This window comes from Gossypium hirsutum, chromosome A01, assembly GCF_007990345.1.
Source record: "Gossypium hirsutum isolate 1008001.06 chromosome A01, Gossypium_hirsutum_v2.1, whole genome shotgun sequence".
NCBI classification, from domain to species: Eukaryota; Viridiplantae; Streptophyta; class Magnoliopsida; order Malvales; family Malvaceae; genus Gossypium; species Gossypium hirsutum.
This window is the reverse complement of record NC_053424.1, coordinates 79,279,021-79,351,109: the sequence shown is the minus strand read 5'-3', so window position 1 is coordinate 79,351,109 and position 72,089 is coordinate 79,279,021. Positions and strand designations below refer to the sequence as shown.

At 32.7% G+C, this 72,089-nt stretch overlaps 3 protein-coding genes and 1 long non-coding RNA gene across 10 annotated transcripts; 1 reads left to right on the top strand and 3 right to left on the bottom strand.

The window, feature by feature from the left end:
- Positions 1 to 30,054: 30,054 nt before the first annotated feature.
- Positions 30,055 to 34,703, bottom strand: LOC107916833 (uncharacterized). Its single transcript, XM_041089463.1, has 5 exons — positions 34,675 to 34,703; positions 33,693 to 33,902; positions 32,327 to 32,475; positions 30,362 to 30,644; positions 30,055 to 30,240 (listed from the first exon to the last, which is right to left on the bottom strand). The coding sequence occupies exons 1-4, from the start codon at positions 34,701 to 34,703 to the stop codon at positions 30,544 to 30,546; spliced, it is 489 nt and encodes a 162-aa protein (XP_040945397.1). The 3' UTR covers positions 30,055 to 30,240; positions 30,362 to 30,543.
- A 10,891-nt stretch (positions 34,704 to 45,594) lies between these two features.
- LOC107917352 (mitogen-activated protein kinase 17) lies at positions 45,595 to 48,559 on the top strand. Of its 6 annotated transcripts, XR_005901375.1 has the most exons (12): positions 45,595 to 45,733; positions 45,832 to 45,959; positions 46,059 to 46,118; positions 46,308 to 46,457; positions 46,592 to 46,747; positions 46,842 to 46,979; positions 47,078 to 47,151; positions 47,446 to 47,544; positions 47,620 to 47,872; positions 47,948 to 48,054; positions 48,185 to 48,294; positions 48,527 to 48,559. XR_005901375.1 is itself a non-coding variant. In XM_016846709.2 (10 exons), the coding sequence occupies exons 1-10, from the start codon at positions 45,625 to 45,627 to the stop codon at positions 47,978 to 47,980; spliced, it is 1,200 nt and encodes a 399-aa protein (XP_016702198.2). In that variant the 5' UTR covers positions 45,595 to 45,624; the 3' UTR covers positions 47,981 to 48,498. The 6 variants fall into 6 exon arrangements, 3 of the variants coding, with proteins under 3 accessions (XP_016702198.2, XP_040933045.1, XP_040933049.1); XR_005901377.1 differs by having other exon boundaries at positions 48,185 to 48,559; XR_005901376.1 differs by having other exon boundaries at positions 48,157 to 48,559.
- Positions 48,372 to 50,014, bottom strand: LOC121206277 (uncharacterized). The gene is made up of 2 exons (XR_005901378.1): positions 49,693 to 50,014; positions 48,372 to 48,847 (listed from the first exon to the last, which is right to left on the bottom strand). It is a non-coding gene; the product is annotated as an uncharacterized lncRNA (long non-coding RNA).
- A 2,429-nt stretch (positions 50,015 to 52,443) lies between these two features.
- LOC107918020 (probable sulfate transporter 3.3) lies at positions 52,444 to 56,981 on the bottom strand. Of its 2 annotated transcripts, none has more exons than XM_016847507.2 (13): positions 56,587 to 56,981; positions 56,450 to 56,498; positions 56,140 to 56,371; positions 55,855 to 56,026; positions 55,582 to 55,647; positions 54,696 to 54,809; positions 54,476 to 54,592; positions 53,847 to 53,973; positions 53,480 to 53,766; positions 53,203 to 53,393; positions 53,020 to 53,102; positions 52,825 to 52,901; positions 52,444 to 52,723 (listed from the first exon to the last, which is right to left on the bottom strand). In XM_016847507.2, the coding sequence occupies exons 1-13, from the start codon at positions 56,890 to 56,892 to the stop codon at positions 52,562 to 52,564; spliced, it is 1,983 nt and encodes a 660-aa protein (XP_016702996.2). In that variant the 5' UTR covers positions 56,893 to 56,981; the 3' UTR covers positions 52,444 to 52,561. The 2 variants fall into 2 exon arrangements, with proteins under 2 accessions (XP_016702996.2, XP_016702997.2); XM_016847508.2 differs by having other exon boundaries at positions 56,140 to 56,347; positions 56,587 to 56,979.
- Positions 56,982 to 72,089: the final 15,108 nt, after the last annotated feature.

Sequence of the window (72,089 nt, the reverse complement as noted above, 5' to 3'; positions counted from 1 at the left end):
TCTTTTTGCCTGCTTATCGAAAAAACATATAGGTTTGTATAAACAGTTTCAGTTGTGCTTGAGAAAAATAATTGAAAACTTAGCTTGTAAATAGAACTTGTAAAGCATAAAACATGCTCACATACTTATCTTATCATAATGGTTGAGAAACATAATATATGTTCTCGCACTTAGTACACTTATCAGAATCTTGTATTGTTGGATATTTGGATCTCCTTATAACACCTCAGAATGACTCAAAGAGTCCTTAACATGTCCTATAAGTGCAATTCAAAGCATTGCACTCTCTTGTACACCAACATGTCCTAGAGAATGGAGCATAGCTCGACATTCCCTTTATCTTTCCACATGTCTCAGGGCCTCAACGCCCGAAATCACAGAACTTATAGGTGAGTACTCACAATTCTTTAGTATACCAATATATCCAACATAAGGCTCGTAAAAGAGCATGCACAGAGACTTACCACAGAGAGCTCGTATAGGGAGCTTGCTTAAAACCACTTATTCACGTAGAGCTCACACCAAAGTGCATAAAAACATAGTTTATATAACCATAATTTAAAAAACATATCTTAAAACATAAGCTCGCATAGGAGCACGCGTAAAAATTATTTTAAAACATAGCTTTAAAAACGTGCCTTAAAAACATATTTTGAGAACAGAGTGTCAGAGCATAAAAATAGAGTTTTTAAAAAAACTTTGTTCTTGGAACTTAGTTTCAAAAACCTTAAGTTTCATGAAAAACATAACAGTTTCCACACACATGACAATTCTTAACCATTCATTGAAAAAACTAATAATTAAACAAGCTTGGCTTTGGCTTTATCCTTGCTCGTAGATAGCCCGATTGATTCACAATATAAACAAACACACAGATTACTAAGTAGACAAAGCTTACAGAATTCACAAATGCAAGTGAACCTAGTTTTCTAGACAATCAACCCTAATAGAACAAAGGATTACCTTGGTCGATATGAACTTGGTTCAGAACAGATACTTAATGACAGAATATTCGACCAGAGAATTCTCATAAAATAAAGTTTGTATTTAAAGACCTAAATGTCTTGGAAATATTAGGATACCCTACTTGACAATGTGTTACTTGCACGAAAAGTATTCCTAGATACATCAAATCTTTATTTCCTAATTTAACTCTGACTTTGACTTTGACTAGTGAACCCCGGTTTGCAACTTACTTGGCGAACACTAATTTGCAACTTAACTGGTGAACCCTAATTCGCCAAACAGACTAGCAAACCCTACTTGCAGTTAATCTGGTGAACCCCCTTACCACATCTTTTGGCATATACTGTAACATTGAAACATTGGCAAACTCCTTATTGATACTCCTTTGGTGAACTCCCCAGTTCACTGAAGCATTGGCGACCACCTAGTTTGCCGAAACACTGTTGAAACCTTACTTGTGAGGCAAAAAATTCTAGACCCGATCTCGAGATGTTACAATTCTCCTCCACTTAAGAATTTTTTTCCTCGAAATATTCTCATTCAAATAGTTGAAGATACTATTTCTTTATTGCTTCTTCTATTTCCCAAGTAGATTCGTTGGTCTTATGGTTTCGCCACAGCATCTTGACTAAAGGAATCATTTTGCTTCCCAGACTTTCACCTAGCAAGCCATAATCTTCACTAGTTCTGTCTTGTAAGTCAAATCATGTCGCACTTCAATATCATCTGCTAACACCACATGGGATAGGTCTGCACGATATTTCTTCAACATGGATATGTGAAACATATCTTGAACATGATCAAGTTTACAGGACAAATTGAGTCGATATACTACAGGACCAATCCTTTCCACCACTTCATAAGGACCAATGAATCTCAAAGTTAGCTTTCCATTATGCCTAAGCCTTAGGACTTTATTCCATAATGATACTTTAAGGAATACATGCTTGTCCACTTGATACTCAATGTCTCGCTGCTTCAAGTCAAGACTTTTGTCAGTCTGAAGTAAACTTAAGCCTTTCACATATTATCTTCACATTGTATTCAGTTTCATAAACCAACTTAGGACCAACTATTCGGTTTTCATCCAACTCTGCCCAACATAGAGGTGTTTGACACCTCCTTCCATACAGTGCTTCAAAAGTTGTCATCTAAATACTTTCTTGGTAACTATTGTTATAGGCGAACTCTACCAAGGGTAAATAATGTTCCCAACTTCCTTCGAACTCCAAAACATAGCTTCGTGGCATGTCTTCCCACACTTATTTCACTCTCTTAGATTGACCACCTGTTTAAGGATGATAAGCAGTACTAAATGAAGCTTCTAACTCAAAGCTTCTTGCATACTCTTCTAAAATCTCAAAGTAAATTTAGGATCTCAATCGAAAATAATGGAGACTGGTACACCATGCAGTCTCACTATCTCAGTAATGTAAATCTCTTTGAGCCTTTGCAAAGTATAGCTGGTGCGAACAGCTAAGAAGTGCACACTCTTGGTGAGGCGAACTACAATCACCCAAATAGTGTCTTTCTTGGTCATAATTAGTGGAAAGCTTGACACAAAATCAATAGTGATGTTTTCCTACTTCCATTCTAGAATTTTGAGCGGTTGTAGTAGTCCCGAAGGATACTAGTGCTCTATTTTTACCTTTTGAAAAGTTAAGCCCTTTGGTACAAACTTTTTAACATCTCACTTCAATCCAAGCCACCAATAGAGTTTATGGAGGTCACGATACATCTTCTTACTTCCTGGGTGCATTACATATAGACTATTGTAAGCTTTACTAAGAATAATTTGTTGAAGCTCTTCGTCTCTAAGCACACAAAGTCTTCCACAAAAATAGAGTACTCCTTCCCCATTTAGTAGGAAATACCCTCGTACTCATTATTCCACTTGGTGAACCCTCTTTGCCAACTCTTCATCTAAAGCTGACTTTGCCTTAATTTGTTATGAGACAATTGGCCTTACTTGCAGTTTTGCAAGTAGTCCTCATCACTGGTTACACTTAGCTGTGCGAACAGAGCTCACAACTCACTCATAGACTTTCTACTCAGTGCATCTGCTACAACATTTTCCTTGTCAGAATGATACTCTATCACACAGTCATAATCCTTCAGCAGCTTTATTTAGGGTTATACTCAATCAAAGAGCTCTCAGCAAAGTGCATAAAAACACAATTTATAAAACCATAATTTAAAAACATATCTTAAAACATAAACTTGCATAGGAGTATGCATAAAACTTATTTTAAAACATAGCTTTAAAAACTTATTTTGAAAACATATTTTAAAAACAGAGTGTCAGAACATAAAAATAGAGTTTTTAGAAAAACCTTGTTCTTGGAGCTTTGTTTGAAAACCTTAAGTTCTAGGAAAACATAACAGTTTGCACACACATAGAAATTCTTAACCACTCACCGAAAAAGATGATAATTAAACAAGCTTGGCTTTGCCTCTATCCATGTTGGTACATAGTCCAGTTAGTTTGCAACATAAACAAACACACAGATTACTAAGTAGACAGAGCTTACAGAATTTACACATCTAAGCGAACCTAGCTTTCTGGACAATCAACCTTAGCAGGACAAAGGCTTACCTTGGTTACTACAAATTTTGTTCAGAATAGAGACTTGACAATAGAATATTCAATGAGAGTATTCTCAGGAAATAAGGGTCGTATTTATAGACCTAAGTGTCCTGGAAATCTCAGGATACCCTCTTAACTTAGGAAAGCTGTTACTTGCACGAAAGTATTCCTAGATACACCAAATCATTATTTCCTAATTTGAGTCTAACTTTGATTGGAGAACTCCTAGTTTGCAACTTACCTGGTGTACACTAGTTTGCAACTTTACTGGTTAACCCTAGTTCGCCAAATAGACTAGCGAACCCAACTTGCAGTGAATCTGGTGAACCACCTTACCTCATCTTTTTGCGTATACTGTAACACTGAAACATTGGCAAAATCCTTATGGATACTCCTTCAACGAACTTCCCAGTTCACCAAAGCATTGGCGAACCCTCACTTGCTCAGTAAAAACTTCTAGACTTAGTCTCGAAATGTTACATTTCGTGCAAACAAGGTACTTGATACATAACACAAGTTTTCCACACATTCCACACCATGTAACATCTATTTAACATGCAATGAACGTATATGAAAATACTTACACACTTGTACAACAATATGTAGCACGTTCAGTCACAATTTTTACACATAACATTGGACTTATATAACCCAGAATACAACATCTTTTAACATGCAATGAACATACATGCAAATACTCACACACTTGTACAACAATATGCATGTTCAGTCACCATTTTTACACAATATTGGAATCATATGACCCAGAATACAACATTTATTTAACATGCAATGAACGTACATGTAAATATTCACTCACTTGTACAATAATATGTATTTGCAGCATGTTCAGTCACCATTTTTACACACAACATTGGACTCATATGACCCAAAATAAAACATAAATCATTTAACCACTCAATCTCATCAACTATCCAAGACAGAGTGCGAAAACTCAACTTAGATCCTTTTTCCTTGTCAGCTTAGCTTGTTAATAACTCTTGAAAAGAGTTATATTTCATCTCTTTAGACCTAGCTAATTGTTTGTACTTAAGTATATTTTGTTGCATTTTAGGACATTTTAGTTATACTTTTTAGTATTACATTAGGATTTGGACTGTGTTGGAATTAGATGCTTTTAATCGCTTGTGGTGGAGTTTTTTGTGTGGTAGGAACAGGTTTTGGAACAAGGAAATAAATGAGTGAAGTTTTTTTAGGGCAAAGTGCAAACAGTTTGCCAGCATGGATGTCGTGGCAATGTTGGGAAGAACAAGTCTACATTTTTCACGTAGCAGCCCTAGTTCAAATTCAAACTTGTACCAGATAAATCCCCCTAAAATAAGAGAAGATAATCACAAGCTGTTAGTCGACCCTAGCTTAATCTGTCTATAAAAACTGATGAAGGGGACCTCACAAATAGAGAAGAAAAAGTGAGAGAGATCCTTAGGCGTGAATAAGGGTTCAGCTGTGCAAAGGACAGGAAGTCAAAGATAGTCCTTTTTAGCCATTATAGGAAGTTGTGTTGTCAAAGTGTAGACTAGGCAAGTGAAAGCTACTTTTCTTAGTTCTTCCATTATTTCCATTAGTGTTCCTTCGAAAGATTAAATTGAAGTAGTTGAACGCAATGTCAAATAATATTTTGGTTTGGAATTTTATTCTTCAGCCCATGAGCTAAATCGCATAGGATTAGGATTACTTTTGATAAAACTTTAACTATTTTTATGGATGTTGTATATATCTAATTTACTTTATTGTTTCATTTTATTGTTCCTATTTCTTAAAATGCAACGATTTCTAAACATTGAAGGCTGTTCGTATACTATAAACTGATTCTAATTCCGAAAGGGTTGAATTGGTTGGATTAAAATTGAATGAAATAAGCAAGTATTCGATAGACACTTGTAGTCGATTCTAGACATAGAGTCGTGATCATACAGAAGGAACCCACGCAAGATATCTAAAAAGCCTATAGATACAGGCAAGGTAATTTGAAGTTTTTCTTTTGTGAGAAGCAAGCCATTTTAGAACTCTTCTATGCAGTAAAGTAGACACGATTTTGCCACGACATTATTGATACTAACGGTTGATTCTAGGTAATCCTAACTTTCCGAATCAACATCACTCTATCCGTATTCTTGGTCATAGTATCTTTGTCATAACATATTTAGTTGCCTATTTCTTTGTTTACAGTCTATTCGAATAATCATTCTCATTATTGCCATTACATTTCTGCTTTCACTTTTTTCCATAGTAGTTCCAATTATTCATTAATACCTCGTATTGCTTATATCATTACTTCACCAATTTCCACTACATATTTATCATTGACTTTTGCCATATCATTAATCACATTTTATTATAATAACTTGATCACTTTTGTGCCACAATCCGATCCGCGTGGGAACAATACTCGCTCATCACTTTATTACTTGAATCAACGTGTATACTTGCACAAAATCGCTTATCATTTCACACATGACAAGTTTTTTGTGCCGTTGCCAAGGATCAAAAATTTGGTGAAATTTGGTTTGGTTATTTTACTTAGTATTTTTATTTAACTTAGTGTATTTACTTTTTACAGGTTTGACCACTGCTAACAAAAAATACCTTTTTGATCTGGAGATTGACAAAACCTGGCGGAGAAAGAGAAAAGAATTGAGAAAAATGGCTTGAAATAGGAATGATCTTAATGGTAATCCGAATGATCACAATGAAAATCCTCCCATTGGACGTGTGGTAGATGATCGAGATATGCCAATTAGAGAGCATGTCATCCCAATGCTAGATGATTTGAATCCAGGGATAGTCAGACCAACCATACAAGCTCAACAATTCGAGTAGAAATTGGTAATGTTCCAGATGTTACAAATAGTGGACAGTTCGATAGATTACCCATTGAAGATTCAAGATTACATTTAAGACTCTTTCTAGAAGTATGTGATTCATTCAAACAATAGGTTATTCCTGAAGACACCTTGAGACTTAAGTTATTCTCGTATTATTTAAGAGATCATGCGAGAGTATAGTTGAATACTTTGCCATTGGGAACAGTAGCATCATGGAATGATCTTTGCTAGAGATTCTTGTTACAGTATAACCCGCCTACTATAAATGCCAAGTTGAGAAACGATATTACGTCTTTTTTGCAGATGGAGGATGAGACACTATATGAAGCTTGGGAATAATTTAAAGAGCCAATTCAAAATTTTCTAATGCATGGATTCTAGCAATGGACTCAAATAGAGATGTTTTACAACACGTTAAATGCACACACAAAGATGGTAGTTGATGCGTCTACCAATGGTACTTTGTTGGACAAAACTTATAATGAAACATACGAGATCTTGGAAAAGATTACCAACAACAATTATCAATATCCAACCACAAGAGTTGGGATGGGTAAGAGAGCTTTCGATACCATTGAGCTTGATGTAATCACTTCGTTAACGACCCAGGTATTTTTTCTAGAAAATATAATTAAAACCATGAAAAATCCAAATTTAGCCCATAAGATGAAATCGACAGAGTTATCATGTGTTTATTGTGAAGAAAATCATGTGTTTGACGAATGCCCATCAAACCTAGCGTCAGTATACTATATGGGTAATTCCAATCAAAATAGCAATCCATATTCCAACCCTACAATTCATGGTGGAAACAACATCTGAATTCCAGTTAAGGTAATCAAGGTGCGGGAAACTTCAACAATGCCACAAGACAGAATGTCAACAATGCAATGCCTAGTTATGTTCAACCTATGCTGAGGCAAAATACCCAATATGGTCAAGCATCATCTCCTACTTTTATTGAAGTTTTGTTAAAGGAATATATGGCCAAAAATGATGTTGTAATCCATTGTCAGGCTGTATCTTTATGAGCACTTGAAAACCAAATAGGGCAAATAGCAAATGCTCTAACTTCAAGGCTATAAGGAGCATTGTCGAGTGATACCGAGAATTTAAGAACACAAGGTAAGGAGTATTACAAAGCAATCACCCTTAAAAGCGGGACTTAGTTGAGTGATGTTATTCACGATACTACGGCAAGAGAGGATAATGCAAGTAACAATCGAGTAAAGATCCTAGAACTATATAAAAAGTATACAAAATCTAAAAAGGATAAGTAGGAAAATGTTACGGTAAAATCAGATCATGTCACCAACAAAAATGTCACAACAAAACAATATCAGCAACCTAAAAGAAGATCGCCTCTACCTTTTCCACAATGATTCCATAATTGTAAACAAGATGCTCAGTTTAAAAGGTTTTTAGAGGTCTTGAAGCAACTCCATATTAACATACAACTAGTAGAAGCTTTGGAGAAATTTCGTGAAATTCATGAAAGATATATTATCGAAGAAGTGTAGGTTGGGAAAATTTGAAACTGTTGCTCTCACTGAAGGGTGCATAACAATGTTGATGAATAAATTACTTCCAAAGTTGAAGGACCTAGGGAGTTTCACTATCCCATGTTCCATTGGAAGTCATTATGTTGGTAAGGCGTTATGTAATATAAGAGCAAGTATAAATCTAATGCCTATGTCTATTTTTAGGAGGCTAGGAATTGGGAAAGTAAGACCTACCACAGTAACGTTGCAATTGGCTGACCGATCTTATGCCCATCCAGAAGGTAAAATTGAAGACGTATTGGGAAGGGTTGATAAATTTATCTTTCCTGCAGATTTTCTTATTTTAGAATGTGAAGCTGACCATAATGTACTAACTGTTCTTGGAAGACCATTTCTTACTACTAGTAGGACCCTAATTGATGTACAGAAAGACAAGCTAACCATGAGAGTGAGTGATCAAGAGATTACTTTTAATGTGTTTAATGCCTTAAAATGTGCGTATGATAATGAAGAATGTCACACCATTGGCTTAATGTCACACCATTGGCTTGATAGAAGCAGCAGCGGATGAATTTGTAAAATTTTACTGCAGCAATTCTGACAAAAAAAGATGATTTGATGGAGCAATGTGACACAGTAAGTTTTGAAGAGCTTGGTGAATTTAAAGAAGCCCAGCAAATAATGGATAGGCCAGGGAAGAAATTTGAATCCCTGGATTTATCATAACAATCTTTTAAGCCTCCTAAACCATCTGTAGAGGAATCTCTCATTCTAGAGTTAGAGCCTCTGCCACAACATTTGAAATATAAGTATTTGGGAAATAACAGTACTTTGCAAGTTGTAATTTCTGCTAAGCTAACACCTAAGTAAGAGGACTGGTTGGTAGAAGTGTTACAACGATCTAAAAGAGAACTGGGTTGGACCTTTGCCAATATAAAGGGAATTAACCCTGCATTTTGTATGCACAACATTTTATTGGAAGATTATCATAGCAAATCTATTAAACAATAGAGATGACTAAATCAAATTATGAAGGAAGCTGTCAAGAAAGAAGTTATCAAGTAGCTTGATATTGGCATTATTTACCCAATTTCTGACAACTCGCGGTAAGTCCTGTGCAATGTGTACTCAAGAAATGAGGTGTCACGGTAGTAAGTAATGACAACAATGAGCTCATACTGACTCGTACTACTACGAGATGGAAAGTGTGTTTGGACTACCACATGTTTAACAAGGCAACTAGGAAGGATCATTTCCCTTTGCAAATCATCGATCAAATGTTGGCCATATTAGTTGGTAAGGCTTTTTATTACTTTCTAGATGGTTATTCAAGATATAATTAGATTTCCATAGCACTTGAAGATCAAGAGAAGACAACTTTCATGTGTCTATATGACACTTTCACATTTAGACGAATGTCATTCAGGTTATGCAATGCCCCGGTAACTTTCCAACGCTGCATGATGGCCTTATTCTTGGACATGGTGGAATTTTTTTTGAAATTTTTATGGATGACTTCTCTGTGTTCAGAAATTATTTTGAAGATTGTTTAAGAAATTTAGAGATGTTTTTATGTCGCTGTGAAGAAACGAATCTAGTATTAAATTGGGAGAAATGTCATTTCATGGTCCGTAAAGGCATTGTCCTAGGACATAGGGTGTCACAGTGAGGAATTGAAACGGACAGATCAAAAATAGATGTGATAAAAAAATTGCCATTGCCCACTAGTGTTATGGGTATTATAAATTTTCTAAGACATGCAGGATTTTACAGAAGATTTATCAAGGATTTTTAGAAAATCTCTAAACCCTTGTGTACTTTACTTGAATAGAATAAACCTTTTAATTTTGATAATCAATGTTTGTAGGCTTTCGAGGAACTCAAGAAGCGACTTGTAGTAGCACCGATTGTGGTTGCTCTAGAATGGACATTACCCTTTGAACTCATATGCAACTTCAGTGGTTATACTGTAGGAGCAATTTGGGCTCAAAGGAAAAACAAGGTACTACCTGCAATATATTATGCTAGTAGGACGTTGATAGAGACTCAGCTTAATTATACCATAATAGAGAAAGAATTACTAGTAGTGGTCTTTGCATTTCACAAATTTCATTCTTATTTAGTAGGAACAGTGGTTACAGTCTACACAGATCACTCGGCTATGAAGTACAGGGTACGAAAAAAAGATACCAAACCGAGATTGATTTGGTGGATACTCTATTACAAGTGTTTGATTTTGAAAGTAGAGATCGGAAAGGAACCGAAAATCAAGTGGCTGACCATTTGTCAAGAATAAAATCAAGGAATGAAGATGAAAGCAAGAAATATATTAAGGAAGAATTCCATGATGAATAGTTGCTCATTGTCAAGGTGTTACCTTGGTATGCCGACATAGTAAACTTCTTAGTAAGTGGTGTAATGCCATTTGACTTCAATGCTCAAATAAAACAAGAATTTCTTCACAACGCCAAACAGTACTATTTGGATGAACCATTCCTATTCAAGCATTGTGCAAATCAAATAATTCAAAAGTGCGTCCCAAACGATGAGATGCATAGTGGCATACAACATTGTCACTCAGCCTTATATGGAGGACATTTTGGAGAGATGAAAACATGTGCCAAGGTACTCTAGTCAGGATTCTATTGGACATGTTTTTTTAAAGATGCTCATGAATTTTATAGGTTGTGTGACCATTGTCAAAGAAAAGGAAATGTGTCTAGGAGACAAGAAATACTGTTGCAAAGTATATTGGAGATTGAATTGTTGATGTTTGGGGAATAAACTTTATGGGTCCATTTTCACCATCCGTGGGTAAGCTATACATATATTTGGCAGTAGATTATGTTTCTAAGTGGGTAGAAACAGTAGCCTTAGCCTCTAAAGATGCTAAGTCGGTATTAAAATTTTTGCATAAGAATATTTTCACATGATTTGGCACAGTGAGAGCCATTATCAATGACGAGGGATCCCATTTTGATTGTAAACTAATGGTCAATGCCTTGCGCAGGTACAGGGTGAAACATAAAATTGCCACGACATATCACCCTTAGAAGAATGGCCAAGCTGAAATTTCTAATAGAGAAATTAAACAAATTATGGAAAAAGTGGTGAAAAATCCATCTCGAAAGGACTGGTCTACTAAATTGGATAAAGCTCTATGGGTATACCGAACTGTATTTAAAACACCACTAGGGATGTCACCTTTTAAACTTGTTTACGGTAAGCCATGTCATTTAGTTGTTGAACTTGAGCATAAAGCATTTTGGGCAATTAAGAAGTTGAACATGGATTGGGCTGCTGCTGGCAACAAGAGATTGCTGGAATTGAATGAGATGGAAGAATTTTGAACAGAAGCATATGAGAATGCTCGTTTGTATAAGGAAAAGACCAAGTGATGGCCTAATGCCAAAATTTTACCAAGGCAATTTGAACCTTGACAGCAGGTATTCTTGTTTAATTCTAGGCTCAAAATATTTCCTGGTAAGTTAAAATCTTGATGGTCAGGACCTTTTGAATTAATTCAAGTGTATCTGCATGGTGTTGTTGTTATTAAAGACCTAAGAATAGGGGCTACAGTCAAGGTTAATGGACAATGCTTGAAGCATTATCGGGATGCTCCTATAGAGTGTGACAAGCAAAGCATTAGCCTTCGTAATGTTTGAATTTTTGTTAATAAGTAGTTTTTTCCGTTTTATCTCCCATTGTTATTTTTATTTTTATTCTCTTTGTTTTTATTATTATGAACATAAGTAGAATAAAAGAAGCAAGGTTTGTTATTATATACACAGCAGTAGTTTGCTGCAGCATTACCAAGAAACATTATGCTATGACAAACTGAATAATGAGGTGTTAATAAAAGAATTGACCGATTAGAAAATTTCAAAGGAAAGATTTTTAGGTAGTTGCATTTAGTGAATATTGGGAAACCCAAATTATGAAGCCCACAATGTAGGGCTCGGTTATTTCATTTTTTCCCAAACAGTCTTTTTCATTTTTAACTTTTCCTCCACGTCATAAACCTTCTCCCTCATGTTTCCCATTCCCTAAAAACTGTCACCACTATCCCTTTTTATTTTCTTCAACTAGTTCAAGTTTCCTATTTCTCACAAAGTTCAAATTTTTACAGTTCTCTCATTTCAACCTCTCTACTATTTGTTTTTTTTACTCCATTATTTTTCTTTTTTGTTTCCCTGACCTTTTTTTCATGGCTAGTTTAAGGTGTACTTCTAAAATAGCAGAATCTACACACATTGGCACCCCACAACCAAAAATATTCTTCAATGCTGCTGCTGCCACAAGGTATTCAACTAATATTCTAAAGTGGCCATTTTGTTTTGAACAGGGATCTTTATTGAAGGATGAACCCCACATGGGATACGATGAATCAGTATCCTCGATTGTAGAAAAGCACAATTAGAGCAGGTTTTGTCTACACCCAGGGGATGTTGTGGGTAAAGTGGTGAAAGAGCTTTACGCTCATGTAAATTCCCTAGATTCTCCCTTCATTTATGTGCAAGAATACCATATTAATGCCAAGTTCGACATCGAGGAAGTTAGAGATGAGCATTCTAAATTTTCTAAGAATATTACATTGGAAGGGTTGGCTTTATGCGTTGAAGGAACATAGTGGATTATTTCAAGCCAGGAGTATTACACAGTTGAAAAAGTTGTATTAAAACCAATTGGGAAGGTGTGGTGCCACTTTTTAAAAAGTCGTCTTATGTTGTCTACGCATAACACGACTGTTTCAAAAGAAAGAATATTGTTGTTGCATTCTATTCTACAAGGAAGACAAATAAATGTAGGGAAGATTATCTTCCAAGACGTCCATAGGTGTTTTGATAAGAATTTCGGGAGTTTAAATTTTCCTTCCCTTATTTCTGCCCTCTATAAGATGGCAAATGTGCCTTTAGTTGATGCTGAGGAAATTACTCCCAATAAAAGTTGGTATAACGCAAGGAATTTTTGCAAAGCTTTGAGGAACTAAGTTTGTCGCAGCAACCCAACACAGTCAAGCTTCCCCTACCACACATATTCCCACAACAACATCTCCCGCCTCTCATGACCAGGAGACTTCTCTAAAACAGTTAGAACAGAGGCTGTCACTGTTTGAGGTACAACAATACCAAATGATGGAAGAGTTGGAACAAAGTAATGAAAGCCAGGCTCAGTACTAGTTCGTATGTGAAATATAGGGATTTGGCATTAAAAAGATCCTTTTAGAAAAAAATTTTGAGACCCATGCTAAAGCCTTCTTCGTCTTAGCATCTAAGCATGACATCCGCACAACTCAGTTAAATCGAAGTTTTTCAACCTTAAAACCCATAATCAAATTTACAGAGACTTATTAGGATCCTTTACTTTCTCCTTCCTCGAATCCTCGAGTACAAGAGGATAAGAAAGGTTACCTGATACTCGATTTCTCTACTTCTAGACTCCAATTCTCGTGATTACTGCTCCATGAAGAGCTCTCTTAAATTCTCTTCTTCTCTAGAGCAACTGAAGAAGACAAAACAAATTTAAAAAAAAAGAAGAAATTTATAGACTAAATTAAGAGGATTCTTCTTCTTTTCTAAAATGTCCTCTCTCACCTATATATATCTCCTATGCATGGTTTCCCAAACCCTCCTAGCCAATCATCGGTAATCATTATGTTTCCTACTATTGAACCAGTCAACTCCATCCTAACCAAACTAGAATTAGAACTAAACCATTTGCTCATCGGTACACAATTTTCCCCAAAATTCCTAGTAGAGTCCACCAACTTACCATACATTCAATTAGGTCCCAAATTTCCTCCTTAATTGGGCCCTTAAAGATATCCGGGTGTAATAAAACTTACTTATCCTAAACTATTATTTTTTGGTTAAAATATGGTATAAGTTTTTGCACTCTTTGTATATTTGACATTTACTCCCTTTATTTTTATTGCAAGAAATTTAATCTCTTTACTTTTTAGATTTAAAAATGCATGTTCAATTATTAGCATTGTTAAAATTTTTCTGTGTAACACCCCATACCCAACTCGATTGTCGGGTTTGAGCTATAAGGTGTCACATTCGTTGCCAGAGCAACTACGGACAATCACAATCTAATTTACAAAATTAAACACCAAATATAAATAAAATATTATATAAAATAATATTAATCATTTTTCAAGTCTTAAACGAGCTCACGAAAGCTCTAATGCTAACCTGAGATCGAATTAGGACTAAATTGTAATATTTTCAAAATTTCGAGTTGACGACTCGACTTTTGGGTTTCCTCGTCACAACGCAACATACTAACTTAGATTTTTTGCAATAACCAACGTTCAGCGTCGCGTCATGACATGGTGATATGATCTCTTCGCAACGACACATGCTCAACGTTGCGATGTAACATACTATTTCTAAATGGTCAAGTTTTGACACCTACTTGAAATCACCTAATCATCTCAAACACATTTGCAACTACAATATTAGCCAATTTATATGTCCAATAAATTCAATTATAGCCAAAGTATCTTTTATACATATACAATTTACATCCATTTCAACAATTTCATTAAAATACACAATTCGTTTTATCATACTCAACATTGAACTAATTGGCATATATGCATATGTTTATAGATACTTAGTCAAATAAAATATTAGCATACCATGTAACAGCCCAATTTTCAGTGATGTTGGAAACGGTAGCTTCGACGCCACAAATCCGATGAGTGAGTCCGTAAATATTATTATTGAATATTTATGAGTCAAATATAGTATTATAATAAAATAATTTTTGTTAATTTCATGAATATTTAAGTCCAAGTGGTTTGTCCCTAAAGTCAAATGGTTTTGGAAAACAAGGTATCGAGACCTTATTTCTATAGATCGAGCTCGTAAATATTTTTATTAAATATTTACGAAGTGATTATATAGGTGTATTGAAATTTGATCTAGAAATTTTGACATTTTGATAGTTAATTAAGGAAAATTACTAAATCGTAAAGGACGAAAAACTCAATCGCTATTGAATTTTATTAACTGAATGACTTAATTAATATATGTGGGAGGACTTATATGGTATTTAGAAAATTATAAATATTAGTGGACGATAAAGCTCTTAGTCATCTAGTTAAATTTCATGTTAATAATATATGGTAAAAGTGTAAATAAATAAATAATGTATAAACAAAAGACAAACAAATGTATCATCATCTTTCTTAGTTTATTTTCCACCAAAACATGGAAAGAAAAACACCATGGACAAGCTCAACATCTGGCCAAGCTTAGTTTGATGCATGTAAGTGTAATTTTCATCCATTTGTCATGACTTTTATGTTTTTGAGACCTTTGTAGCTTAATCCAGCTAACCCAGGGACTAATTCGTAAAACTGTTAAATGTGTAGAATTTTACCATGGATAAATGTGTGATATTTTTGAAGTTTGAAGATAGATTTATAAGTTTTGATAGTTAAATAGGACTAATTTGTTAAGCGGTTTTAGTTTATTTTAAAGTTTAAAGATTAAATTGTTAAAAATAGTAAAGTTACATGAATTCTTGTGAAAAATGGATAAATATGGGCTGTGTAGAGAGTATATAAAATTTGGCCAGCATTGATTTGGTTAAATTGTGATAGATTTAAAAGTTTCGGGTTTAGGGTAAAAGTGTAAAATGTTGATAAATGGTAAATTACATAAATTTAAGTATTTTAAAGTATTTGAATTGAATAATTGAATTAAATTATTATATTTAGATTAAGAAATGAATCAAATGAACAATAATCACAAGGAAGGAAAGTTAGCGGAGTAATAATTGATGTTGGGTTTGTTGTTGTTTTTGGATTAAATAAGTTCGTAAATTGATTAAATTAATTATTTGTTGTTTTTGGTGATTTAATACTTATCTATTTATGTTGAAATTGAAATTAACTGCTTGAGATTGGAATGTGATGAGTTAGACTAAGTTGTGATGATTTTTAAGTTGAGTATTATGTTTGGAAAATGTGAAATACACGGATGTGACTTTGAAATGGTATAACGGGAAGGAATTTAAAAGGTTTGGATATGAAATGTGTCCCATTTGAACCTTGTGAATACTTATGATACAAATGGCATGTCATTAGGGGGTTATTTACAATTTCTGGTGCTACTCTTAGATGTCTTACCAATGGCTGAGGTCCTGCATTTGTTGTGAATTCTCCACAGCTCGTGTGAGCAGCATCGTGTAGCCTAACATCTCGATCCACAGCTCGTGTGAGCAGCATCATGTAGCCTAACATCTCGACCCACAGCTTGTGTGGCCAGGCCCATTTCACAGCTCGTGTGAGCATATACGTAACACCCCTAACCCGTATCCATCGTCGGACTAGGGTTAAAGGGGTTACCAGGAAAATTAGAATATTTTACGAATAATTCATACACATTATCCACAATCATAATCAAGCATTATCATAGAGTCTCTTATATAGGTCATCGAGACTTTAAACATACATTAAAAAGGAGTCGGGACTAAACCGAGCTCATACAAAATTTTTCCAAAACTTAAACATTTTTCAAAGTTGTACAGGTCACACGCTCGTGCGGACAAGCCGTGTGCCTCACACGGCTTTAGAATGCCCGTGTGTCTAGGCTGTGTCAAAACAGGGCATACATACTGACTTGTCCACACAGCCACCAGACACGCCCGTGTGCCTGGCCGTGTGAAAATTAGGGAGACTACTAACTCGGCCACATGGCTGACCACACGCCCATGTGTCTAACCCGTGGTCAAAATTGACTTGGCCACATGGCCTAGCACACGCCTATGTATACGATCGTGTGGTCTGCACAGGCTCATTTCAAAATGGCCCTCAAGCAATACGGCTGAGACACACGCCCGTGTCTCTGCCCGTGTGGGAAAAAAGAATAGCCCATTTGCAAGGCCAAATTGCCACCCATTAAGGGTCCTCCCTACAAGCATCAAGTACACTTCAATTGCATAATATTTTCAACCAATTCCAATCATCAAACATCCATCATTCATGTCATATTACCAACATCCAATTTCATACTTATATTCCATACTAAAACATGCCAAATCTTAAAGTAAAAATATACCAAAACTTATTGTTTATAACCTCAAAACCTTTCATTCAATCTTATGCCATGAACTTACCAAATTCTTCAAATAAGCACAAACCAAACTTACCAAAATGACCAATTCACTTGGCCCTTCAAGAACACATCACATAGACATAATTTGCATCACATACCATATACCGAAGTCAAACCATAATCATAACCAAAACCAAGCCATATCACATGGCTAAATATATACATCACAAAACATAATCAAAGTTCTTCTAGCTTATACATGCCATACTTTAATATTCACATTTTCAAAAGGTACCAAAAAAAAGTTCGATACTGTGGTGATGATCCTCGATGATCCCCAAGCTCCCGTAGCCACGATATCTATAAAACAGTTGAACACACAGAGTAAGCTTTCAAAAGCTTAGTAAGCCATATACAAATAACTTAACATTCAAAACATTAAAGCATCATCAAATTACATATACTCATTAGGTGCTATCATAAACCGCATAATTCATATACATTTCTCATATACTCAATTCTTTTGCATATATGGCATACTTTCTCATACTTATATCACATATCATCATTTGCTCATGTACTTACCTTTTATTCTCAAACATTGAACTACATTTCAAACGTACCTGAATTAGATACACATTTCATATATTCATTCTTTTCTCGGAATTCCTGTTGAACCGTTCAGAATCATAAGGATATGTCGATATCGATGCCACTATCCTAGACTGGGTCTTACACGAAATCAAATACGATGCCAATGTCCCAGACGTGGTCTTACACGTAAATCATAATTCGATGCCAACGTCCCAGACGTGGTCTTACACAAAAACACATATCGGATCCTATGTCATGACATATGTATCCTAACTATTCCTAGGGTTCGTACGGGACTTTTCGAATGTCAGAACTTTGTCGATACTTTCTCAGATGTCTCATATTTCTCAACTCATATAATCATTCATCATATTTGAATAGCATATAATTGATAGTAATTCAATTCAAAACACATTTATTTGTATATATACTTACCTCGTACGGATTCGGATAGACAGAATTGACTACTCGACGACTTTCGACTTTCCCCGATCCAATTCCGTTTTCTTTAATTCTTGATCTATATGAATTCAAATTTCACTTATTCAATCTCATGTTCATTCAAATCAATCCAAAAACACATAATTAGGGCATTTTACAAATTAGCCCTCATATTTTCATATTTTGACAATTTAGTCCCTAATTCATAAAATCACAAAATACACCAAATTTCTTTAGACATATGCTTGGACGAATATTCCTATAGCTCATACAAGCCCACATATTTTATTTATTTCACATTTTAGTCCCTCAATTTACAAATTTCACAATTTAGTCCAAATTACTCAAATTCATAAAAAATTCAAATACAAAATATGTTAACCTAAAACATATCTTTCATTTAATAACATCAAACTTCATAAAAATCATAGTTTCATCAATAGCTGAACTCAAAATCGTTAACAATTTTAGAAATTAGGAAATGGGCTTGATAGTATACTGAGTAACGATCACAAAAACGTAGAAATTATCGAAAACGGATCAAAATATATACCTTAATCAAGCAAACTCTTAGTCAAATCCTAACTATCTCTTTTTCTTTTGGCTATGGATGATAATGGATGAACAAATTTTGATTTTGTTTTATTTATTAACCTTTATTAACACAATTACAAAAATGTCATTGATTATTAACCTTTAACACATAATAATTCATGTCCATGAAATTCCATTAACAATAATCATGGCATATTCACATCATAAGGACCTACCCTTTAATAAGACATAGCAAATAGGCACTTTAACAATCAAAAGGCAACTTTTACATTTTACTCGATTAAGTCCTTTTATCAAATTAGGCACACAAACGATAAAATTTTCATACGAAATTTTCACACATTTTAATTCACATATTTTAAGCACGAAAAATAATATAAAAATATTTTTTTCCTCGAATTTGTGGTCCCGAAATGACTATTTCGACTAGGGTCTAAACTGGACTGTTACAATATACAATTACATGTTACAATCACAGCTTGTATGAGTATTTCCCGAGTATTCAATGTTATTTCATTTGGTTCAAAGGGTGATAAAGGTTTAAACAAATATGTACATATATGATGGTCAAAATATGTGAATTGGAAGATGTTGATATAAATACTTGAAATGGAAAGCTATGTTTATCGAACATATGATGGATGTAATATGTACTTGTTATGTTATTATTATGTTCCATTATTTGTTAGAATTATATGTTTCTTTGTGATACCTACAACCTTGTAAGGTTGTATTGTATAGGAAAGAAATGTAAGTACAAGATTTCATGAATGATTATGTGTTAAATGGTAAAATGAAATATTTAAATGAATTGGTTATACGGAATTCTTTTATGAATACAGATATATGAAATGTAACATCCCGAATTAGGGCCTAGTCGGAACAGTGGTTTTGAGACCACAAGTCCGAGATAGAAATAATTATTTTATGATTCTTATGAGGTTTATGTTATGAATGCATGCTTGTGTGAAAGTTTCATGAAGAAATTCAATGCATAAAATGTTTAATTGCATCTGAGGGACCAAATTCAATAAAGAAAAAAACTTGCATTCTAGAAGTTTTAAGCATGAAATTGCATTAGATTGTGAATTAGAAGGTCCTAAGTAGAAATTTGACCAATTTCTAAAATTTTGGACAAAAATGGACATGCATAGAGAAAAAAAATTAGAAAAAGAAACCCTAAAAGCATTATGATCCTTAGGTAATTAAAACAATAAAAAGGGAAAATCAAACCAAAAATGTGTCCATCTTCCTCCTTGGCTGCCAAAAATCACAAAACACCATATCTAGGGTTTTTTTCAACATTTCCAGGCTCAATAGTAAGTGTTCCCTAGCCCCGTTTTTAATGTTCTTTGTATTTTTAAAGTCCTGGTAACATGATCTACCCATTTCTAGCTATACTTTGAGCTAGGGTTCATGTATGAAAATTGATCTGTGCATGACATGCTTGTATTTTGATAATTTATGGAGGATTATGAATGTTTGATGCATGGTGAACATCTTTTATTAGGTGATTTTTAGTGAAAACACCTAAACAAGGGATTTGTTTGTAAAAGTGTGAAAGTGAGTAGTAATAATATGAAATAAAAGAAAATATGGGCTGATATGAGCATAGAAAAGGTTTGGCCAAGCTTGGGTAATTAAGAAAATGCATGCATTTCATTTTACGATCCTAGGGACTAAATCACAAATATGTGAAAGTTTAGGGGTCAAAATGTAAATTTCCAAGAGTATGATTTATTGACCCGTTTGAATAATATGAATAATAAATAAGTTAAATATGGCATTATAGATCAAGAAAAACGTGAATCAGGACTTGATCGAGGAAAGAGTAAAGTATACAATAACTAGGCTCGATTATCATCATTTTGTACCGAGGTAAGTACATGTGCAAATAATGTGGTATTGTAGTATGTTTTAATGCTTTAATATGATGTGATAAATGTTTTATTGTAATTATGAGTTATATGCCTATTAATTGTTATGAAAACATTAATGTTATCATGGTCGTTAACCACGGCGTTACGAGCAAGTACGATGGAGATACTATATGCAAGTGAGGAAAATCCCATTTGAACCTTAGGAATAGTTTAGGCTACAAGTGACATGTCACTAGGAACTAAGAAGTCTGAACTAGTTGAGTGGTCCAAGTTCGTGAGGTATGTAGCATCCGAGCTCGTTGAGAGGTCCGAGTTCATTATGGATGCAAGCATCTGAGCTCGTTGAGAGGTCCGAGTTCATGATGGATGCGATTCATGTAACAATTGAGGTCGTTGAGAGGTCCGAGTTCATGATGGATGTGTTACATGTTATGTGGTAGCTTCAGCTACGCTTGTATATGTGGCACTTATATGCAAGGTTTCCGCATATCCAATAGTATTCCGAGTGTTCAACGGATAATGTAACGATTGTATTGAAAGTCTCGCGGAGGGCATATGAAAGAGGTATGGTTATCGATACTCTACGATGAGTAAAGGTACATACGCTAAACCTATGAGTAATGCTTTGATAAAGATTGATTTAAGATACGCAAGTATGTATGAGCATCTGATGAGTAAGAAAAAAGGTTTGAATGGAGAAAATTTTTTATGTATATGTTACCATGTTTTTACATGTTGATTTTTTATTACTTTTACATATTATTTGTATATGGACTTACTAAGCTTTAATGCTTACTCTTCTCTCTTTCCATCCTTTGTAGTTTCGCCAAGCTAGCAGGGGATTGGAAGCTGTCGGAGTATTCGATCACACTATCAAAAGACTGTTGGGTATAGTGAAATTATTATTTTGAGTATGGCATGTATAGGAACTTGGTCATTTTGTGATATGTGTCATGTTATTTGACTAATTTATGAAGGCCTATGATGATGATGATGATTCTTTTGTAATGGCCATGTGATATGGCTCATATTTGATCATTGCGGTTGTAATCTAATTACCCATGCATGCATGTGTTAGTGTCTTGATGGTAGGATATTTTATTGCTTGGTGAATGCATGATAATGATGTGGTATGTTGTTGATTGATGAATGTATGGTAAAGTGTGGATTAAGTGCTAAAGGTTAAAGGATGACCTAATGACTTAAAATGACTATGTGCATGAATACACAATTTGAGGTTATGGTAACAAGTTTAATAATACATGAAATGGGTGTGGAATGCCTCTAAATGGTGTAACAAATGAGGGTTCAATAAGATGACATTATGAAGATGTGAGAGTGCCATGGTGTGGAATGTTTGAGTGTATATATATGTCATGTTGCATGTTGTAAAGTGTGTTTGAATGTATGAGTGATTGAGGATGACCAACGGCTTGGAAAATAGCCTCCAAAAAGGTCCACACGAGTAGACACACGGGCATGTGTCTAGGCCGTGTGTGACACACGGCCAGCACCTTGGGAGTGTTGCTCAGCCATGTGTCCCTGCACCTAAAATTTCTAAGTCAGTTTGCATGGTAGTAAACACACGGGTAGAGACACGGCCATATGTCTCAACTGCGTAAAGGACACGGCCTAGCACACAGCGTGTGCCATGGCCGTGTGACCCTAAATAAGTGATGACATCATAAACAAAATGTTCAAGTTTTTGGACACGGGCGTGTCTAGGACGTGTGAGGGACACGGGCCAAGGACACAGGCGTGTGCTCGGCCATGAGAAAACCCCTATAGGTTCAAAATGAAAAATAATTTTTAGAAATCCCACAAGGGTAAGGGACACGGGTGTGTCTCAATACGCACAAGCATGTGCATTGCCTCCACACGGGTGTGTAGGGCTCAACCCTAGAAATTTTCTTAGAATTCTCTTAAGTTCTCGGATTAGTTCCGGATTGTTTTTAATGTATGTTTTGGACCTTATAGGTCCATAATAAGGACAATATGATTTTGTTTGATTGGTTTTAATTGGAATGAAATTTGATGACCCATGAGTTTTCAAAATGCCCTGTCTATATACAGTAATGCCTCATACCTTGTCCCGATCTCGGGTACGGGTAAGGGGTGTTACATGAAACAAATATATGAAGTGTTTACACGAAATATTTTTAGGAATATAGATATGTGAAAAAGGGATGTTTGAAATACATACTTGAAATAAATATGTTCAATGTTAAATTAATATGTGATAGTGTATGTACCAAATGTGTTTTTAGGTATATGTTTGATGACATGATAAAATTACATGTTTTATATATGAACTCACTAATCTTGTGAGACTTGTGATGTGTATAGGAAATTAACTAACTCATGATTAGGATTTTGAATTATCTTGTAATATGTTTTATTACACCCTTTTCGGTAAGTCAAAGTTTAAGTTTATCATGAACTTACAAAGCTTTATGTAAGCTTACCTCATTTTGGTTTTTTCTTCTTTGTAGATCATTGGATTCGAGTTGTCGATTGGATTACTTTTGGAGATACCACTATCCGTTCAACAATTCGATATAAAATGTGATTATTTTTTTATTTAGGTTATAAGTGACATGTTCTAGGAGCATTTAAGTTCTTTTACTATAATAATATTATTTAAACTTAGTTTAAGCATATATGTGTATATATCTTTGGATTTGGCTTATATATGTTCATATATGTATGTCTTTAGTTGTTTGGTGTGTGCTTCTTGGAAGTGTTTGAAATATGGTAAGATTAAATGTGAATGGAATGATTGAATTGGTACAAATGCTTAGGTAACATGGTAGATCTTGGTTGATGATTTTTGTAACTCCCCTTACCCGTACCCGAGACTAAGACAAAGTACGAGGCGTTACCAGACATATACTTGGACATTTTTGAAAATTACAGGTTATAAAATTTCATTCTAATTTAAAATCAACTAAACAACATCATAGTGTCCCGATTATGGGCCTACAAGGTCCAAAACATAGATTAAAAGCGATATGGGACTAAACCAAGAATTAAAGAAAATTTTAGAAAAATTACTAGGGTTATACCTCACACGTCCGTGTGCTTAGGGACACGCCCGTGTCCCTCACCCGTGTTGGATTATTTGGATTTATTTTTCAATTCGAACCTACAGGGGTTTTCACACGGCCAAGCATACGCTCGTGTTCCTGGTCTGTGTCCCTCACACGGCCTAGACAAGCCCGTGTCTAAAAACCCAGACATTCTGTTTATGACGTCACCATTCATTTTGAGGCACACGGCCAAGGCACACGCATGTGTGCTAGGCTATGTCCTCCACACGATTGAGACACACGGCCATGTCTCTACCCGTCTGTTTAATACCATGCAAACTAACCTAAAATTTTAAGTGCAGGGGACACACGGCCGGGCAACATGTCCATGGGGCTGACCATGTGTCACACACAGCCGAGACACATGTCCATGTGTCTACCTGTGTGGACCTTTTTAAGGCTATTTTCCAAGTCCTTAGTCACCCTCTATCATCTATACACACTTAGAGACTTCAATGGTATTTAACATGGCCTAATTATACTCTTAAACAACCTTGACATGACTCATTGCATCTTAACCTAATCTCATCGGTTTAGTAAATGCTAAATTATCCTTTTCGTGTTAGGGATTAACATAGCACATTTTACTTTTTACCCTTTGGCTATATTATAACCATATACCATTATATACTATGTCCACTTTCAAATTATTAGGTTCCATTTCAATAATCCAGTCATGATAAACCTCATCATCATATCTCATGAAACATTTAAACATAAACATGCATCATTGGAAGGTTTACTACCTACATCAATATGAGTCATATCTCATGACCCTATACAAAAGAATAAGTATACCATTTAGGCCATTACATTGGCTAGCCAAATGACATAGATAACAAAATAACCAAAAATCCTATACATGCCATTAAACAAAATGGAAGTATCTATATACCACAGCAGGACAAGTCGATAGTGTGTTGATTCTCCAACTATCTTCCAATCTTCACGAGTCCACAAGCACTGTAAGACAGGGAAAGAAGAAAAAGGGTAAGCATTTATATGATTAGTAAGTCCAGATAACTGGAAAGTAAACTTACCGGTTAATTAGCATACAACCATAGTAGGCATTAATTCCAACAAGCATGAAATAGTTTCCCTATCACATGCACTCAATCATCAAGTTAGTCTCATAACAATACATCATGTCATTAGTCTTAGATGAGCTCATCAATTCAATATTTCCATTTCTATTTCTCTTGTTAATCCAGTTGAATTTCTCGAAAATCTCGATGGGTAGCCTCATTATCGTCAAGTTATACAAGTGATCACCTCTAGTACGCACTCCCGTGAACCTTATATCTTACGTCGGGATTACCAGTCCAGGCTAAATCCCCATAGTATTAACTCATAGAGCAATGTCGGGATTACCAGTCCAGGCTAAATCCCTTTCTACAACAATTGCTCTCATAAGCTCGGATCTGAATTGCCAGTCCAGGCTCAATTCAGTCTTCAATTTAATTACCCGTCCGGGCTAAATCCTTAATACACCCATATTCTTCAGGAGGCTCGATCACTCAAGGAACATCCGTCCAGGCTAGGTCCTTTCTCTTTTGAGATCATCAAATTACTCGTCCGAGCTAAATCCTTTTCTGCAACACATGCAGGATCTCATGTCATGTAAGCCATAATTTATCCATCGGATTCCCTTTTCTATTTCAACCGGGACATTTATCATTTTTCCTTTACACAAGCACATTCATAAATTATCATGCAATGAATTTATAAATTTTCATACATTCAAGAACACGCATGTTTAAGTATATTAAGAGTTTACTTCGGGTTATACGAACTTACTTAGTAATGGCTTCAGTTTCGTATTTTGGTTATTTCGAAACCTTTCATTTTCCACGATTGACCTTCAGAATTGTTTCCTCGGGGTCTATATCAATAAAATTAGATTATTAATACATCACATTATTCGTTTTAGGCCTAAAATTCACCCCAGGGAAAAATGACCATTTTGCCCATAACTTTTCACAATATTTACAATTTAGTCCTAAGTCTCATATAATGAAATGCATGTAATTTCTTGGCTACCCAAGCCTAGCCGAATGTATTATAAGCTCATACTAGCCCACATTTTCCTCTATTTCACATTTCTACCCCACATTTTATACCTTTTCAATTAGGTCCCTTTTTGGTGTTTCCATGAAAAATCACCTAGCAAAAGATGTTTATCTAATATCTAACTTTCATAATCCTCCATAAATTATCAAAGAAAAACCATCTCATGCATGAGTCAAATTTCTAACATGAACCCTAGCTTGAAGCATGGGTAAAAATGGATAGAGCACGTTACGAGGGTTTCAAAAATACGAAGAACATTAAAAACGGGGCTAGGGAACACTTACTATTGAGCTTGAAATGTTGGAAAACCCTAGCTATGGAGACTCCTTCAAATTCTGCAGCATGGGGAAGAAAATGAGTGAATTTTTGCTTGATTTTCCCTTTTTATTTCATTAATTAACCAAATGACCAAAAAGCCCTTCCTTACTAACCTTTCCAAATTTTCCATGTATGCTCATTTTTGTCCAAAAACTTAGAAATTGGGAAAATTACTCTTTAAGGACCTCTAATTAATATTCCAAAGAAAATTCATACAAATTGCTTCTAGAATCCAAGTTTTGCAATTTATTCAATTTAGTCCTTAATTTCCAATTGAACACCTTACACATAGAATTTCTTCATGAAACTTTAACACATGCTTATTTTCAAATCCTAGACTTCATAATGATCATAAAATAACTATTTTAACATCAGATTTGTGGCCCCAAAACCACTATTCCGGCTAGGCCCTAATTCAGGATGTTACAATTTTGGTCATAATAAATAAGGTATATTTGATAGTTGAAGAAGTATGAAATCCTGAGTAGTTGTACTTAAATGGATTATGTTTCAATGTTTGAATTGTGGTGCCAAGTGATGGCATCTTGGTTAGGCACATAGGATGAATGATTTTGGCATGTTTTAGGTATGTTTGAATGTGTTTTAACCATGTGAAAGTGATTGGAAAAGGTTTGGTTTGGTGTTCAAGAAATGGATGTTGAATGGTTTGCATTAGGGGTCATTTTGGGTGTACACAGCCTGAGACACGGGCTGTCACACGATCGTATGCCACACACGACCATATGTCTTATTAATTTTAGGTGCAGGATTTTTCAAACGATCACAATCAATTACACGGTCTCAGCACACAGGCGTGTAGAGTAGAACCACATGTGTGTGGGGTAGCCCAACGGGCTGCCTTTTGTCGCACAGCCGTGTGACCCCAATTTTTAATTTTTTCTACATTTTTTGTTTTGTTTTAGATTAGTCCTTATTTGTTTTCGAACTATTTTTGAGGTCCCAAAAGCTCGATTTAAGGTCGTTTTTGTATGAATGTCATGATTATTTATTGGACATTGATTTATGATATTTAAATTGATTTTTGAATTTTGTTTAAATATTATCAGATATGTTAATCGTTGTAATATCCCGTAACCCTATTCCAACCCTATTCTAGCAACGGAGACAGGTTAGGGGTGTTTCATACCACAAGTTATGCCTAGCCTAATATTATAAAATTCTCAATTTCATATATTTTAACATATGGCCATTTCAAATACCAATTCCAACTCCAATAGTTCACATGATCACATCTTAAACCAAAAATCGACTAGGCCTAGGTACATGTCATGCTTAAAACAAGACAGATTTATACAAACTTTGCTAAGTAAGGGATTGCCTCATGGATGTTGGATCTACTGATCGCACTCTCAAGAATTTATTATACTTGTGCACAGAGAAAAACAAACTGTACACTAAGTGAAAACGCTCAGTGATAATTCCATAACTTGAGATAAAATAACATATGCATTAGTAAATTGTCACAAGGTATATAATATCAATGACTACTCAAAACATGTTCTATGATGCCAAATAATTCTATTTATGTATTCACATTTGAGCATACCATAACAATAGTAAAATCAATTCAAGTTACCTATCAACTACCTACCTTTAAACCATTTCCAATTTCAATATATTCAATTTCATTCTCATTTAACATCAATATGTCATTCAACCCACCATTCAATCATTTTCTAGAGTCTATTGACTCATTCGTATTTGTTTGGCCCCTAAGGCTCATTTTCAACCTATTCATATAGTAGTTTTATACTAATCTTGTCATCCCCTGTGGCCCAGCTACGGTAGTTTGCCTTCTACAATATATTACCATTCCGGATGGCCCAGCAATGATAATTGAATCTATTTTAATATTCTACCATCTCGGATAGGCTGACAACGATGGTTTTCTTTTCCAATATGCTACCATCTGGAATGGCCTGACAACGATAGCTTTCTATTTTAATATACTGCCATCTCGGATGGCTCGAGAATGATGGTTTTCACAATTTACTTATCCTACCATCCCGGGTATCCCAACAATGATAGTTTTTGCTATAGACATATCCTACCATCCTGGATGGCCCGGTAGTGATGGTTTTTAACCTAAGGCATCCCAACTAATTCGACGGTACATGGTACTATTATTAGAGTAATACCAAATCAATATACATTGTAACCATATATCACATTTCAGTCCCATAATCACTTTATTTCATACATTGCTTACCATTCAACATTTTGTATCGTACTCATTTTTTCCTAAATTCAACCAATACACAGTTTCAACATTCAATACCATCATACAATTCAATTCAATACATGCTCTCAATCACATTTACAACCATAATCCAATTCATTTTCCAAGCACATATATTCATGTTATACATGTATACTCAATTATACTAAATATCATATATCCATTAAATCATATTATTTTTATTATATTCAATTTAGTCATTGTCTCGATATTTAATCTTAACCATATCAATTCAATTCAAACAACTATTGAAAACTTATGTCAATATCATATAATGAAAGATGCCATGAATATGCAACAAATAAATTGATCTCGAATCATTGAAATACAAATTGGGGGTCCCGCATCACTCCAACCAAATCACACCCAATTACCAATGCATATTTTACAATTTATTCAATTTAGTCCCTGAACTCATGACAAGCATATCTTTCAATTTCTAGCCTCAGATTAAAATCTAATTTCACATATAATCATTAGAAACCCTCTACTTTCTATTCCTACCAAAATTTCATAGCATTTTTTTATTTTATTCAATTTGGTCCCTAATGTACAAAATCAATAATTAAGCTTTACAATTTAGTTAGTTTCATTAACTAAACTTAATTTCTATCAATTTCACTCCTAATTCTTCAAGAAATCAACAATGAAAACTTTCTAAAACTCTAACATTTTTACAAATTGATACATAAGCTAACTAAATCAAATTCTCATCACCTCAAATCTATAAATATTACAAGAAAAAGACTTAAATTTCATACCTAATCAAAGCTCAAAAGTCACAAGGGTTTGAAAGCTTGCATCCAATTTGCCTTTATGGTGGAGTGTGAATTAGGAAGAAGATGATGTTAGCCCACTTATTTTTTACTTTTATATTTCAATTAATTGTTAATTAACTCAAATTAATTAATTTAATCATGTTTTCTAACTTAATTAATATTTTAATCAAACTTACTGGAATTTCTCATCATCGTCCACTATCACATAATTGAAAATGGTTTAATTGACATTTTAAACCTTTGGTTAATTGCTATTTTAGTCCCTAAGTCTTTTGTCGATTAAAACCTATAGCGATTGGATTTTACAATTTAGTCCCTAAGCCTTAATTAATCACAATTTCAGCTAAATTGACTATCCAAATTTTAATTCATCTATATAATAACTTCGTAAATATATCTATTTAATATTTACAAACTCGATTTATAGAAATGAAGTCCCAAAATCACAATTTTTTACAATACTGAAATTGGGTCATTACATTTCTGTTAAATTCAAGTTTATTAGATAGTCATTTTTTTCATTATATGATTATTACTTGAGTATGTTTTTTACTTCAAAACGTTACATCTGTAAATTGAACAAAAGCATTTTAACGGTGTTAGTAATATGACTTAAATTTTGAAATCAATAAAATAGAGACTAAATTTCAACAGTACAAAGAATAATGAGACTTGAAGCATAACCTTATTTTTTTCCATGCATCTTTATACCTGAATTAGCAATAAATTAATTTCACTAAATAATTTTTAACCATTCACATTAGAGGTGTCATGGGTCGGTTCGGGTCGGGCCCACAAAAAATTTTAGCCCAACCCCGCCTGAAATATGGGCCTGGAAATTTGTCCAAGCCCGGCCAGGGAAAAAATTGATAGGGCCGAGCCCGGCCCGGCCATATTAATTTTTTTTACTTTTTTTATTAAATAAAAAACTTTAAAATATAATAAATCAAATACATTTAAAAACATAAAAACAAATAAAAAATAAGACACAATTCTTAAAATAATACATAAATTGAAAATATAATAAAAAGTAATTATATTAAAATTGAAACAAATTAGAACTAAAATAATAACCAAATTAATAACAAAACAAAAGTTTTACAATATCAAAATAATATTAAAAACGACAATAGATAACATAATAAATAGTTGCAAAAAAATAACAAAACACAACAAAAAGCAGCAGCAAAACAGCACTAAAACAGCAGCAAAACAGCATCAAAACAGCACCAAATAGCAATAAAATAGCACAAAAAACAGCATCGCCAACAACACCAAAAACCTGCAAAATATAATCAAACAACCAAAATATCTCTACATTAACCAATCAACATATTTAATTTTATAACACAATATAAATTGTAAGCTAAATTAAATTGTCAACAATTACAAAGGAAGGTAACCTAAAAAGCAATCGAAGAAACATCGTCCTCATCGTCCTCATCGTTATCATCATTCTTGGAACCAATTTCTTACATGAAATAAGAATAAATAATTAGATAATCAAATTGGTAAAAAAATAATATAAAATTACAACAATAAAACGAGAATAATAATTACCTGTTGAAAATCCCTTAGCTCACATCTAATCATCCAAGCAAATAACGGCTTGAACCGTTTTTGGCTTAAGTGAACTCCTTAAAGGCGTGATAACTTTCTTACCCATGCTAAAAGCCGATTCGGAAGCTACAGTTGATATTGGAATTGCCAAAAGATCACGAGCTAATAATGAAAGCTCATTATATCGAACTGAACTTTTGCTCTAATAATCCAAAACATCTATTTGACTATTCAACTCAAGCTCCGATTTTTCCAAATAAATGTCCAACTGTGACTTTTCACTCCTAGTGCTAGATTCATTTAAATATCGTTTATAATCATCACTCTCATCAAAATCTCCCTCAAAATCAACACTATTAACATTGTGTTCTTCCAAACTAGAATCAACAGGATTTTTATCCGAAACATTAGAACTCCCAACCAAAGAGGAAAACGTGGATTTGGATTTCTTAACATACTCGTCAAACAAGAGTCTAAGATTGCTAAGAATGGTTTCAACAAAATCTGAAGCATGAATACCATAGATTGTAGTAAACCAATACTGCACATAATTCAACTTGTAACGATGATCTAAAATTGCAGCACATGACAATATCAACGAATACTTAGCCCAATATTTATTAAATTTCTCTTGCATTTGCTTAACCATTGGAGTTAAAAACAAATAAGGACCTTTAACTGTATCAAGCAAGACCTTGTGAACCTTTCAAACCCTCTAAAATAAAGACTAGTCGTTGGATAATTAGAACCAGAAAAAACGCAAGTCACATCATAAGAGACTTTCAAAAATTTGCAAAGAATAGCAACGTTTCTCCACTCCTCGTTAGAAAGTGCAAATATTTGATAATCTTTATCTCGTTGGCCCTAATAATCTAGCACATCTTTATAGTAAAGAGAAGATTCAAGCATCAAATAAGTAGAATTCCATCTCACACAGACATCTAGACACAACTTTTTGGTCATATTCAAATGAAAACTTTTGTCGGCCACATCATAAAATATTTTCTTACGAGTTCTCGAATTTTTTATGTACTTAATTCCATTTTGAATCTTACCAACAACATCATTTGCAAGTTCCAAACTAGCTTTAACTATAATATTCAATATATGTGCATAACATCTAACTTGAAAAAAAACACCATCACACAAAATAGTTCGGTTTGCACGAAAACGATTTTTAATACAAGAAACCATAACATCATTATAAGAAGCATTATCCAAAGTGATGCTAAAAATTTTCTTGTCTATACCCCATTGAGATAAACATAAAACAAGTTCATCCGCTATGTTCAAACCATCATACGAAGGAAATAAAGCTCTAAACCTTATGATTCTCTTTTGTAGCTTCCAATTTTTATCAACCCAATGAGCAGTAATGCAAATATATTCATCATTAGTATGCTCCGAGTTCTAATTATTAGAGGTTAGACAAATTAAACCAGGTGCTTTAGCCAACTCTTCTTTAACACGATCTCTCTCTTTTGCATAATACATTAGGACATCCCTAGCAGCTGTATATCTACTTATATTCTTAAAATTAGGACTAGCAATACTCATCATGTATCTAAATCCCAGTTCTTGAACTGTCCTAAATGAATGCTTGCCACATACAAGAAAAGTAGAAATAGCTTTACGACACTCATCAGCATCAAACTTGTAGTTTTTTATAAATGGAACACCTCCTAATGATGGTTGAGTGGCTATGGTGTATTGACTAATGTCCTTATTAACTTTTTTCAAACAGCTATTTAGATGACGTCTTAAATGAGAGGTTCCACTAGAAGACTTAGTAGAGAAGATAGTCTTACAGTGATTACATTGTGCCTTTAATTCATTTTTGCTCTCGCATTCAAGCTTTGTCATTTCATCCCACACCTTTGAAGTGGTAGAATTTTGACGTTTGGCAGCACTTTCATACTCATTAAACCCATCGTCCACATGTATAAGACTGTTCGAACTAGCCATAGTCATAAAAACTCAAGTCATGAAATCCAAATAAACAAAAAGATTATTAATTTTCATACTAAAAATATCTAATAATTATGATACAATTTATAATTAAGACCAAATGGTTTCATCTTATTTAAATATCTACCACAAGCCTAACAAAATCAACTATAGTTTGGTAATAATTAAATAGTCATTGAAACCCCAACCAATCAGTTCAGTCCAACCAAAAAACAGATGAAGAAATTATAAAACACAAAAAAAAGAGCCTAAAATCAACTAAATCAAAATAATTTTCATACTGTATGAAACACAGATCATCCAATAAAAAAATACAAAACACATCTAGCTAATCTCAATCCAAAGTTTAAAAAAAATCGAATTGAGGACACTAACCCAATCAAGATATTTACTAAAACCGTCTCTAACTTTAAAAAAAAATTCCATATATTCGGGGTAAAATTGGTAAAAACGGATCTGATTTTACCATTGTCTACAGGAAATATAGTTTAAGCCCTTTGAGGATGTAATAACAAGTGCGGCCGATCGAGATAAAACAAAGAAATTAAAAATGGAAATATGTCTATCCTTTATCCCTGGTACTATCACCATCACAAATGCATTTGTAACATGAACTTGTTCCTTTTTTTTCTTTTTTTAATGAAATTCCATTGAAGGAATATCTTCTTCATTAATATAAGGGGTAATATTTAAAATGTAAAACCAGTTGGGCTAAATTCAATTGGCGATGCATGTTTTGACAACCCAAATTAGCTGTCTGTCAATGCAATGTTTTCCAAATATCACTTCCACAATTCCATAAAAAAAAAAAGAAAATGGAAAATGGAAAGCTGAAAGAATTGGACTTCACAAAACTGCAAGTATTAATTAACTCCATTTGCCATCTCTCTCACCATGTCTTTAAAACCTTTGGCAGCTTCTAGTCCAATGATGTGTAAAAATGAAAGGCTCTTTTTTCAGGCTCTTTTATCAATCTAACGACCCATATTTCCCTTTTTTTATATTCTTTTATCATGCTAAAAATTGTGGGATTCATGTGATGTATTAAAAATAAAATTTTGGATACATTAATGTAAAGAGGGAATAAATTATCTGTTTTCTAGGTAAGATATGCAGCTGAAGACATAAGTATATGGAATGTTCCTAACTGTCAACCGTTGGGAAGGATAGATGATTTGTAAGATTCGATAAAATGAAGAAGCTTACCTTGAAGAAGACAGCAAATGAAGAAGCAAAAATGATGAAGTTGCTGAGCTGAGCTTGAGGCTAGTTGGAGGTGGCCAACGGACAATTGGACGGTGGAGGTGGTGGTGAGCTAGAAGGTGGTGGTGAGCTAGGGATTTGGGTTTTGGAAATGGAAATAAGAGGAGGAAGGCAGTAGCAGCAACCAAACGAAAATAACAAAGAGTAAAGTTACTTTAAAATTAAAAATAAAAAAATAATTAAAAATAATTTAATATTAAAATCAGGTTGGGCCAGGCCCGGGCCAAAAAACTCTTGCCCGAGGCCCGGCCTGTTTTTTAAACGGGCCTTATTTTTTGTCCAAGCCCATTTTTCGGGCCTATATTTTTACCCAAACCCTCCCATTTTTCGGGCGGGCCTTCGGGCCGGGCCGGGCAGCCCAGCCCATGCACACCTCTAATTCACATGATGATTTTCCATCATATGGCTATCAGTTTAGTATATTTTTACTTCAAAATGTTACATGTGAATTTAATAGAAGAATTTTAATGGTGTTAACAATTGAATATGAATTTTGAAATTAGTAAAGTAGACTAAATTTCAAATGTATAAAAAGTAAAAGGACTTAAAACATATTTTAACTTTATTTTTTTCATACATTTTTTATACATAAATTAGCAATAAATTAATTTCACTTGATAATTTTTAACTATTCACATGATGGTTTTTCCTTTTTATTAAAGAGAATTAAAATATTTTACTTATTCTTAATTTTAAATCATTCTAATTTTAAATTTAAACCTACACTAACAATTCTATATTATAACAAATTATTTAATATTTACGTAAAGATTAAGCTTTTTCTTTTGTTAATACACAAAGAGATTACAGAAACAACAATTATATCAGAATCGTCCGATTTGGCAGAAAAAAAAATGTTATATAGGCTTGTTTCAAGCATGCTTTCAAATTGGAAGCCTTTGGGAAAGGACATAATGTAATTAACATGGGAACACGTGAAATGTAAATGTACATACTACTTTTTCTTCCTCGAAAAAAGAATTGTTGTATAGTTGATAGGGTTGGGTTGAGTTAGATTTGTGTTGTATTTAACTATAATATTAATATATTTTATATTTGTTGAGCTTTGATTTAGTTCGAAATATGAATCTAAAATTTTATCCAAGTTCATTCATAATTATAAATCGCCAACCTTAAATCATTTTAAATATACTCATTATTTTTTTAATTTTTTTTAAATAATTATATTATAATATTATATATTATTATAAATTTAATTTCTATACGTTACAAATTATATCACATATAAACATAACATTATATAATTTATTAAAAACATAGAAAATGGACTAGATTTGAAATAGACATTGTAAGGCCCAATTTTAGCCCGGGGTCCAAATCGGAATTCAAACAAAAATAAAACCAAATAAAATATAAAGTCCAACTTTACACAGTCCCTTAACAGCTCAGTCCAGCTACAAAACCCAATTACATCAACTCAATAAGGCCTAAAAAAACCTAAAACCTAGCCCAAAGTTACACGGCTCGACAAGCCCAAAAACATTAAACACTCAGAACCCTAGGGTTTCTGCTAAGCGCCATAGTAGCCACCAAGTAGCCCTTCTTCCTCACCGCCAGCGTAGCACCGTACGACCACCGAGCTCCGTACCTTCGTACCTGCGCACAAATGTAAAAAGACAACACAGAGAGAGAAAAACAACAGCAAATACAAAGAAAAATAGGAAAAAATTGATTTTGATTTTTCTTTTCGGCTATAAAGCCGTGAACAATGTATTATTCGTTTTTTTTACGGATACAAAATAGAATACAAAGAAAACCATCAAAGTTTTCTTAAAGGTGATTTCTGATTTAAGTTTCTGGAAATTTCTCTAATTTTTCTTTCAGTTTATTGTTTGAGGTCTTTCGTTATTGCATTTGAAAATATAAAACAAAAAAGAGAAGCCTCACCTTGCGAAAGTGCCATGGACTCCGTCTGCTTTGTTGAAATCGGAGCGTAAAAGGGATTCCGCGGTCAAAATTGTCGTCCCTTAAAGTCCGAATCGGTTCGTCACAGTTGATAGGAGTAGATCGGCGCTTAGGAGGGGAGTTTTAGGGTCAAATGAGGAGGAAATAAAAGGGGCTAGGGTTTTATTTTTTTAAAAGTTGATTGTTTCATTTTTTTTAAGGTATTGTTGTGTTTATAAGAGGGGAGAAACGACGCCGTTTGGGGCCTTCATCAGTAGCCTCAAAACGGCGTCGCATAGAGCGACCCATTTCGACCCGACCCGATGGCCCCCAGGATCTGCGTGTTTATGCGGAGAGGGGATATTTGCGCTAATAGTCCTTCATGTCCACGCTATTGTTTCCACGCTGTTGTTTGATTGAGTCCTTTTTTATATTTTCTTTCGTTTTAATTTTTACCTGAGATTTGTATGCAGTTTTAATTTAGCCTATATTTAAACGCATCGTTGTGGGATTTAGTATATTTTCAGTTTTGATCCTCAATAATTTGTGCGCATTCTATTTCGATCCTCAGCTCAGCTTTAATGATTTGTTTTATTTATACATTATCCTTTCAATTTTGTTTCTATTTCAATTAAGTTTATTTTATGTTTTATATTCTTGAGGATTTATTTATTTATGTATTTTTTTTAAACCTATTATTTTAACATATTATTTTGGAACTATTTTTTTAATTTCATTTTGTTTTAGTTTTTTTTAATTTCCTTTTATATATTGTTAAATTGTTTTATTATATAAATTATTATTTTAAAATCTTCTCTATGTAATTTTATGTTTAAAATCCAATTTTAGTATTATATATTTTGTTTGTTTCATATATTTTCCTATATTATTATCCTTTTATATATACATTATTTATATTAAGTTTTTTTTCTTCATGTATATTGTTTTGTGTATATATATATATGTAAATATTTCCTACATCATCACTGTTGAATTATTGTACATTATTTTTTTATATATATTTTGATGATTTTATATTATTTTATGTACTTTCTTTTAAACCTATTCATGTATGTATGTTTTCTTTTAAATTTATATATAATTTATCGCTTTTAAAAATCTTTATTTTACTATATATATATTGTTTTTTAACACTTTCATCTATTATTATTTTTATATATTAACTCTATTATTAAGTTTTCATCTCATGTATGTTGTCAATAAGTTAATACATGTTGTTTTAAACTATTTTGTATCTCGGTTATTTTAAATTTCTTCTTACATAATATTCATTTGATAACTTGTCCATATGTTATTACACTTATTTTTACTGTATACTTTATTTTAAATTTTCTCGTGCATGGCCCGTTGTTATACCTTTTTTGCACATATAATTTAGGTTAAAATTATATAAATGGACTGATTTCAAATTTTCTTTTCTTCATTTATTTTAAATTCATTTATTGTTATTCAAAAATTTTGTTTTATATTTTATTAATTTGCTATGCAAATATCAAAAAATGTATATATGTATGTATTCAGTTTTGGTTGTTAATATTGCTTGAATATGTTGGGAATTTATCATCATTGTATATTTTAAATTGCATGTCTGAATTATTATCTTTTTCATTCAACAATGTAATGTTATGTTCATGTATATTCCTTTTGTGCTTGATACTATGATTTCTTCTCCAACACATTTGGGCCAGTTTTATTGGATTCATTGTTTTTGTACCGCATGCGAACTAAATAAAGTGCGTTGTGAGCCGGTTTTACAAATGTTTGTTTGAAAATCTCCCAAAACACAAGCAACGTTTGATTTTTGGAAATTCAAGGAATCATGCCCTATCGTGCTGGGTTTTGATTTTCTGTTTGTCCAAAATAATCAAATATTCCTTTGAAATTTCATCCGTATTTTCTAAATTCTAAAACAATGTAATGTTCAATGTTTGGAAATTCGAGCAATCGTGCCCTACCGTGCTGGGTTTTGACTTTTCGTTGCACTAAATAATTGGGCTTCCTTTTGTAATTTTCAACGTATGAGCTTTTGGAAGTCAAGAATTGATCGTGGTTTCGAAGGAATAAAGGATCGTGTCCTATCGTGCTAGATGTGATGCTGTATTCCTAAAACAAGAGAATTTTGACGACCAACTTGAGCCATTCAAATGTTTTAAAATGAACCATATTTCAAAAATAGCTTTAAATCTTAGACATAAGGACAGTACTTAATCAATTTGGTACCAATTTTGGGCGTAGTGAGGGTGCTAATCCTTCCTCATACGTAATTGGCTCCCAAACCCATTTTTAAGTTCGCGTAGACCAAAATTGACTTAAATGTAATAAAATGTTTTATTAGGTGATCCAATCACACCTAAACAAAGATTGGTGGTGACTCTACACTTTGTTTTAAAGTCGATCCCCATTTTCCAAAAAATGGTTTCGACAGACATTTTTAACCCAAACTCGAACTAAATTCATATTTTAAACTTTTTTATTTAAATTTATTTTTTACACTTAATATTTTTACTAAAACCCTTTGTAACAGCCCGTTTTCATTAAAATCAAAATACTGGTTTTGGGACCACAAATCTGAGTTAAAAAGAAAATTTATTTTAATATTATCGCATGGTTCGTATTATGATAGGAATGCTATATGAAAATTTTTATAAGAAAATTTTATCGATTATATGTTTAATTAGGGAAAGGACCAAATTGCATAAAATGAAAAAGTTGAGTTCTAGTAGCTATAAGTATCAAATAGCTATGGAATTCAAAACTTGAGGTCCTTATATGGTAATTATACCATTAAGAGAAGTTAGTAGATATTTTTGGTGATTCATCCATAAAAAATTAGAAAAAGAAAAGGATGAAATTGGAAAGTTAAAAAATTAAATATGATAAATAAAATAAATATCAAATAACATAAATTTATATCATCTTCTTCCCCAAAATTTACATAGAAACCCTAGAAGAGAGAAAGGAAACTAATTAAGCTTAATTAGTTATCAAAGTATCAAAGTTTTTCCATGGATGAATATGCTGAAATTTTGAAATTTATGGTAGAAAATGAAAGGTTGTTGATAGATAATTAACTTTTACAAAGAGAATTTTGATGAAATTATGATTTAGGGACTAAATTGTTAAGATGTAAAAGTTATGGAAAAATTCTAAATTTTGTGAAATGTATGTGTTGTAAATGTTATATGAAAATTTCAGTTAAGCTTGAAATAAGGATTAAATTGCATGAATTTCATTTTTCGAGCCTAAAGACAAAATTGAAATTAATAAAAAGTATAGGGGTAAAATGGTGATTTTGCCTAGGATATGAATTGAATGTAAATGAGTATGAAATGGATTAAATTGATGTTAAATTCATTTATATAGATCCGGATAACTCAAATTCAAAGCTAGATTGAGGAAAAGAAAATGTGTCGGATTAGTAGACTTTTAAATATGAATAAGTGTCGAGATTAGTTTGTGTAACTTAATTATGTGTATTTATATATTTGAATTGAATGTTGTACTTATGAGAATTGTATAAATAATTAATGAATGAAAATAATCACATGCCCGAAATTTCTCGATAAACAATAAATTCCGTTTGAATAATAAAATGCGATGGATACAATATTTTCTCGTACTGATTATAGTCCTACATATGTTGCGGACATTATAGCTCAGACGAGTAACTTGTTTAAAGCCTTCTCGAGCGTCCTGTTATATAGTTCCTACGAGCATCCTAATCGGTAGTGATTCTGCATGTGTTGCGCACTATCGCAACCCTTTGTGAGTGTCCTGTTACATGATTCTATTGGTTGTGGTCCAGCATTTATTGCAGACACAAATGCAGCTCTACGTGAGCATCCTGATATAGGCTCTTATGAGCTTCCTAACATGGCTCGGTTGACCTCCCTGTTAAATGGCTATCTGGTGCTCCCTGATAATAACTCTTCGAAGTTACCTGTTAAGCTCTATGTGCTCCCTGATTAAAACTCTTATGAGTTTCCTGTTTAGCCCAGATAAGCGTCCTGTTACATGACTCATTTGAGCATCCTGATATGTTGCTTGAGAACATGCTCCCTAATTATGTGCCCTAACGGGTACCCTTGAACATGAATTGACGGATCACTGATTTGTATACCTTATGTATACTACTTGAGTATTCATCGATATTTCAATAATTCAACGGATAAAACTCCTAACATGAGAAATTATGAGATTAAAAGAATTATGTCTCGAATACTTCTGAAATATTCGAAAGTTTGTAGTATGATGAGTTTATTCATGTTTATTTGATGTATATGTGAAATATATGACTAACTTGCTTAATTGAGTGTATATGATTAGGCAAACTTGCTAATTTGTTGGGAAGCATGTTATTTTTATGCTTATTTAAATGAATATGATTGGTAAATTTAGTTCCTGTTATACGAACTTACTAAGCATTAAATGCTTACTAGTTTTCTTTTCTTTGTTTTATAGTGCTCGGAAGCTCGCAAAGGTTGGAGATCGGTCAGAGTATCATCACACTATCCACCAGCTCATTTTGGTATAAATAGTAAACTTATTTTGGTATAATGGCGTGTATAGGCTAACTTTGCCAATGTTGACATGTAAATGGATGTTTGTAATCTAGCCATTAAAATGGTTAGTGATGGTATGTTTTGGTGTATATATATATATCATAAGGTTATATCATAAATAATATATAAAAGCTTAATATGGTTGAGTAAGTTAACGTAAATATAAAAGTTTTGATAATAAGGTAAGTTTGGAAATACATGAACGTATGTGATAATATATCACACATAATTCTTGCAATTGGCTTGGATAATATGTATTGAATTGGTTGTTATATATGTATAAGTGTTGTTGTTGGTTAATGGAAAATTTGGGTAAGAAATAAAGTTAGGAAATGGCTTTATTTTATCCACACGGGCGTGTGTCTAGACCGTGTGAGACACACAACAGGGCACATGGGCATGTGGTTTGGCTGTGTGTCCCCTGCATCTTAAAATTGAGAAATAGAGTGCTCAGAATTAGGCACATGGGCAGAGACACGGGCGTGTTTTTCAGCCGTATGTGACACATGGACTAAAACACCGGCATGTGTCTTGGCTGTGTAAATCCTACACCTAGTTTTCGAAAATTAAATTGACCACACGGCTTAGCACGCTGGCGTGTGGCTGAATGTGTGACCCAAGTCAGAGAGTTACACAGGTAAGGACACGAGCTGGGACACGGTCGTGTGCCTCTCATTGAATACCCACATGGCCTGAGACATGGGCATGTCACTTGGCCGTGTGAGCCACACGGCCTACTCAAACGGGCGTATGACCTCTGTATATAAGAAAAATTTTAAAATTTTGCGAAAAAATCTTTGAGATCCCAATTTAGTACTGATTTGTTTCTAATGCTTAAATTCTTGAGAGTCCATTCAAGGGACAATATGATTATTTTCGGATATGAATAGTAAATGACATGATTTATCAGTAATTGTTCTGTAAATTCCAGTAATACTCTATAACACTGTTCTGATGACGGATACAGGTTAACAGTATTACACTCTTATAAATTTTAACTGAGTTTTGGGTTTGAAAAAATAATCTAATCATAAATGGTTTTAGAGGCCTCTAAACAACCAAAAAGAAAATAAAAATTGCAAACAACAATCAGAACAAAGTAGCGGAATTAAATAATCAATCCGGTATACGGATCAACTATCAAATATATAATTTCATACATACCTTTTCAATATTAAAACCATATTTAATTTCGACTTGGCGTGTTCTAAAGATTAGGTATTTTTTTGAGAAAAAATGTTTATGATGATAAAGAGTATATGTTTAATTTTAGAGAGAGAATAATTTAATAAATATAAAATGTTAGAGTAATTAGATAAAATATAGAAATATTTTTTTGGTTAATTTTTGTATTATTGAATACCTTTTTAGACTAAAATATTGAATATATTAATTTAATTTTATATTTTATTATTTGTTTAGAAAATATGTTGTTAAGTATTCTAGATATTTTTAATAATTAATATTATATTTTAGAATTTAAAAGTATGTAGTTGCATAATTATATTTATGCTACTAAATATAATATAAAAAATTGTAATTTAATTACATTCCATCAATCAAAGACATGAAAAAATTATAAGAGAGTGCAATTGCTATATTAGTAAATATGTTTTTGAAATTTCTTTATAAATTTTTTATCTCTCTATTATTTCTCTTCAAATAAGTAAATTCAAGTTTATACATTAATCATAGTTTTTCTTATTTAATTTAGATTTGTTTAACAATGACTCGTATTTAAAGAAGGTTAATATTATTATAATCCTAAAATATTCTGGCGTGGTGCGCATCGCGAATTAGATTAAATTCTTAATTAAATATAGTACTTGTATTACTAATGTTTTAATTGATGTAATTTCTTTTCAAATTAAAAAATATATATATTTAGAGTCAAAATTGACTTTTTTATTACGTAAGTCTTTCAATTATAATTTCTTTCTATTTTCATATTTAATTTTTATCTCATTTTAATACCTAAATTACATTATCATCCCATTTTACTCCAAATATTATTTGCGCCCAACACAAAAGTGCCATATTTTACGTTCTTATTGGAAACTTTTTTATGTTTTTCTGAGTAAAATGGGTTGAAAATGATCATTTAAGTATTAAAATAGAAAAAAAAAATTAAATATCAAAGTGACAACATATATAGTTCAGAAGTTAAATAGTAACTTAATTTTTTTAAAATAAATAAAAATTGAATTGTTATGACAAAACTATGCAAAATATGAAATTAATGTAACATGAAACCAAAAATTATGATAATAATAATCAAAACATATCATCTTACAAAGAATAAAATCAACCCAACAAAATATATATGATGATATCAAAACCTTAGTGATGTGAAAAACCACTATATAAAATCATAATACTTTATAACAATAAAAAAAAAGTAATGAGAACACATCACAAAAGAATAATATTCAAAACACTACTCAGACATATTTACGACGTGAGCAAACACATTATTTTTTAAATTATATAACTTTGAAAAGTATATAAAATAAAAAATAACATAAACATACAACCACAATATCTCAAAATTCACATAAAACAAATGATAAAAGATTAAAAACATATACACACAATATCGACATGATGAGAAAAATATCATAAACATATACAAACGTTGACATGATAAGCCAAATGAAAGGCAGCAATTCCCTGAATCAGTAACTTAATTAGACGACACTCCTCAGAATAGAATTAATTAAATTTTTAATTATGATATACACATATAAAAAATATCATATATATATTTTGGGAATAATTTATATAAGGATAATCTTAATGTTTTTATACACCAATAAAATATCGCCACATCATCAAATTTTAAATATATGAAATTATTATTATACATTCATCTATAGATAAATTATTTTATGGACATTGCTCACCACAATATTCATGTCCCTTTTTAATTATTTAATCACATTTCAACAATTTTTTTCAAGCCATTAACACATAATTTTGATTTTTTTACCCTAAACCTTGAATATAGAATTCCGAACCTTAAACCCAAAACCTACATCCCTAAAACTGAATCTATAACCCCAAATATTTAAACCATGAACCCCAAACTCATAATCCATAGCTCGAATCCTTGAACACAAACCCATAACCCCAAACCATAAATATTAAATCCTAAACATTGAATCTTAAATTTAAAACTCTAAACCCTAAACTTAGGGGTTTAAGGTTTAAGGTTTAAGGTTCAAGTTCAAGATTTGGGGTTCTGGATTCGGGTTTTGGAGTAAAACAATTACCAAAATTATGTATTAATGACATAGAAAAAATTGCAAAAGAATATTACTTTTTAAAATTGGTTGCACAAAAATATAAAAAAATATTAACTTATGAAAAAGAAAAAGATTAAAATTTGTAAAAGAATGAAAAATGTATGTTTATAATTTAAAAAATTAATTATTTTAAGTAATTTAATTAAAGTTAAATTAAGTTGGAGAAGATATTAGATATAGATGAGTGTACAATAATACTTTGTTATCTTTAAAATTTAATGACGTGACACTATTTTATTAGTGCCTAATAACTATGCTTTTTAAGTTCATCCTAATATAATATATTCCCACATATTTTACAATATTTATAATATAATAAACAGAGACTAAAAAAATTAAGCATTCAAATTTATATGAATTTTTAATCATTTTATTAACAAAACATTACAAATTTTTAAAAAATATTTTTAAATTAATAAATGAATGTATTTTAATAGATACATACAACAAAATTCATGCATTACACAGGATAAGAAACTAATTTATATATTAAGTATGGTTAGTATTTAATATAATGACAGTAAAAAATTTTAATTTCACAAAGTTCAAATACCATTACATATATTTTCTTTTTAATATTTAATAGTTTTATTTTTTTACCAAACCCTAAAGTGAGTTTGCATAACCATTTCAACATTATTTACAGAGTCTAAAATTTTCACTTATAGTGTATTAAATTATTTTTAATATTAAGTATGTAATTTAATTTTTAAATAAGTAATTTTAAAGTGATGATAAAGTTACACAATTTATGGAAGGAGCTGAATTTTGACAAAAGAATTATTAAAATATGTCTGAAAAAGAAAATCATCATAACTCGAATACACAACCATGTCAAAAAGTTACATAAAATTATTATACTTTAGATAAGAAAATTAAAAATAGAACATGACAAAAAAACTTAATATTTAAAAATAAAAATTGAATCACTAACATAAATTATTCATAATATGTTATGAGTTAAACTTAACAAAGCATGATACAAACAAATAAATTATTTTCTAAATTAAATCACCATAATAATAATAATAATAATAAAACCCACAATACAACGTGTTCATAAACATGTTAAAATCTATATAGCACAACTCATTAACGTATAACAGGACAAAAACAAATATATAATATAGAAATTATATAAACCTTTTAAAATGAATTTGACTTGTCACGTGGCAAGTTTTGGCAAAGAAACAGAGTTCATTTCTCTCAAATTGTGGCTGCAATTTTATGGGATAACTTCTACTTTATTAATACAGATTATATATATGATTGATAAGTATTTCATATTTATAACTTTATCAATATCACTTGTTTGGTATTTGCAAATATTTATTATATACTTATAATAAAAACTTAAATATTAATAAATTTAAAATAATATATTAATATCAAACGTATATAATTACCAATTAACTCCTAATTTAGTTGATTTATTATTGTTGCAACAATCGAGATATGAATTAAATATTCTATTTAAAGGTTAAGGGTCATGAGTTGTAGAAAAAAATATACATGATTCGCACCGATAGCATCAATACATAAAACAAATACAGCACTCGTAATGGGTTCTTGTGGATACTTGTTCCAGTGTAAGAACAGATACTGTACTGCTTGGGACACCTATTTAACTGCAGTCGCATTTGATTTTCGTTCCTTGGTTTATGGTTTTAACTTCGTTTGGACTTTTGTAGGCCATGATTTGTTGCACTATTGGGTATTGAACAAAATAGAGTTTTTCTTGCCTCTTTCAAGCTGGAAACATGTTGATGATTCCCAAAACAATAGTGTTGCCTAGACTATGTTATGAATTAAATTAGACCAATCTAATCAATTTGGACTGAAAACTGAAACGTGATTTTAAAAGAGACGTCAATTTGGTTAACCCATTAACCATTCCGAAACGGGCTAAAAACTAATGGTCGAACTGATTTTTTAATTTTTATAATTTTTTTATAATTTATTTAATTGAACCGATAATATTGGTCAAACTAGCGAATAAATAGTCTAATTGATTTAACCATCGATCCAATTTTGAAAATATTTTTACGAGAATTTAAAGATATATTTGTTGTTTTTGAGTTGATGGAATCTGATCTTCACCATGTTATAAAGATAAACGACGATCTAACCCCTGACCATCATCAATTTTTCTTGTACCAGCTCCTTCGGGGTCTAAAATACATTAACACAGGTGGCTTATATTCACCCATCTATTGCAGTAGTGTTTTCTCCTAATTTGTGAAAATAATGACCCACTTTGTTTTTACCTTTTTGTTTCAATTTTCTCAGCTCATGTTTTCCATAGAGATTTAAAGCCAAAAAATATACTTGCTAATGCGGACTGCAAACTGAAGCTTTGTGATTTTGGACTTGCTCGGGTATCATTTACTGATGTACCTTCAGCTATTTTTTGGACTGTAAGTGTTTCCTTCTTGCCTTATAACTTCTGCTACTTATTGCCATTGTTTATGCAATGTATGCTATCATTCACATCTGATTATCATTTATTTTTCAAGGACTGTGTGGCTACTCGATGGTATCGTGCTCCTGAGCTGTGCGGTTCATTTTTCTCAAATGTAAATGCTGTAGTCCTTTATCTTATTGAAATTAATTTACTATAATCTGTTTAAAGAACTTGTTCTTCTCCTTCTCATTCACTCATACACTGCTGCTACAGTTTTACTTATATCCATTCAGGTTAATCAATTTGAGCAAACTCCTTTAAGAACTTTATTAATTGATTTCAAAAACCTGATATTCTGCAGTACACCCCTGCTGTTGATATTTGGAGTGTAGGATGTATATTTGCTGAGTTGCTTACAGGGAAACCGTTGTTTCCTGGGAAGAATATCGTGGATCAGTTGGAACTCGTGACTGATTTGCTTGGCAGTCCCTCTGTGGAAACAATTGCAAGGGTCTGCTATCTATTAATTGGAGAAAATTTTCATCAGTTCTTGTTGGGAGCCTCTTTAAGTTACTTCCTAGCTTTATTCTAAACATGGCCAAGATCTGGTTTCCTGACCATCTTGATTCTTCATAATATCTGCAGATACGAAATGAAAAAGCTAGAAAGTATTTGAATAGCATGAGAAAAAAGAAATCAATCCCTTTCTCACAAAAATTTCCAACTATAGATCCATTGGCCCTCAATTTGCTTGAGCGTCTCATCGCATTTGATCCTAATGATCGTCCATCTGCTGAGGAGGTAAACTTGAGGGGTTTCTGTTAGTTTCAGATTTTGCTCCCTTTTCTTCTTTCTCTATTTTATTTCTTAACTTCATTGATTGATCTTTATGCAGGCACTAGCTCATCCATATTTCCATGGATTGGCAAATCTGGACAATGAACCATCCATGAAACCCATTTCAAAATTTGAATTTGAATTTGAACGAAGGAAATTGGCTGAAGATGATGTCCGAGAGCTAATCTACAGAGAGGTATTTATGTGTACAGTGATTAGTCCTTGCCTCTCCATTTTAGTTTCATCTTTCATTTATTGTTCACTTGTGGTGCATCTTATTTTAAATGTGAATAGATATTAGAGTACCATCCGCAGATGCTTCAGGAGCACCTTCAAGGCAAAGATCAGATTAGCTTCATGTATCCAAGGTCAGGCATCTTACTATTTCTAAGTGTATCATAACAGTGAGGATCCATGTTGGAACTGCAAAGTGATGAATTATGCTCTTTCTTTATATGAAAGAGGAATTATATTTGAACCTCTACTTCACATTTAGTACAACAATATTCTGATGGTTTGTCCAAGTTCTAATAGGATTTATAATCTTCAAGCTATATGTTAAACCACCTAAAAATTTGGATCTTTAAGTTAATGTTTCCGCGCCTCTTTTAATCTAAACACTAATGAATGTTAAGTTAATTGTGTGTTTTGTGTCAACCTAGTGGAGTTGATCGGTTTAGACGACAATTTGCTTGTCTCGAGGAATATGGAACGAATGACAGTGGCATTCTGCTACAAAGGAAATATACATCTTTGCCTAGGTGAATTGCTAGAATTGCTCCTCACTTGCAATTTGTTTGATTTGAATATGCTGACTATGACCATTTGTTTCTTAGGGAACGAATCTGCAATGATGATACTGATCACATTGATCAATCAAAAAAGCGTACCGTGTCTTCTGCTACTCGTGCGACATATCAAAGCCCTACAAAATTGCAAGGATCCGGGGACTTGGGGTACGCAAACCAGAAGGTTTCAGGGACTCAGCACACCTCTGGGAAACCTACTTCAAGTACTGCCCGTTGCCTGTTGAAAAGCAATAGCATCAGTGCTTCAAGGTGTGTTGGTGTCATTCAGAAACCTTGTGAGGTATGTGTTCTCTAATCACGAATACTGTTTGTTAATGTTTCACTTCATGCGGGTTTTCATATCCTCTATTTCCAGGTGCACAATGAAGTACAGAAAGCAATAGCTTAATCCATCTGTATTCGACATAGATTCTGGTGCTTTGTTATATTTTGCTATGTCTGCAACTTTCATTTCCTTTGGAGGTACCTAGTCTATCTTCAGAGGCCATAAAATTTGTGGAAGCTTACTATTAGAGATCTTTTTGGCTCTCTAACCAATTAATATGGGTGACCTGGCTGATGTAGCTTGTAGCTGTTATTTATGATTCTTCAGATGGAGTTACCTACCTGTTTTCCATCGACGACTTTTAACAAATTAGTTTCTCGTCGTGGAGATGGGAAAGAAAATTATTTACGGGAGTCAATTGGGTCTTTGCTGTAAAGGTACGCATACTTTGCAGTCAATACTCAAAAAGTTGACTAGGTTTTAACTGCAGTTTCACATGAATCAAGCAATTCAATTAGAGGCACATTTTGGCAATTTCATTTATCTGTGAAACCAAGATCATATTTACAACATGAAACATGCAATTGTAGCCAATGGGTTGGAGATATGGCTGCATGAAAGAGAGTCCACTCATTGATTCATGTAATAGTCCTTTTTAATTGTCTGCAGTTAAGAAAGAAAGCAAGGGGTGCCATATTCATATATCCGAATACCGAGAATTGTGGTTGAAAAGCCTCCGCTCATTATGTGTTTTATTTGAACTATATCCGGATGTCGCAGCAACCGTAGGAGTTTGATCTCTCTAAGAATGCGAATTGCATCAGGGGTGTGCTCAAAGATATTGGTCATCTTCTTAATAGCCACTTTCTCTCCAGTGTGAGTATCTATAGCAGATGCAACCACACCATAACTTCCTCGGCCGACTACATCTGTTATTTCATATTGACTTGCTTCACCATATTCAGTGAAAAAGTCTTTGTCAAACATTTTCTGATCAAAAAAAGAATCCATTAGGTTCCATGTTAAACAAAATCAATATGAAAAGCTTACACTTTGAATGGGTTCACAACATATTTGAAGTAATACAAAAAATGTACATGAAACTACCTAGCATAGAATTAGATGTTAACCTTCTAAGTACTGGAAATCTATGGATTTGATTTTCAAATACTGTACTCGAATCTGTAGATTTGGTTCGAATTTGAATTCGAATAGATCCTATCATAATCTTTCGAATGTATAGATATATCAGATTTTTACTCATATTTTTATATAGTGACTATGCCCATCCTCATAGTTCGTGGAAAAAATGAAATCCAAATTCACCGTCATAAAATCCTATAATCAAATAAGGAAAACTTGTTTTCTATGGTGACCTCTAGCAACCCTAACTTCTCAATTGGATGCAAATATTAGTATATTAAACCAAGAAAAAGACAAAACCAAACACATCAAAGATGATTCTTTTTTCATCTATTTCCAAAATTTCAAAATATTAGAATAAAAGCCATGTCTAGAGAATGTTTAGGACTTAAAAAATAATTTAATTAATAAATAAAGAATCTGAGAAAGGAAATTCCAGCAGACAAATTCCTAGTTATTATTAAAAGTCAAGAGAAGAAATTCAACTAAAAGAGCTTGTAGGTAAAAAGCATTTCATTTTCAAGTCATTTTCGTCGCTAAAAGTTCCATTATATGAGCAAAACTTCAAACCTCCATATCACTCATCAAATAGACATTCAAACTCCCCAAAAAGAAAAGGAAAGAAAAAAAAACCATAACTCATTGAAATAAAAACAGATAATTTAAGCGGTTACAGAGCAAAAAGAAATTACCCTTTTCTTTCGGGGGCAAACGAATCCAAGGCTGCAGCTGAAGCTTGAAGATTGATGATAAAGAGGTTCAAATAAATGCGGAGACAAAATATGAAATTGATGACGAGAGCTTCAAATAGACGCTGAAACCACAGAACAGATATGAACTGCTCAAATAACACCTCCACCACCTTATACGTAGAAATACAGCACCAGTAGGCGTATTTTATACGTGCATATACTATCTATCTTGAATCCAGTGGGGTTGGATGTTGACAAAACGAACAACTTGGTCATGTTAAGTATTTATATTAAATATATAGGGTAGATAATAATTATCATTTAGCTGTTTTCTATGAATGAACCCTTTCACGTTTCAAGAAAATCCACAAAAAATCTATTCACCAAGTAAATTTTAAATAAAAACACAATTATATTTTTGTTATTTTTATTGTTTTAATTGCAAAATTTATTTAGAGAAATAATTCGTTTTTGCTTACGTAAGTACTGTATACGTCTTTTCATTGACTTGTCACCATCCTTGATTAGCATTTTAGGGTTGATTGGAGCTTTTTTTTATTATTATTTTAATTCCATTTCAAGTTTTTCCTTTTATTTTTCTAATTTTTACTTTTTAATTGAATTAATTCATATTGTTTCAAGATTTTTTTATTTTTAATTAATGTTTTTAGTTAATAAATATGTTATCAAATTTTATTTTTAATTGATATTTTTAATTAAAAATTCTTTTATTTATATAAATAAAATATAAATATGTAATTATATAATTAAAAATATATATATTTATATATTATTATGTTAAATATTTTTTCTCTTGGGCTTGTGCTCAAGCGTCCTACTATGTGGGAGTCCACTTATATTTACCGTACATATATACGTGTGGGGACTACTGAAAAAAAAGTTAGTTTTCTTTTGGTGTACCGATAAAATCTAAGAAAAGAGAAGTGGGCGAGAAAAAAATGGTTCTTTGTACACAAATCAACCTTTGTATTTTCCTTTACCGGAGGTTGATTTAATGTTCGTTGGAGCTTATTTTTTTATAGTAGGTAATAGACTCAAAAATTTTTAATGTGTACAGATTTTTTTTTTTTGGCTACTGTAACTTTGGGTTTTTAGCTTTTAAAGTCTAACATCTTTTTGATAATATTTTCAACTTTTCTCTTAAAGTTTACTTAAGCTTATTTGTTTATAGCATTGTTTGAATTGTAAACTCTTTATGGTGGCTGGATTGTGATCTTGTAAAAAGGACTTTCTAGTCATGTGGTTTTTATCTTTTGCTTTAAAAGGATTTTTTACTAAAAATTATTTCTCGATTTATTAGTTTTGCTTGCGATATTGTGGTTGATTTGCACAAATTGTTAATATATTGTGTTATTGGGTTTGTCATAATTACTGAATTGATTTTTCGGGAGCAAAAGAATATCAATTGTGCTTTCGTATTGTTTCATTGGGTTTGGTTTCGTCTAAACAAACTAGTATCAAGAGCTTAGTTATCATGTTTGGTAATCATGAAAATTAGTACTAGTAAGATGATTATGTTAAATGACATAAATTATCAATTTTGGCGAAACAAAATGAAAGATATTTTGTTTGGGAAAGCTTTACATTTTCGTATTTTTGCTACTCAAAAGCCCGAGTCAAAAACTATTGAAGAGTGAGAATTTGAGCATAAGTAAGTGTGTGGTTTTATTCAACAATTTGTTAAACAGAATGTTTATAACCAGTGATCAAGAGACACATGTGGGCACATTGTGAAACAAGCTTGAAAACTAGTATGCTTTGAAGTTTGGCAATAACAAGTTGTCCAATCTTTTAAAGACTTCAACTTTTATGTTTCTTGTACTTCATTTTACTGTTGAATGTTTATCTACACTTTTCTTTTAGGTTTTATAGAGTAAATATTCAATCTTTCATCTTTTCTCAAGCTTTATGTTAATGGCTGTCATTTCCTTTTCTTGCTTCTTTGCTACCTTAGATTTTAGCATGGATAACTAAATTATAAGGGGGTTGGTTGATGGAGACGTAGGTAAGTTGATTTTTGGATGAGGGACTGAATTGTAAATAAATTGAACTAAATCGAATAAATTTAAAAATTTAGGATTGATTCCCTAAGGGAAAACCAAAATAAGTGAGACCAAGAGATCTTATTGGACACCAATTGGATAAGTCTCGGGTTTAATAAGCTATAAAAGTAACATATTTTAATCACATTCTTAATGCGTTTTTGAATGATTAATTATGCAAATTAGTGAATATGATACTCCTAATACTTTAAATTCATATTTTTATACTTAAGAAGCATTTGGGAGCGAAAAAAGCGAAGAAAGAGCCAAAATCGGACAAAAAGAGCTGTTTTCAGAATCCACACGGGTTGGGCACATGCCCCTGTGAGCCATACAGGTTGGCCATACGCCCATGTGCCAGCCCGTGTCGATTTCGCACTCTGCTTCCCAAATACGCTGAAAAATTTAGGCTTTCTAAGCATTCTAAAGACTATAAATACCAATTAGAAGAATAGAGAAGAGATCCATCACAGAAGATCGAAGAAAACATTCGAAGAACGTAATTCGCGAGTGTAGCGAGGGAGGCAGCCAATGTGATAAAAAAAAAAAACCTAAAAGTCTAGGGAATGTATAACATTTTATCTTATGTTTTGTTGGAATGCAAAACCAATTGCAAGGTCATTGAATTTATGTTTTGCAGTAGTAAGACAAGAAGGGAAGTAGGAAGATAGTGAACGGGGAGAAAATCTGTGGAAAACCAAACGGCTTGATATATATATTTTTTAATAATATGAAATACTTTTGATATTCTCATTGTAAAACACCACAACATGATAGCTTTTGTGGAGTTATATTTTTGGTTTTGTTCATACTACATGATTGGAGACCTGGCTTTTGATTGTTGCTGTAAGTGTCGCAACAGCTTCCCCTACTGTCAAGAACAAGCAATCTGGTCTCATGAAATCTCCTGCTTCATCTGATTTTTGCAATTTTTCCATCACCTCTCCCAAAGGATTCACCAACACAAGCTGCCATGTCAATAATAGAAAACAAGTCTTACACTTTTGAACTTGAAAAACATACATGCATACATACATAATGAAATTGTTTTTGCAGATTGGGAACTCACCTCAGCTCCTTTCTTTTCCACTGTTTTCTTCAGTTCTTTAAAGATTGATACGCCACTCGTGTCTATGGTACTCACCGCTGGAAAAAAAGATGGACAACAGAGAATATGCAGATTTTGAGTTTTTCTTGTTTTTTATTGCAGACTAGCCACAAATACCAGCATCATTGCTCTGTTTCCATGGTTGAGACTGCTTACCTGACATCACTAAAACCACAAATTGAAGGTTTGACTGCTTCTTATGATCTTCGGCTTCATATTCTTCAATCCATCTCAAGATCCTTTGTAAAAGAAGCCCATTTCCCATTACATAGTAGAGATACAAAATAATTAATCTAAAGATAGGTAAGGTATTACAAAATGTGTAAAGTGATAACCAACCTCTCATTCAGATATGTGGAGTTAGCGAAGTTGATAGGAGCTTCAATGCTTAGGATAAGGAAACCCGGGATCTTCATCGATTCTTTGTAGTGGTGAAGATCCCGGAAAATATCTGTCCCGGGAATGTTCCCCAACATCACTGTTTTTGGCCTAGTAATTTGCTGGAGGATCTTGAAAATAGACATCCCAACCTGGTTCATTGATAAATATTCCCATAGCTTTACAGGTTTGACATGTGGGATTGCATATTATGAGAAGGTGGGAGAAGAGAACTTACTGCCATGGCAAGACCATCTTGGACCGAGATGAAAATAACACCGAAGAAAGCACACAACATCACAATGAAATCGAATTTGTCGATCTTCCAAATTTGACAGGCTGCTGGAATGTCTATAAGGCCAACTACAGCTGACACAATGATAGCTCCCAACACCACGTTTGGGGTGTACTGGAATAAAGGCATGAGAAAGAGAAGGGTCACCATAACCGTAATCGACATTACTATGTTAGACACTGCACTTTTCGCTCCTGCATTGTGATTAACCGCTGATCGAGAGAAGGCGCCTAATATCGAATTACCTAAGTTAATAGCCGCTTAAAAAGTGACTTATAAAGATTAATTGCCTGCTAGAGTAGATGTGTACCAGTTGTAATGTAGCAAGAAGTGGAGGAGCCAACCATGTTCATCAGCCCAATAGCCATCATTTCCTTGTTACCATCCACTTTATAATTCTTAAGAGCAGCAAAAGTCCTTCCTACTGCAATGCCTTCCTGTTTACCAGGAAATATTGAACTGATTATATTATTGATTAGAGGTTTTGAACCATTGTTAATCTATTTCCATTATATAAACTGGTACTTTAGCCTTTGCAAATTGAACCAGTTTCTTAATTATTGTCCTTCTACTTCCATATAACTCCAGGCCAAGCCAGGATGCCAAGGGGTGTCCTGTAGGATAAACTTTTACCTCCTTCATTAACTTGTTCAATAATCTGACTAGGCAGATATTAGCTCATCAGTATTACAAGAATGGTATAGTTTGGTCTGCCAAATTTGTTTCAGTTTCCAATTTCAAAATAAATCTGTGGGGGGCAACTGGCCATCATTTATTGTATGCATGTTCCCCTGCACATCAAGCCTTAAATGGTTTGCTTTGTTATCTATTTTGGTTTTCAGAGAGCTATGCCAAGTTATTGCTTTGCTAATTATAACTGGTGCCTTTATTTGTTTTTAATGAGGTATCAGATTATTTTGGGGGGGGGGGGGGACTTACAGTGAGGGAAATAATGCCAGTAACAATGCCAGTTTTTATTGACAGTCCAAGGTGGCTTCCACGAAATTGCAGCATATTCCATGAAGGAGGATTTAATCCTTCTTGCAATATTCCAATCTAATAAGTAGGCAAACCAATTAACAGTCAGCCAAAGAAGGATAAAAGGAAAAGGGAAAGCAAAATGTGAGAGTTACTTAAGTGGGGGACCCTGGAAACTTACTATACTGATGCCATGGTGCTGAGCTTTGAATGCAAAAACCAGAAGCGTAGAGAGGATGACTGAAACAAGAGGAGCACCAGCTGAGACCCAAAACAGCTTTGGTCTTTTCATGCTCTGCATGGCACACACACCCAAGTCAATGCATATTCCAAGTGTAAGACTTGCACAACAGTGTATTGACCCTTTCATGTAGGACCCTTTGGATTGCTATGATTGCATCATTACTAAATCTTGTTCCAGACCAGGAAAAAGAGAAAAGGAAAGTGAACCAAGTCCATAAGGGCTAAGGCAAAAGAAGTAATGGAGCCCTAAGGGCTAAGGCAAAAGAAGTAATGGAGCCCATACATGTTGAACATGCAGAAACAAGCCTTAAAGTTTTGAAGTTTTAAGCTTGCCTGCGAGGATCCCATACCATGTTTCTCAAATGTTCCCTTATTTTCCCCAGGTTGCAAAGGGCAGAAAGCTTTATGTATATCCATGTGAAGTCAATACTTAATATTTACTTCCAGGATTGGCAGGATGTGGACATAAAAGAAATAATTAATAACGAATCATTTAGAAAACACTATGACCACCCAGACCATGGCAATACATGACATATGTTACCCATGCAGAGCCAGAAAAGAGTCAAATCATCAACCTTTTACCTTTCTGATTGGTGAAATGAATATTTTTGGGGGCCATATATTAGAAAACAGTGAATTGTATATGATAGAATCATAGAAACCATCCTATTAAACACGGAAATAAATAGGGGTTGGGGGGGCGGATTTTGTCTTGAGTGTCAAGTTCGATTTTAAGGCGGTTAGTAGCGCCCTTTTGAGAGAGAAAAAGACCAGATTCCACTTCAGACTTGAAGACAAAGAGATGAGTAATAAGAACGTACAACATGTCTAGCCACTAGCAGGAACACCAGGAAGCAAAACCCCATCAGTATTGTTTGCCAAGACCACTGCAAAGAAGAAGAAAACCCCATAAATTTGTGATGGAAACGAATATAAAATTCAGACAAAAGAGTTGCTCTACTATGAAGGAACCTTGAACCAAGCTTGTTAAATGATGAGAGAAAGCAAAAGTGACAAAGTAATGAAGCAGTTACCATTTAAGTGACATTTACATGAAAGGATTAGTGCAGAGTGCAGATTGAAATACCATTTACCTCCTTTGTATTGTGGAAAACAGAGCTCAAAACAGGAACCAAACCCATTTTTGTAGTAAAATGAGTGATTCCAAGAAGGCTTTTCAGTTGTTGTAAAGAAACTATTATAGCAGCCCCTGCCATGAAACCGATAAGTGTTGCCTTCGAGAGGAAATCAACGATAAATCCGAGCCTGTTGCCAGAAATCATCAGAAAGTTATTCTAAATAAAAGAAAAAGAAAAAAAAAACCATCAGAACGATTAATTAAAATTATATATATTTAAGGGTGGAAAAAACGACTTCACCTTAAAAATCCCAAAGAAGCTTGGAAAAGACCAGCAAAGAAAGTTGTAGTAAAAGCTAGTTGAAGAAACAAGACAGGATCACTGACAGGGGATACTTCTTGCCTAAGCATGGATCCAAGTATAAGTGAAGCAATGGAAACAGGCCCTACTGCAAGGTCCCTGGAGCTTCCAAGTACAGCATATACAAGAGGAGGCACAAAGCTGGAATCTAGACCGGTATGGAATAAACAAGCTTTACCAAATCAAAATCCAATCAAGCAGTAATCTCAAAGCAGCAAACAAGCTTCATTAAAAGGGCAGAGTTACTCACAGAGGCCAACAATTGGCGGTAGATTAGCAAGCTTAGCATAACTGATTCCCTGAGGTAAAGAATTTAAGAGGTCAAAGAAATGGAAAAAAAACGTTGATAGATGATTATAGATAAAAAGATGAACTGAAAAGCAAAACCTGGGGGATGGCTAAGCTAGCAATGGTAAGTCCGGCAACAATATCAGATTTGAAGAGACTGAGACTATAATGAGGACCCCATTGGAGAATAGGGAAGATGTATTGAGCTGCAAGAATCCATTTCTTCCCGGTAGGTTGTCCTTTGAATTGGCGCAGAGGATCATCAGGGAAGAAAGTTTCTTTGAGCGTGGTTTTAAGCTTATGAATGGTGCTCTGATGGGGTGGTGGGACAACTCTGTGAACCTCCATGGTTATTTCAAGGCAGGTTTGAGGCTGCTCCGTGTTGCTAGAATTAGAGTACTCCATGGTGGTAGTAGTAGTAGTAGAAATGGAAGCAAGAACGAAGAAACTTGGTAATAGGTGTTAGCTTGTTTCGGTTGAGCAATGCTCCAATTTATGTATGTAAAGGCCCGTCAAATCAAATCAATTTATGTGTGTAAAGACCGCGAACAAACAAACTAGTACTTGTCGAATAGAATGTCTAAACTCTATGACATAGAGGAAGAGAGAGAAAGACGGGTGAGCCTTATCAATAAGCCATTGTTGGTGAATAGTGATCCCACTTTTACTTTATTTTATTTTTTTAAATTTCCTACTTCTTTGAGTCTTGCGTGCAATAAGTTGTGGTAGAGATAATGTAAATGTGTAATCTCTCTTTTGAAAAGTTACAATTTAGGAATATATGAAAATTATAAATGTTGATATTCAAAAATTTAAATATTTTAAAAAATTATATATTAAAAATAACGGGTTGAATTAAAATTTAAAGGTATGTTTTATTGGATACAAAATGAGTCAAGATCATATGTACCCACGGAATGAATAAATTCATGAGAAGTGTGAGAATTAAAGGGTTAACACTTTAATCACGATAAGTAAATTAAGCAAAACGTGATGAGGATAGTAACACATTTCAGCTCCCATAAGGAAGGGGTATGCCGATATCATTCATATATTGCATGTTTTAATGCAGGCAGAAGATGGAATGCTTTTTTGATGGGATATCAATGGCCAGCTCAGTTCGCTCGAATATCAGGAGCTCCAACTAGGGTTACATTTAGATACAGTAACTTTTGGTTGGGTAACATTAAATATAGTGGTGGTGTGAGATTAAACCATAGTATGTTAAGTACATTTACAAATAAAGTTAGAAGGTTAACAAATGTCTTATAAGAGTATAATAATAAAAAATAAATATTAAAAAATATATATATTAATTTTTTTAAAATGATTGTGGAATTAAAAAAAAAATTGCACTATCAATATGCTAAACATTCACCCTTAATATATTAATTTTATAATAGTGTAGGTATAATATATTAATTTAAGTGATAATATAATAAAATTATGTAATATTAAACTCTAATTAGTATTATATTTATATTAACCAAAAAATTAAGATTACATTTATTTAAATAATTATTAAAAATAATTATATTATATTATATTATATTTATATTAAATATTAATATATATTCAAATTATGTTATATTAAATAAGAAATAAAACCATATGCAAACTAAAAATTAAAATTATTAATAATAATGAAAAGATTAAAGACGCTAAAATAGTAATTTTAGCCTTGAGAGCCTACAGCATTCACTGGCCATCTAACCTCCCGTTAAAATTTTGGAGGCCCCATAAATTTGAAAATTGAAACACCACACTAGAGGTGTGACCAACATTATAAAAAAAAAAAATTCTCTTACCTTTTAAATTTTAAGCATAATGAATTATTTTGCCTACAAATTTTTCTAAAAAATTCATTTAAACATTTTATTTTATTTTACATTTTTAGTTCTTAAATCTTTTACATAGCGATAAGAGTATTATATTATAAATGAAAAATATTATATTATATTATAAGCATAAAATTATTATATTATAATAAATTAGAACAATCAACTCACTATTTAATAGTAATAAAAATTTTAGTCTATATTAATTATCCTAACTCGTTTCACCTAACTTTAGTTGCATCGACTAAATTATATATTAATACTAATACTATATAAAAAGTATAAAATTAATAATTTCTTCTATTATAATAACAAATAATAAAACTTTATCTGTTAAATGTGCCCGTTTTAAACTTTAAAATAGAAAATTAAAAAATTAAAAAGAATCATTTATATAACAAACAAATGGAAAAGAGAGAGATAATAAATTAGAACAATCAACTCACTATTTAATAGTAATAAAAATTTTAGTCTATATTGATTATCCTAACTCGTTTCACCTAACTTTAGTTGCATCGACTAAATTGTATATTGATACTAATACTATATAAAAGTATAAAATTAATAATTTCTTCTGTTATAATAACAAATAATAAAACTTTATCAGTTAAATGTGCCCGTTTTAAACTTTAAAATAGAAGATTAAAAAATTAAAAAGAATCATTGATATAACAAACAAATGGAAAAGAGAGAGAGAAAGACAAATTCTCTAAAAGCTTCCTGAACAACTTCATATGCGTGTTTTTACGACTATTATATATTTAATATGTAATGATTTGTTGCGGATAATCTTATTGCTTAATGTATTAATATTTTTTTTTTGGTTTATTTTGAAATTGTTGGAAGATGATTTTTTTATTTTTAGAGTTTATTTTTGAGTTTTTTTATAATTGATAAAAATATTTTATATTTAAAATTTATTTAATTTCATTATTTTTCTATTTTTAAATATTCTATATATATTAAATAGTTTTCAAAAGTATCAATAAATCTAAACGACAAATCAAATTAAATTAATACTAAAACATACCAAGTAAAAAAATGATAAATTCAATGATGTGAATTGACTATTAATGAAAAATATATATCAGTTTATTAGAAGTTGGAGAATGCCTATCCAATCAGATACGTTTCATGATTCTGATATAATGCATATGACCAAAATCATTTATTTATTTCAAAGGATGATATTTGAAGTTCTACCTTTATTTTTTATAATTCGTATGATGATTTTTTTGTTTCTCTAATATTATAAAAAATGTTATTTTAATTAATTATTTAAATTTTTATCTTTTTTAATTTTAAAATTTATGTTTTTTTATCAAAATCACTCAAAATGAATAAAATAACTAATGTTTTTAGTTTTATTGACATTGTATACACGTGAATTGCCATGTGGATGATACGTAAATATTTAATTAATTTTTTTAAACTTTAAAAATTCAAATAATTATAAAAAACTATTTTAAAAAATTTAAAAAATTTAAAAAATTTAAAAAAATTAAAAATATATAAATATTTGTAAAATATTTTTAAAATTTAAAAAGAATAATTAAATGTTGACATGCCATCTACGTGGTTGATGTCTACGGAACTAACTGAAAATTTTGACTAAGGCAAGTGCATCTATCAATTAATAATACAGCTACGGTGAGCAAATATATCGTTCCCATGAAGACTAAAAGTACTAGTAATTACTATCTTTCTATTATTTAGCCGAATAATTCGAGTGATTGATTAAAAACTAAAATCAACTAAATTAATTAACTAACGAACACGACAAATAACAAATCATGAAATCAAACAATTTACAACAAAGAAGAGAAACAATATTCAGGAAAGAATTCACCTAGATTTCATCTGTCATTATCAATCTAAATTATGCAATTTGTTTATTAGTATCTTTATCTGTAGAAATCCCTGAATTATGCTAATATCTTTTTCGAGAGTAAGAGCAACTGAATCTAAGTTGATTAATTGAAATTTCTTTCTAAATAAAACCCATATTATTGTATTAACTCGATCTATAGATTCCCTTATTAGGCTTGACTCTAATCCGGTAGATTTATGTGTCATATTTCTAGGATTACATGCAACTCCACTCACTTACGCAAGATCTACTCTTAAACAAGGTCTATTCATCTTCTGATTTAAGCACATCAAACATGGATTAATAATCTAGAAATAACAAACCAAGAATGAAGCACGCATAATTGAAAACAAGATCTAAGTATTTATTGTGTAAAATAAAAATCAAATGACAGAATTCATCATAAGGTTCAACTCCCTAGGTACTTAGAAAATTAGTTCATGCTAAAAAATAAAAACATCCAAGACACAGTATAACCGAAAGAAATAGAAAAACTCATAATAATCTCCTAAGAAATCAACTAGAATCTTCAATCTTGACGGAAATCTACTCCAGAGTCAACTTCAACGATATTTTTTGAGTTGTTTTCTTGAGTATTCTATGACGGCTCTCTCCTTTTCATATTTTTTGGTCATATATACGTTTTAGAATGCTTGAAAAATATAAAAATTGCGTTTTCTCGCAATTCAGAGTACCAATTCACGAAATTAACACAACCTGGCACATGGTCGTGTGGCAGCCCGTGTGGCTTATGTAACAGCTCGTTTTTCAATGGTGTCGGAAACTATGGTTTGTAACACTCCTCACCTATATTCAATGCCAGAATAGGGTTACGGAACATTATCGAACTTGTGAAACAATTAAACATTCATTTCATATACATTTTCAAATTTCATGCAATCATCATTCAAACTCAATCACATTGTCCCTAATACGAGCCTATGTTGTCCTAAACATGCTTTAAAAGTGGTTCTGGACTAAACCAATAGCTCAAGAAATTTTTGAAACACTTAGAAAAATTTTCCAAAATATAGGGGACACATGCCCGTGTGGCTCGGCCGTGCGTCTCACACGGCCAAAGACACGCCCATGTTACAGGCCGTGTGGACATTCGAAATGGAATCACATGGTCGTGTCCCAGCCCATGTCTGACCTCGTGTAACTCTTTGACTTGGGTCACACAGCCAACACACACGCTCGTGTGACTAGCTCGTGAGCCAGACCATGTGCTAGGTCATGCCAAACCTGTAAGGTATACTAATTTATGCCACACGACCAAGTTGCACGCCCGTGTGCTAGGCTGTGTGGAGCATACTGACTTGATCTTTAATTCAACACCAGAGGACACACAGCCGTGTAACACAACCGTATGTCACACACGACTGAGACACACGCCCGTGTCTCTACTTGTGTAGACAAAAATAGGCTATTTACCAAGTCATTTTGCCACCCAATTTGCATGTACCTACACCAAATTCAAATGGCACAAAACATAGCATATAATAGGCATTAAATCAACATCAACTAAGCATATTTCATACCATTTCCAAACCAACTAATACAAGATATACAATCTTACAATATGTCATCCAATTTCATGCCAATTTTCACTTTCTCAAATCATCAATATGGTCAATTTCTCAACATGCATTATTTTATCTAAATTCACAAACATAAAAAAACTCAAATCTCAACTATTTGTATCCCTAATTACCAATTATCAACAAGCATCACATAACCCACATCCAACACATCACACAAGTCATATGCACATATGTGTATATATGATCAACTATATACCAAAATAAGCCAATTCCATGGCTATATACAAAACCAAACTTTATAAATTTACAAGCCAATTCAAATAGTTAAATTCATTATCAATCCATAACCAAAATGACCATAATCCTATAAATGCCATATACCCAAAATACTTAAGTTCAAAAGTACCAAAGTAATAGTTGGATAGTGTGATGAAGTCTCTGATGATTCCCGAATCTGAGCTAGCTTTTATTTCACTATAAAACATAGAAAAATTAAACAAAGTAAGTTATAAAGCTTAGTAAGCTCATATGAAATAAACTCAATTAATCATAAATACACAATTCAACCAACAAAATATATCATCATATAACTCATATTAGCTAACAAACCTTCCACAATATCAATCACAGGATTAGTTGTGAAATTCACAAGTTTCATTGATTCAATACTTATACAATTCTTGAACATATCTGTACCATCTCTTACTAGTCTCATGCTTATCCATGTCTTTGACATACCCGTTGAACCATTCGGAATAATACAGGATACTCGGGAATCTTGCACCCTAAGTGCCAATAAATATATAGTCAAAGCTATCTCAATAAATCTTGCACCGAAGTGCCAATACATAGCCGAAGCTATCTCAATATCTTAACTCAATAATGCTTACTCTCGAGCTATCAACGAGTCTGCTCACACAAGCAGACGATCATGACGTAGCTACACGGTGCTGCTTACACAAGCTGACGAGAACCTGCAACACATGCTGGATAACTCAGTCACTGGTAGGACGTACGGACCAGCACCCAAAACAATAATAACCCCTAATGACATGTCATTAGTATCCTAATCTATTCCTAAGGTTCAATCGAGATTCTCGTTGCCAAATCGTCATCGAATGTGTCCGCAAGGTAGTATTTACAATTTATGCAATATCAAAGCATTTAAAATACAATTATAACAATGTTTATTACATACAAACTTACCTCGAATGCAAAAGCAGTGAATTAAGTCGATTAATCTGAAACTTTGTTCTTTCCTCGATCTAAATCCGTATTTTGCCTTTCTTAATCTAAATATAATCAAAATTAAATTATTTAACAATCTCTCTATTCAGTTTAGTCCATAATACACATTAAAGCACTTTTACACTTTTGCCCTTAACATTTTACATTTTTACAATTTAGTCTTTATTTCATAAAATCACAAATTCATGAAATTCAATTAAAACCCATTCTAGTCGAATTTCAATTAAGTCCCTAGAAGTCCTTATCTTTTATTTATTTCACAATTTAACCCAAAAATTACACATTTCACAATTTAATCCCTAATTGGACATTTCACTAAAAAACACTTAACAAACGTTGTTTATCTAACAACAAGCATGTATTTTCTACCATTAAACATCAAAACACACATAGATTCATCAATGGAAAAACCATAAACCTTTAACAGTTTTGCAAATTAGTCCCTGGGCTAGCTAGACTAAGTTGCAATGATCTCAAAAACATAAAAATAATTGAAAGTGGGACAAAAACGAACTTACAATTGAATTTGCAAGTGACTGAATGATTCAACCCTAAAATATGGCTTTTCTCCTCTTCAATTTCGACAATGAAGAAGATGATAGCATTAACATTTTGTGTGTTTTATTTAATATACCTTAATAACCAAATTACCTAATTAACCTTTAATATAATTTATTAAATTCATTTAATATAAGTCCAAAAATGTGCAATCATATAAAAAATGGTATATTTACCTCATAAGGACCTCCAATATTTAATTTCATAGTCATTTAATACCTTTAACTATTAGAACATCACTTTTGCACTTTACGCGATTTAGTCTTTTTTATCAAATTAAGCACTCAAACGATAAAATTTCTTAACGTAACTTTCACACAAACATACTATCATGCTGTAAACATTAAAATAATAATAAAATAATTATTTTGACTTCAGATTTGTGGTTTCAAAACCGCTATTCTAATTTAACTAAAAACGGGCTATTACAACTCTCCCTCTTAGGGATTTTCATCCCTGAAAATCTTACCAGAAAAGAGGTTAGGGAACTATTTTCTCATAGCTTTCTCAGGTTCCCACATGGCTTCTTTTACCCTATGATGTTGCCATAAAAATTTCACCAAAGCTATACATTTATTTCTCAAATCTTTAACCTCTCGAGTTAAAATTCTGATCAGTTCTTCGTTATACGTCATATCAGGTTGAATTTCAATCTCTGTCGGAGAAATTACATGTGATGAATCTGATCGATACCGTCGTAACATTGACACATGAAACACACTATAAATATTTTCCAACTCAGATGGTAAAGCTAGCCGATATGCCATTGTCCCTATTTGTAACACCCTCACCCATATCTAACATCAGGATAGGGTTCAAGGCGTTACTGGGATTTTGTATTCACAAACATATTAAATCGGGTCGCCAAATTTCGCTCAAATTTAAAAATTTTCAAACATGTGCATTTCGTCCCTTACACAGGCCTTCGAGGCCTAAAACATACTTAGGGGTAGTTCGGGACAAAACCGGGAGCATTCAATAAACTTTGGACACCTTAGAAAATTTTCCTTACTTTGAAGTGTCACACGCCCGTGTGGCTTGGGACATGCCCGTGCCCTCATCCAGTGTGCAACACTGACTTTAACCTTATCATACAATTAGGGACACACAGCCAAGACACACGCCCGTGTGGCCTGCCCGTGTACAACACTGACTTAAAATTTTAGATGCAGGGGACGTACGACCATAACACACACCCATGGCGGTGAGCCGTGTGTCACACACGGCCTAGACACACACCCGTTTGTCTAACCGTGTGGACCCTAATAGGCTATTTCCAAGCCTTTGGTCACCCTTTTCATCACTTATAATTAATGATTACCAAATACAAAGTATAACGTGATTATATTCTTATAAATGATCTTGGCAATACTCATTGTATGGAAACATCATATCATTGGTTTCATACATGATAAGTTATTCCCCATCTTGTATTTATGGGTTTCCATGTCACTTTACAGATTCAAAATTGGCTCGTTCTTATGACTTATTGCCAATTATAAACAAACCATCACATATGGATATAAACATGTATAGATTTGTAGGTCATAGCCTACTTCAAAATAAGCCAATTCCCATGGCCATATACAAAAAGATAGGTATATCTTTACATGCCTTCATTTGGCAAATCAAATGACACATATAACAAAATACTCAAAAGCCTTATACATGCCATGGAACAATTTAGAAATGTCTTTATACCAAAACTGATCTATTTGATAGTGTGCTGCTTCTCCCAACCGTCTTCCAACCCTTACGAGTCCTTGAGCTCTGAAAAGCAGGGAAAAGAGAGGGGTAAGCATTTACATGCTTAGTAAGCTCGAATAATCAGAAAGTAAACTTACCAAGTAATTAGCATACAACCAAATTGGGTAATAAAATCAATAAGCATGAAATGGCTTCCCTATCACATACACTCATTCAAAGAGTTAGTAATATAACAAAGCACCATGTAATTTATCTTAGATGAGCTCATCATTCAACGTCTCATTTTGTACATATATCTCACATTAATCTTGTTGATTTTCTAGGAAATCTCGATGGAATATCCATAACCCGTCAATTCATAAGGATAATCATTTCAGGTATGCACTCCTTCGAACCTCACATCTTACGGTAGAATTACCGGTCTAGGCTAAATTCCCCGTATCGTAAGCTTATAAGGTGATGTCAGGATTACCAGTCCAGGCTAAATGCCTTATAACGAAAAACACCCTTAATGAGTTCAGATCTGAATTACTAGTCCAGGCAAAATTCAGACCCCAAATTGGATTACCCGTCCGGGCTAAATCCGTAATGCACATATATTCTTTGGGAGGCTTGATCATCCAAAGGAACACCCATCTGGGCTAGATCCTTTTCATAATTGAGATCAACGGATTGCCCGTCCGGGCTAAATCCTTACTGCAACACATGCAAGATCTCAATTCATATGTCAAGCATGGTTTATCCATCGAATTTCCTTTTTAACCTCAACTAAGACAATTTTTCAACATATCATTATCAGAGTTGCAATTCATGTAATTTCATGCCATCAATAAATACAATCATCATGCATTCATAAATCATATAATTAGACACATTATGAGTTTACTTTAAGTTATCCGAACTTACCTGGTATTTGTTTCTGTGCTGTGTTTTAGTTATTCTGAAACCTTTCATTTTCCTCGATCGACCTCCGGAATTTGTTCCTCGGGGTCTATAACAACAAAATTAAATCATTAAATCTCCACATTATACATTTCAAGTCTAAATTTCACCCCGGTCCAAATGATCGTTTTGCCCCTAACCTTTCACATTTTTACGATTTAGTCCCTAGGCTCGTATAATGAAACACATGCAAATTCTACCTAACCCAAGCTTAGCAGAACACTTCTCCCTCTTATGGCAGCCCACATTTTCCATTATTTTCTCATTTCTACCACACATTTTACAACTTTTGTAAAAAGGTCCCTTTAAGGGTTTTTCATGAAAATCACCTAGGAAAAGATGTTTAACACACATCCAACTTTCATATTCCTTCATAATCCATCAAAATACAAGTAACTCATGCATGAGTAAATTTTTAAACATGAATCCTAGCATGAAATATGGGTAGAAATGGAAAGAGTAAGCTACTGGGATTTCAAAAATACAAAGAACATTAAAAACGAGGCTTGTGAGCACTTACTATTGAGCTTGAAAAGCTTAGAAACCCTAGCTATGGAGGGCTTGAGAGTTTCGGCTGGTACAAGGGAGAAAATGGCTGATTTTTGGTTCATTTTTCCCATTTTATTTCATTAAAATGCCAAATGACCAAAATGCCCTTAAGCATTTTCTTTAAAATTTCATCCATGCAAGCCCATTTTTGTCCAAAAACTTAGAAATTGGGAAAATTGCTCTCCAAGAACTTCTAATTTATGATCTAAAGCAATTTCATACAAATTGCTTCTCTTCTAGAATCCAAGTTTTGCAATTTATTCAATTTAGACCCTAATTCCCAATTGGACACCTTGCTCAAAGAATTTCTTCATGAAACTTCAACACATGCATATTCTCATATTCTAGGCCTCATAAAAATCATAAAATAAATATTTTGATGTTGGATTTGTGGTCTCGAAACCTCTATTTCGACTAAGCCCTATTTCAGAATGTTACACTATTCGTTCAATAATCTTATATGGCCCGATGAATCGTGGACTCAATTTGCCTTTGCGACCAAAACAAAGTATTTTCTTCCACGAAGATACTTTTAAAAATACTTTGTTGTCGACTTGAAATTCTATGTCTTAACGTTTCAAATCCGCATACAATTTCTGTTGATCTGAAGCTGCTTTCAGACTATCGCGAATTACTTTTACTTTCTCTTCAGTCTCTCTGATCAAATCAATCCTGTGAATTTTATTCTCATTAAGCTCAGTTATTATAATGGAGTTTGACATTTGTGACCATATAAAACTTCATACTGTGCCATCTTTGTACTCGATTGAAAGCTGTTATTATACGTGAACTCAACCAATGACAAATATCTCTCCCAGTTGCCTTCAAATTCTAAAACACAACAACGAAGCATATCTTCGAGAATCTGAATTACTCTCTCAGACTGATCGTCAATTTACGGTTGAAATATGGTACTAAAGTTCAATTTCGTACCCAGAGCTTCTTGCAATTTCTTCCAAAATCACGATGAATCTCTATTTGAAATAATCGAAACTGGCACCCTGTCAATCTAACGATCTCAGATATGTGTAATTTAGCCAATTTATTAAGCGAATAGTCTGTAGTACCGAAATGAAATGTGCAGACTTCATTAGTCGATCAACGATAACCCAAATAACATCTTTAGTCTTTGGAAATAGGGGTAAACCCTATACGAAAGCCATCATAACTCTATCCCATTTCCACTCAGGTATCATCACAGGCTGTAGTGATCCGAAAGATACTTGATGCTCGGCTTTTACTTGTCGAAAAACTGAACATCTTGACACAAACTCTGAAATGTATTGCTTCATGCCCGACCACCAATACAACTATTTCAAATCATTGTACATTTTAGTATTCCCCAGGTGAATATATAAACAACCACTATGTGCTTCATGTAGAATTTTATAAATGAGCTCAGAATTCTTTGGTACACAAATTCTATCTCGGAACATTAAACAATCATCGAATCTGATTTGATAGTCTGAATCACTAGTCGACTCACATTGCACTTTTTTAGTTTGCAACTCCTTGTCACACTTTTGAGCTTCACAAATCTGTTGAAGAAATACCGGTTTAGATTTTAACTCTAATAAAATTGAACCATCATTAGGCAAGGTTAACTGAGTATTCATCGCTCTCAAAGTAAATAATGATTTTCTACTCAAAGCATCCACGACTACATTCACTTTTCCCGGATGATAATCAATCACCAACTTATAGTCTTTTAAAAACTCGAGGCATCTTCGTTGTCGCAAATTCAAATATTTCTGAGTCATTATATATTTAAAGCTCTTGTAATCAGTAAAAATATGACATTTTTACCGTATAAATGATGTCGCCAAATTTTCAATGCAAACACAATAGCGGCCAACTCTAAATCGTGCATCAGATAATTCTTTTCATGCGATTTCAACTGTCTTGAGGCATAAGCTATTATATTACCTTCTTGCATCAAAACAAAAACCTAAACCGTTCAATGACGCATCGCTGAAAATCACAAACTCTTTACCCGACTGTTATTGAACCAAAACTGATGCCTTAGTTAACAATGTTTTCAACAGTTCAAAACTCTGTTGACATTTCTCGGACCACTCGAATTTCACATCTTTTTGTAGCAATCTAGTCATGGTGTAGCAATCATCGAGAATCCTTTAAAAAACATTGATAATAACCAGCTAAACCCAGAAAGCTTCTAACTTCGGATATATTTCTCGGTGGTTTCCAGTCAACACTGGCTGAAATCTTGCTCGGATCATCTCGTATGCCTTCAGCTGAAATAATATGTCCCAAAAATCTAACTTCTCGAAGCCAAAACTCACATTTACTAACTTTAGCGAACAATTGTTTATCCCTCAAGGTTTGTAGCACAATCCTCAAATGCTAGACATTGTAACAGCCTGAATTAGACCCTAATTGGAACAATGGTTTAGGGACCATGAATCCAGGTCACAAAAATATTTTAAAATTATTTTCTGTGTTTATTTTGTGTGAATTTATATCTGTAAAATTTTCGTGATTTAATTTTGTCGTTTAGGTATCCGATTAAATAAAAGGACTTAATCACGTAAATTGAAAACTTGATAGTTTAAAGCATAAGGGCCAAATTGTTAGTGGCTTTCTAAGTTAGGGAATTTATGTTGTAAATATCCCATTAATGCATAAGTGGGATGGTATAAGACATATGTTACATGGTTTTTATATTATATTATTATGGGTAAATAAGTAAATTAAACATTAAGTTATTATATGTTATAATATAACATAAAACATAAAAAAATAAAGTCATTTGAGTGTTCATATTCTTCATAGCTGAAACTTAATAAAGGAAAAAAAGAAAAGAAAGGAAGCTAGGGTTCGGGTGGTTTTAAGCTCAATCAAGGTAAGTATTCAGCTCGGTTTTTGATAATTTCTACGTTTTTGAGATCGTTGCTTAGTAACCTTCAAGACCCAAGCTTTGATTTTTTATTTTGATGAATACTTTGAGTTATGCCCTTGTTGATAACTTGTGATTTTTGTTGTTTGATGATGAAGTATGAAAGATATGTTTTAGATTAACATATTTTGTATTGGAGTTTTTGATGATTTTGAGTAATTAAGACTAAATTGCAAAAATAATAATTTGAGGGACTAAAATGTGAAATTAATGAAATAAATGGGCTTGTATAGATATGGGTACCATTCGGCCTAACATGGGTACTTTGAAAATTTGTGTATTTTGTGTTTTGTGCAATAGGGACTAAATTGTAAAAATTATAAATATCAGGGGTAAAATGGTAATTTTCCCATTTATGTGTTTTTGGACGAAATTGAATGAAAATATGTTTGAATGAGCTTAATTTGAATATGTTTAGATCAAGAATCAAAGAAATCAGATTTAGACCGGGAAAAACGAAAGTTGTCGACTAGCAGCCCTGTCCCGTTTTACGACTTCTAAGGTAAGTTTATAACCAAATAGACGTGTTTAATGGTAATTGAATGCTAAATTTATATGCTTTTATGAAATGTTAGTATTTATATATGTTATGGCCGAACATGGATAAACTTGGCTGTTGCACTTCCGATTTCGCTTCGACCAAGTTACTACGTCCGAAAGCCCCGTATGAACCTTAGGAATAGTTAGGATACAAATATCATGACATAGGATTCCTATATATGTGTGTGAGTAAGACCATAGCATCGATATGTGATTCTGATATGTATTTACGAGTAAGACCCTGTCTGGGACAGTGGCATCGATATGTGACTACATGTAAGACCACGTCTAGGACGTTGGCATTGTACGACTTGTGAGATTATCTGAGTGTCTTATCAAATTCTGAATAGTTTATCGGGAAAAGGAAAATTGTGTTTGGAAGTGAAATACGAGCTAAAAGGGAGGTATGGATTTAACTTGTTGACTAACAGTAATAATGTAAGTATGTATTTGATATTCGTTCTTTTTATGTGTATTTGGTAATATAGAACATAAGTGAGACTGGCATGTGTATTCAAATTTGTGGCCAAATAAGTTGAGTATCAATGAACAATACATAATAACGTGTAAGTGTATGTGACTATGCGAAATCGACTTTATAGGATATATATATATAAGTGTAACATTATGATATGATTTTCGAGCTTATGTTTTTTTTAAGTATATTTGTGCATGATTTTTTTCTTTTATAATTAGTTGTTTTGGAAGTTGATTATTATAGGTTTGAATGACCATGTTAGTATTCGGCCTAGGTGGAAGAAATGGTTTATGGAAATTTCTTAAGTATTTTATTTGAAGTCTTAAGGTCGAATATGCTAATATTATTATAATTCTGTTGATTATAATAAATTGAATATGTCACTTGGTTGTTTATTTGCTTATGACTTACTAAGCTAAGATAGCTTACTTTGTGTGTTATGTTACTCTGTTTTGATAGATTTTGGAGTCAAGCTACAAGCTTGGGGACTCAAAGTTGACTATCAACTATTTTGGTACCTTTATAAGTTAAGCTCGAATTATGGCATGTATAGGCTGGAACATATTTTTGTGAAGTGTTGATTTTGGTTATGCAACTAAGGCCATGCGAAGAAGGCTAGCTATTTATGGTTAAATTTGATTTTATGATAATGCTTTATGATCTTGATTATGAAATATGCGGATATGCTTGATTGTGATTTGATTTGTGGTAAGTATATTATGTACTGGAAATGGATTTATTTTTAAGTTTGAATTTAATTATGTTGGACATGGTTAAATCTAATTTCATTAAAATGTTATATGTTTAGAATTATAAGTTATATGTGTTAGGTATTATGTGTTTTGAATCAGTTTGGTGGTGATGATAGATACAATGAATAATCGGTTTTGTTTTTAGCACTATTTAGAGATTATGTTCTTGTATATAAATGTGTGTGGTGAGCTTGGTTAAATAAGTCAGCTTGAATAATGCTCTAGTTGGTGTATGTTTGAGTGATACATATTACTATAAATCGGCTAGGACTTGAAAAGGTGGTAGTAGTTTATTTCGGTTGGTGAGTAGTTTTAATGAAGTTTTGAATTTAATTAATATATATGCTGATTGATGAATTGGCCTTTACATTTATATATATCTATGTATATATGATGTATTGGTTTAATAAAAATATGCATTTGTACTTAAAATCAAATTATTATTTGGAAGAATAATTTGATGATTGAATCATAATTAATTAGTTGGGTTGCTTTTGTGCAATTTAGACAGGATAATTAACATGAGATTTGAGAGTACTTTAAATCATTAATTGTGTCTTGAATGGTAATTGTTTGCATGTAGATGATTCGGATCATTTATATTAGTATGTGAGTTAAGTTTGATAAATTTAAGCAATGATGGTTCGTCAATAATCCAA

Coding starts and splice junctions, on each gene's coding strand:
- LOC107917352 (XM_016846709.2), top strand. CDS start 45,625: ATGGAATCTGATCTTCACCATGTTATAAAGATAAACGACGATCTAACC. Junction 46,119..46,307: donor GCGGTTCATTTTTCTCAAAT/GTAAATGCTGTA, acceptor GATATTCTGCAG/TACACCCCTGCTGTTGATAT. Junction 46,748..46,841: donor ATCGTCCATCTGCTGAGGAG/GTAAACTTGAGG, acceptor ATCTTTATGCAG/GCACTAGCTCATCCATATTT.
- LOC107916833 (XM_041089463.1), bottom strand. CDS start 34,703: ATGTACATTTACATTTCACGTGTTCCCAT. Junction 33,903..34,674: donor TACATTTCACGTGTTCCCAT/GTTAATTACATT, acceptor TTAATTTTAAAG/TAACTTTACTCTTTGTTATT. Junction 30,645..32,326: donor AAAGGCACAATGTAATCACT/GTAAGACTATCT, acceptor TATCAACTGTAG/CTTCCGAATCGGCTTTTAGC.
- LOC107918020 (XM_016847507.2), bottom strand. CDS start 56,892: ATGGAGTACTCTAATTCTAGCAACACGGAGCAGCCTCAAACCTGCCTT. Junction 56,027..56,139: donor GCTTCTTTGGGATTTTTAAG/GTGAAGTCGTTT, acceptor TTCTGGCAACAG/GCTCGGATTTATCGTTGATT. Junction 52,902..53,019: donor TGTGGTTTTAGTGATGTCAG/GTAAGCAGTCTC, acceptor CTTTTTTTCCAG/CGGTGAGTACCATAGACACG.